This window comes from Hyla sarda, assembly GCF_029499605.1.
Source record: "Hyla sarda isolate aHylSar1 chromosome 1 unlocalized genomic scaffold, aHylSar1.hap1 SUPER_1_unloc_24, whole genome shotgun sequence".
Taxonomy (NCBI): domain Eukaryota; kingdom Metazoa; phylum Chordata; class Amphibia; order Anura; family Hylidae; genus Hyla; species Hyla sarda.
In genome coordinates, this window is record NW_026607586.1 from 261246 (window position 1) to 333334 (window position 72089).

At 44.9% G+C, this 72089-nt stretch overlaps 1 protein-coding gene and 1 pseudogene across 1 annotated transcript; one reads left to right on the plus strand and one right to left on the minus strand.

Annotated features, from left to right (window-relative positions):
• Positions 1-4783: 4783 nt before the first annotated feature.
• On the minus strand, positions 4784-14795 carry LOC130298135 (oocyte zinc finger protein XlCOF7.1-like). The gene is made up of 7 exons (XM_056551044.1): positions 14643-14795; positions 13815-13962; positions 13137-13316; positions 11490-11616; positions 11342-11406; positions 10893-11175; positions 4784-6040 (listed from the first exon to the last, which is right to left on the minus strand). The coding sequence occupies exons 2-7, from the start codon at positions 13890-13892 to the stop codon at positions 5031-5033; spliced, it is 1743 nt and encodes a 580-aa protein (XP_056407019.1). The 5' UTR covers positions 13893-13962; positions 14643-14795; the 3' UTR covers positions 4784-5030.
• Positions 14796-16142: 1347 nt separating this feature from the next.
• LOC130298139 (zinc finger protein 84-like) lies at positions 16143-56757 on the plus strand (annotated as a pseudogene).
• The last annotated feature ends 15332 nt before the right edge of the window (positions 56758-72089 follow it).

Sequence of the window (72089 nt, forward strand, 5' to 3'; positions counted from 1 at the left end):
GATCAGAGATGCAGCCAAGAGGCCCATGATCACTCTGGATGAACCGCAGAGATCTACAGCTGAGGTGGGAGACTCTGTCCATAGGACAACAATCAGATGTATAGTGCACAAATCTGGCCTTTATGGAAGAGTGGCAAGAAGAAAGCCATTTCTTAAAGATATCCATGAAAAGTGTTGTTTAAAGTTTGCCACAAGCCACCTGGGAGACAACAAACATGTGGAAGAAGGTGCTCTGGTCAGATTAAACCAAAATCCAACTTTTTGGCAACAATGCGAAACGTTATGTTTAAAAAAAGCAACACAGCTCATCACCCTGAACACACCATCCCCACTGTCACACATGGTGGTGGCAGCATCATGGTTTGGGCTTTTCTTCAGCAGGGACAGGGAAGATGGTTAAAATTGATGGGAAGATGAATGGAGCCAAATACAGGACCATTCTGGAAGAAAACCTGATGGAGTCTGCAAAAGACCTGAGACTGGGACGGAGATTTGTCTTCCAACAAGACAATGATCCAAAACATAAAGCAAAATCTACAATGGAATGGTTCACAAATAATCCAATGGAGAATCTGTGGAAAGAACTGAAAACTGCTGTTCACAAACGCTCTCCATCCAACCTCACTGAGCTCCAGCTGTTCACAAACGCTCTCCATCCAACCTCACTGAGCTCCAGCTGTTCACAAACGCTCTCCATCCAACCTCACTGAGCTCCAGCTGTTCACAAACGCTCTCCATCCAACCTCACTGAGCTCCAGCTGTTCACAAACGCTCTCCATCCAATCTCACTGAGCTCCAGCTGTTCACAAACGCTCTCCATCCAACCTCACTGAGCTCCAGCTGTTCAAAAACGCTCCCCATCCAACCTCACTGAGCTCCAGCTGTTTTGTAAGGAGGAATGGGCAAAAATTTCAGTCTCTCGATGTGAAAAACTGATAGAGACATACCCCAAGCTACTTACATGTGTAATCGCAGCAAAAGGTGGCACTACAAAGTATTAACTTAAGGGGCTGAATAATTTTGCACGCCCATTTTTCAGTTTTTTATTTGTTAACAAAATTTGAAATATCCAATAAATTTCGTTCCACTTCATGATTGTGTCCCACTTGTTGTTGATTCTTCACAAAAAATTTAAGTTTTATATCTTTATGTTTGAAGCCTGAAATATGGCAAAAGGTCGAAAAGTTCAAGGGGGCCGAATATTTTCACTATGCACTGTATTTGATAATATCTGAATCTATAGGATTCACCGATATTACAGCTTACTTTTAATTCTACAAAAGTGCACGTTTTCCCTTTCACAAAAATGTGTTCAATTAATCTTACCCCGACCTTAATCCAAGAACCACTATCTTGAAATTCATTATATTCCTTCAACCTAGGGTTAAACCACACCGGTGTAAACCTAAGATTATTTTTTATGACAAATTCTTTTAATATTAACCCATATTTTCCTAAATAATTTGCATTGCGTGATAGTAACAAATCATCGTTACACCACAATAATATTCATATTGCCGCAATAATACAAAAATTACAAACTCTAAATAATAAACTCTTTAGAAAAAAAAAGATAGAAATAGATAGGAAAAGAAACAGATAAACCTGACGTCTAGCATAAAACGTAATAATCAATTATCTAATTAAAAGGTTCTAAAAGTAATCTAAGGAGAACAAGTCTCCAAGGAATTGCTTAAGAAATTTTGCCATGGGGGCGTGGATGGCGCTTGCCGGAGATGGCCGCTTGATCAGAGGGCTTCGTGCACTGCTAGCGACTTACAGCCCTCACAGTTCCTACAAATTCAGCGAAAGTCTTACCCACTGACTTGCCATGTCATATAGGACCCGCAGGAGGCAAAAACCAGGCAACCAGGTCCGTAAGCTGACCGACTTCTACATTCAGGCTGATTTGAGCGGATCTCAAGATGGCGCCGGTGCGCACTCTCCGGCGGGGCCAGGCTCTCCAGCGTCCCAGCACTGTGTGTACAGCACATCGGAGAGGCAGCAGAGGAGTGCTTCCGTGCCACCTTCACCTCCGGTGCCTGGCTTGGTCCCTGCTGCCCTGAATCTGAACTTTCCCGACAGTGCGAAGCGTCACTCGGGTGGTGGAACGTCCTCCCCGGCTACACTACCATCCGGGAGCCCGGCGAGACAGCACCTGCAGGGAGAAGAAGATCTCCCCCCTGACACTGAGGTGAGCGACTCCTTATATGCAGTGGTGGAATGCCTGGCTAACCAGCCCTCCTCTGATGCTCCGGTGACAGAGTTAACACTTAAGAATATGCTGGTGGCCCTGCATCATTCCATTCATTGTGATGTAGTACACTTGTTGAACCCAGTGAAACAGGACCTGGCTGAAGTGCAGTCTAGGATACTGCACATTGAGACAAAGATGGGGGAATTGGTGCCCTCTCATAATGAACTGGTGGATGCTCATTACGAGCTAGAAGATGAAGTATCCTCTATTAAAGCAAAGATTGCCGACCTCGAAGACCGGTCACGCCGGATTAATGTTAAATTCCGAGGTATTGCTGAGACTGTACCACCTTCTGCGCTCAAACAGTATTTGCTGGACTTTATTCAATTGGTCCTCCCGCATTGTACCCCTATTGATCTGACCATAGACAGGGCTCACAGGGTCCCTAGACCGAAGCACTTATCCGAGGATGTACCGCTTGATATCTTGGCAAGGATTCACTATTTTCATGTTAAACAAGAACTAATGGCGGCTGCTTGATAATCTCCGCCCTTTCCTGACAAATTTCGCAATGTTCTGCTGTTCACTGACCTGTCTGCTGCGACTCTTCAGCAGAGGCGCTTTCTTGCTCCTATCACCACAGTGTTGCGTGAGGAAAACATCATGTACAAGTGGGGGTTCCCGGTACACCTCCTTGTTCAAAGGGACAATACTATGCATGTTATCCGTAATTTGGAAGAGGGCTCCAGATTGCTGTTGAAGTGGAATTTACCCCCTCCTAAGGACCCTGCTCATAACAGAAAGGCTCCCACACATGTTCCTCAGGACTGGCAAGTAGTGGGATCTGCTACTTGAGGGCTCGGCGGGTGCAGTGCCGACCTGATTGAGTGTCTTCTTTGGTGCAAGTGAACTGTGCTCCTACCCTTTTTGGTACCATCTGCTCAATGTGGCAGGTTTTCCAAACTTTGGACTTGCTGTTTTATTCCATGTTGTTTTTGTTGTTATGTCTTTTCTCACCTTTTTCCTTTTCAGGTAGACCATCATCTCCTTATACTTTAGTATTTGAGAATCCCTCACTTGCTAATGTCGGGTATGCTACATATGCTGATGCATTTTATACTCTGATATAATGGTTTTGATGTTTATTTCCATTAATGTGAATGGGCTTAATTGCCCGCTAAAGAGGGATTCATTGTGGAGGGAGGCTAAGAAGTTGAGGTGCGATATACTCTGCGCCCAAGAGACGCATTCATTAGTGAGTGATGCCCGCAGACTCACAAACCGGTTCTTCCCCCATATATTTCAAGCTCATGCCCCTAACAAAGTATGTGGTGTTATGATGGCTTTTAAAAATACTGTAGCTTTTCAATTAGTGGACTCCTATGCTGACCCGAAGGGTCGTTTTCTCATTGTGGTGGCTTATCTCAACAACATTCTCTACACCATAGTCACATTATATGCCCCTAACCGCGGCCAAATTAGTTTCATCCGTAAAGTGTTGCGCAGGGTAGAGAAGATGGGGAAGGGGAGAGTGGTGATTTGTGGGGATTTTAATGCGGTGGCTGACAAGGAGTGGGACTGCACCGGGATCACATGTACACTCGTCTGACCTTAGAGAGGTTCTCTCTTCATCCTCTTTCTATGATATATGAAGGGCTATGCATCCCTCAGAGAGGGACTACTCCCACCTCTTCTCTGCCCACAATAGTTACGCCAGATTAGATATGTTCTTAGTCGACAAAGCAGTTTTACTAGATACAGCCTCTTCATCCATAGAACTTAATACATGGTCAGACTCGCCCATCACTATGTCGATTAAGGAACAGGGCCGCCTCCCTCTCACATACCTATGGCACACAAATTTATTCTTGCTTAACCATGCTACACATAACAATACACTATTGAGAGATTTGAAAGAGTTTTTCCACATTCATGCTAATGACCCCTCCAGCATTCATACAATCTGGAATGCCCACAAGGCCTTCATTAGGGGGTCCTTTATTAAACTTGGAGCCAGAGTTAAGAGGGAACGGGAAAAAGCTATGACCTCCTGGCTTTCTGAAATGACCTCCTTGCTTTCTGAGATCAAGCAGGCAGAACTTACTAACCAACAGACACCTTCCCCTGTTACTACAGATAAGCTGAAGGCTCTGAGGACCTCTCTACAGGAACTCTTATTCATAGATTATGAGAAGAGGGCAAGGAAACTCAGGGCTTCGTATGACATGAACTCGGATAAGGCGGGGAGGCTATTGGCCTCTAGGCTCAAGGCCAAACATTGTAAATCCTCCATCCCATATTTGTGGGATCCGGCACACCGAGGGAAATTGACTGACCCCAGAGGAATATCTAACAGATTTAAAGAAATTTTGCCATGTAACAAGTTTCTCAAATTTTGAACCGGGAACTTTATTTGCACCGATGGTTTGAACTAAAATCTCTATAATCATAATGAGAAGGGGGCGGGGACAACACTGACGCGTTACATTCCCTATATACAACGTCAGGGACAATATTACATTTATTATAAGTCCAGTGTGCGGAGATGAATATAAGAATAAATAATAAGAAAGAAAACTTCTTAAAAATTAATAACAAGTTTGGAGATGAAGCATATATTTTATTAATATATATGAGTATGTATTACTGTCAACTATCCTATGTACTTGATTAATATATAGATGTGCGAGTTCTTTTATGTTTAATAAGATGTGATTGCATGGTTAAAACATTTCCCACACTTAGAACATGAAAATGGCTTCTTCCCTGTGGGAGTTCTTTGATGTTTAACAAGATTTGATTTCCCAGTATAACATTTCCCACATTCTGCACATTAAAATGGCTTCTCCCCTGTGTGAGTTCTTTGATGTTGAACAAGATTTGATTTCCCAGTATAACATTTCCCACATTCTGCACATGAAAATGGCTTCTCCCCTGTGTGAGTTCTTTGATGTTGAACAAGATTTGATTTCCCAGTATAACATTTCCCACATTCGGAACATGAAAATGGCTTCTCCCCTGTGTGAGTTCTTTGATGTACAGCAAGAATTGATTTCAGGATAAAACATTTCCCACATTCTGAGCATGAAAATGGCTTCTCCCCTGTGTGAGTTCTTTGATGTCCGATAAGACTTAATTTCCGAGTAAAACATTTCCCACATTGTAAACATGAAAATGGCTTCTCTTCTGTGTGAGTTCTTTGATGTTTAACAAGATTTGATTGCTGAGTAAAACATTTCCCACATTCTGAACATGAAAATGGCTTCTCTCCTGTGTGAGTTCTTTGATGTTTAACAAGATTTGATTGCTGAGTAAAACATTTACCACATTCTGAACATAAAAATGGCTTCTCTCCTGTGTGAGTTCTTTGATGTTGAACAATAATTGATTTCAGAGCAAAACATTTACCACATTCTGAACATGAAAATGGTTTCTCTCCTGTGTGAGTTATTTTATGTTGAATAAGATTTGATTTTGTATTAAAACATTTCTCACATTCTGAACATGAAAATGGCTTCTCCCCTGTGTGAGTTCTTTTATGTTGAACAAGATGTGATTTGTCAGTAAAACATTTCCCACATTCTAAGCATGAATATGGTTTCTTTCCTGTATGAGCTCGTTGATGTCCAACACCCCTTCTGTGACCTTTATTTTGCTGAACATCCTGTGATGACTGAGAAGACAGGACCTGTATATAAGGATGAGATGACAGATCTTGGCTGTGAAGGGCTGAGGGTGTATCTGGGATAATGGAATGTTCTTCATATGTATCTTGTGTGATATCATCATCTGCTTTATAATCTGAAGATATAAGATTCTCCTCTGATCTCCTGCTACAAGAATCTGCAGAGAATAACACATTTTATTATCAGTATTAACCCCTTAACAACCCAGGAAACTTAAGCTTTTTCCTCATAGCAATAACATTTTATTTTTCCATCTACACTGGGTTTAACCCCTTAGCGACCACAGACGCATATTTACGTCCGTGGCCGGCTCCTGATCTGTGAAGCGCGCTCACAAGCTGAGCGCACTTCACAACTGCTGGGTCCTGGTTGCTATCAGCACCAGGACCCGCGGCTAATCCCGGATTACACCGATCGGGCTGATGTGCGGTATTAACCCATAAGTTAGTTGATCGCGGCATCTAAAATGGGAGAAATCCATACCGGCTAGCTCAGCGGAGCTGTTCGGGACCGCCGCGGTGAAATGGTGGTGTACCTAACAGCTGAGAGGACAGTGGGAGGTATCTTACCTTCTTCCCGGCCGTCCGATCAGCGTATGATTGCTCCAAGCCTGAAATCCAGGCTTGAGCAATCAAGCGCAGAAAACAATGATCAATGAATTCCTATGGCAATGCATTGAACAGTGTATGCAATCTTATAGCCCCTAGAGGGGGCTATAAAAAAAGTAAAAAAAAAAAAAATAATAAAGTTAATAGATTTAACCCCTTCCCTAATAGAAATTTTAATTACTACCCACCCCCTCCTTTTACCATAAAAAAAAAATATATACTGTTTTAATAAAAAAAAACATAAGTGGCATCACCGCGTGCGTAAATGTCCGAACTATAAAAATATATTGTTAATTAACCTGCACGGTCAATGGCGTACACGTAAAAAAAAAATCCAAAGCCAAAATAGTGTATTTTTGGTCACGTTTTATACCATAAAAAAATGAATAAAAAGCAATCAAAAAGTCTGATCAAAATAAATATGGTACCGATAAAAACTTCAGATCACGGCACAGAAAATGAGCTTTCATACCGCACCGTACGCGGAAAAATAAAAAAGTTATAGGGGTCAGAAGATGACAATTTTAAACGTATACATTTTCCTGCATGTAGTTATGATTTTTTCCAGAAGTGCAACAAAATGAAACCTATATAAGTAGGGGATCATTTTAACCGTATGGAGCTATAGAATAATAATAAGGTGTCATTTTTACTGGAAAATTTACTGTGTAGAAACTGAAGCCCCCAAAATCTACAATTTTGTTCAATTTTGTTGTACAATTATTTTTTTCCCCGTTTTGCTGTAGATTTTTGGGTAAAATGACGTCACTACAAAGTAGAATTGGTGGCTAAAAAAAAAATAAGCAATCATATGGATTGTTAGGTGCAAAATTGAAAGGGTTATGATTTTTAAAATGTAAGGATGAAAAAATGAAAGTGCCAAAACGGAAAAACGCTTGGTCCTTAAGGGGTTAAGAGCTTGTTTTTTTGGGACCAATCTTACCAATCTAGCGCAATTTCAATAAGATTCTGCTGCACTGTGCACACAGTGGAATTTCCAGATAGACTTGTCTATTCTTTCTGCAGATTCCGCTCAGAAATGCATTATTATCTATAAAACGCCGCATTTCTGAGCCGTCCTATCAGCCATCGGATCATTCAAATGTGCCAAATGTCCGCCTGTTTTTTTGGGTGTTCATTCCGCACATTTTCAGCCATTTGAACCCGGCCTTAGTGTTCTTAGTGCCAAGAAGAAAGGAGACACATAATAAAATGGGGAGAAGAAGAAGAGAGCCCACCTAGCCTGTCCTAGAGATAAACATTTGGCCGCAGGGAGGTAAATGAAGTGTTTGTGATCCATAAGAATTAGAATAGGTCCGGTAGTACCCACAGACAAGTGCGGCCACTCCTTGAGGGACAAATGATGGCCACTGAGGAACGTTTCCTGGTAATAAAGCTATAAGGATAAAATGGTCTCTCTGGGGTAGGAAGGTGAGACACCTATTCTGTCTCAGACGCATCGTATGAATGGGAAAGCTGGGTTGTGGTGACCCAGGATGGGAGCTGTGGTGACGGCAGCTTTCAGGGTGGAAAACGTTTGTGACCTTCGTGGAATTCACATTTCTCCAGTTTGTAATACAGAACAATCTCTCACAACGTAGCAATGCAGCTAAAGATTACAGCGCCGGAACTCTGCATATACTACACGGATGTGAGTAAGTGACCCCTCTTTGTAAAGCTGTTTACCCCACTATAACCCCGTATATTGGCTTTAGTGTGGAGAACAAGGGGTCAGATTCTCTATAAGTTACTTTGGATAAGACTGTAATGTGATTGAGGCCCCTGCGATTGATACAGGGCCCCAACTCACCAATCCCAGGGGCCTCAACTCACCAATCCCAGGGGCCTCAACTCACCAATCCCAGGGGCCTCAACTCACCAATCCCAGGGGCCTCAACTCTCCAATCCCAGGGGCCTCAACTCACCAATCCCAGGGGCCTCAACTCACCAATCCCAGGGGCCTCAACTCACCAATCCCAGGGGCCTCAACTCACCAATCCCAGGGGCCTCAACTCACCAATCCCAGGGGCCTCAACTCACCAATCCCAGGGGCCTCAACTCACCAATCCCAGGGGCCTCAACTCACCAATCCCAGGGGCCTCAACTCTCCAATCCCAGGGGCCTCAACTCTCCAATCCCAGGGGCCTCAACTCTCCAATCCCAGGGGCCTCAACTCACCAATCCCAGGGGCCTCAACCCACCAATCTCAGGGGCCTCAACTCACCAATCCCAGGGGCCCCAACTCACCAATCCCAGGGGCCTCAACTCACCAATCCCAGGGGCCTCAACTAGATTTCTGGATGAACTCCTGGGACAGTCCATCTGTAACATCCTCCTCTATGGCTCGGTTCTCTGCCACAAACAGAGGGTAGACTCGGCCCTTTGGAGGTATAGCACCTGGTTGAGGCTCAATGGTACAATCATGGGGTCTGTGGGGAGGTAGTGCCCCCCGCCTACATCTTATCAAACACATTGCGGTACTCCTGGTATACTTTAGGAAGAGAAGATCTTTGTCGTGTACAATTATCCGACAGACCGAGGAGATACAAACCAACCAAACCGATCTATATATACAGGTAAAAGCAAACTGAGGGGACCAAGACAAACCTCAGCTGTGACCCAGTCCAAACGGGGATTATGTCTCTGGGAACAAAGAGAACTGAACACAACAGGATAATGCTGAGAGATAATCACCTGGAACTAGAGGGTCTCCTGGTAAAGTGCCCCCAACACCACAGACAAGGGAACTGTCTCATGGATAAGGTGAGGGGGCTGTAAGGGTCTTCTATAAATCACTTCCATGGCCAGAGGACCCAAAGCTGTAGTGGAATAGAGTTTTTGGCTACAAACACATCATCAAAATACCCATCAGCACTGGAGACCACGAGGACCTGCGTGACCACAGAGGAAATATACCATGATAGGATAATCCTAATCATAACTTTGTCTTTGTGGAACTCTGGGGATGAAGAAAGCCCACCCAATATCTGTCCCTAGCAGGACCCCAAGTGTTTCCTCACCAGGTTTGGCATGATCCGAGCAACGGGCCCAATAAAGACACATCCCCTACTATAATCCTTCTCCTCCACGGAAAGGGGGGTGGTCCTGAGCTGCATTGGTTTCACCGTTTCAGATGATCCAGGAGGCCACAATCTCATCTTGTATAATATCGGAGAGTCCAGAAGAGAACGTGTCCACCAGCGCTTCCTTATCCCAGCACACTTCTGCTGCTACAATACAGAACTCTATTGAATTCTTGGCCACAGTTCTCGTCCCCTGTTACATGGACATGAGCTGCTCTGCCGCAGAGGGAGAACGGACAGGGAGATGAAATGTCTCTGTAGTCGTAGATAATACGTTTATCAGTCTCCAAAGAGGATTCACCCGGGATAGAGCGTTATCAGTAAGGAGGGAGATCAGGAATCCTACCTTACTTCTATCATTAGGACAGGACTGCGGGACCATTTCCAGATAAATGCCCACTTGGTTCAGGGAGCCTCTACATTCATTAGGATCGCCCCCATAATGCTGGGGAAGCGGGGCAGATCCAGTAAACCCACAGGAGGCAATGGCTTCTATGGCAGCAGAAATAGTTGCCGGAGCAGGAGGGTAGGTGGCTGCCGGTTGAGGCACAGGAGGCTCTAGGGGAGACGTACGATTCTAAAGCGTCTGCATTACAAGTGCCAATTGCTCAATCCTCTGATCCTGCAGATCCATTATAGTGAAAATGTTTGGTGCTGGTGGATTGTCTGCATCATCCGGATTCATGGCCCTTGTGTAATGTCAGGAACCACAAAACCAGATGGAGATGATCAGAACAAATCACCTTTATTATATTCTCAACCGTCTCACATTCTCATCATTTATAGTTTATATTCTGACTGAATAAAGGAATATACAGCAGAAAAGACTGACAGGACACAGGGCTTAAAGGGGTACTCCGGTGGAACACCATTTATTTTAGATCACCTGGTCCCCAAAAGTTTAACAGGTTTCTTAATTACTTTTATTTAAAAATCTTAATTCTTCCAGAACTTATCAGCTGCTGTATGCTTCACAGGAAGATGTGTAGTTGTTTCTGTCTGACCACACTGCTCTCTGCTGCCACCTCTGTCCTTGTCAGGAACTGTCCAGAGTAGGAGAAAATCCTCATAGCGAACCTCTCCTGCTCTGGACAGTTCCTGACACGGACATGGGTGGATAAGAGCTGATAAGTACTGGAGGGCTAAAGATTTTTAAATAGAAGTAATATACAATTCTCAATAACTTTCTAGCACCAGTTGATTAAAAAAAATAGTTTTCCATCAGAGTACCACTTAAAAAAATTCCCTAAAAAATTATTACAGTCGGTGACTGAGCAGAATCTGTGACTGATCTCTGCAATTAGTAGTTACTACTCACCTGGGCGGTTACCTGTAGGAATGTCCTCCATATACTGCTCATCACTGCTCACATCTGTCTCTTCTTCTTCCTTTATGTCTGTAGCATTAACATTGTTCAGATCTTTCCCTGTAGGAATGTCCTCATTATACTGCTCATCACCGCTTACATCTGTCTCTTCTTCTTCCTTCATATCTGTAGCATTAATATTGTTCAGATCTTTCCCTGTAGGAATGTCCTCCTTATACTGCTCATCACCGCTCACAACTGTGTCTGGAGCATTAATATTGTTCGGATCTTCACCCTAATTCATAAGATGTGAAATAAATATTGTAAAAGTCATCAGACAGTAGTAGAAGTCACGTGGGATGTTATAGATGAGCAGGAGATGAGGAGTCATGGAGGGTGAGGGGACTGACCACAAGAGCTTCACAGCCCTTCTACAGATCATAGGGAATATCTCCATCTACCTGATCATCCTGTGGAAGAAGAGGACGGGGACACCTCTCTGGTGCTGTTCTCTTACTGGATCTGACTGTAGGGAACACATACAGAGACTGAATTCATTCTTTACATACAAATAATGAGAGGACGTGTGTATATAGTCATGTCTATTACCTGGTGATGTGAGGGGCTGCTGATCCTCCATCATGACCTGATCCTTGTACTGATCCTTGTGTCCTTCTACATACTCCCACTCCTCCATGGAGAAATAGACCGCCACGTCCTGACACCTTATAGGAACCTGACACACAATGATACAGTCATCACCCCGACCCCTCCAGTGGTGTTACTGCATAATGTCCCAGCATTCCCAGCAGTGTCACCTCTCCAGTCATCACCAGACCCCTCCATTACTGTATAATGTCCCAGCATTCCCAGCAGTGTCACCTCTCCAGTCATCACCAGACCCCTCCATTACTGTATAATGTCCCAGCAGTGTCACCTTTCCAGTCATCATCAGACCCCTCCATTACTGTATAATGTCCCAGCAGTGTCACCTCTCCAGTCATCACCAGACCCCTCCATTACTGTATAATGTCCCAGCAGTGTCACCTCTCCAGTCATCACCAGACCCCTCCATTACTGTATAATGTCCCAGCAGTGTCACCTCTCCAGTCATCACCAGACCCCTCCATTACTGTATAATGTCCCAGCAGTGTCACCTCTCCAGTCATCACCAGACCCCTCCATTACTGTATAATGTCCCAGCAGTGTCACCTCTCCAGTCATCACCAGACCCCTCCATTACTGTATAATGTCCCAGCAGTGTCACCTCTCCAGTCATCACCAGACCCCTCCATTACTGTATAATGTCCCAGCAGTGTCACCTCTCCAGTCATCACCAGACCCCTCCATTACTGTATAATGTCCCAGCAGTGTCACCTCTCCAGTCATCACCAGACCCCTCCATTACTGTATAATGTCCCAGCAGTGTCACCTCTCCAGTCATCACCAGACCCCTCCATTACTGTATAATGTCCCAGCAGTGTCACCTCTCCAGTCATCACCAGACCCCTCCATTACTGTATAATGTCCCAGCAGTGTCACCTCTCCAGTCATCACCAGACCCCTCCATTACTGTATAATGTCCCAGCAGTGTCACCTCTCCAGTCATCACCAGACCCCTCCATTACTGTATAATGTCCCAGCAGTGTCACCTCTCCAGTCATCACCAGACTCCTCCATTACTGTATAATGTCCCAGCAGTGTCACCTCTCCAGTCATCACCAGACCCCTCCATTACTGTATAATGTCCCAGCAGTGTCACCTCTCCAGTCATCACCAGACCCCTCCATAACTGTATAATGTCCCAGCAGTGTCACCTCTCCAGTCATCACCAGACCCCTCCATTACTGTATAATGTCCCAGCATTCCCACCTCTCCAGTCATCACCAGACCCCTCCATTACTGTATAATGTCCCAGCAGTGTCACCTCTCCAGTCATCACCAGACCCTCCATTACTGTATAATGTCCCAGCAGTGTCACCTCTCCAGTCATCACCAGACCCCTCCATTACTGTATAATGTCCCAGCAGTGTCACCGCTCCAGTCATCACCAGACCCCTCCATTACTGTATAATGTCCCAGCAGGGTCACCTCTCCAGTCATCACCAGACCCCTCCATTACTGTATAATGTCCCAGCAGTGTCACCTCTCCAGTCATCACCAGACCCCTCCATTACTGTATAATGTCCCAGCAGGGTCACCTCTCTAGTCATCACCAGACCCCTCCATTACTGTATAATGTCCCAGCAGGGTCACCTCTCCAGTCAGCAGCTCCATCATCTTGTTGATGAGTTCTCGGATCTTCTGTTCATCCATTTCCTCATGTATCAGGGAGTGAGGTGGGGGCCATGGGATTGAGCTCAGGGTTCCTCCCCATCCTTCACACACAGGGGCCCGACAGCGCCCACTAGAGGACTTCTTCACTACTGTGTAATCCTGTGTATGGAGAGACACATTAATATCACTACATACATTCCCAGAATCCCTCACCTCTCCAGTCATATCCATCTGTTATTACATAGATAAGAATGAGGTCATGTGACATCACTCCCAGAATCCCTCACCTCTCCAGTCATATCCATCTGTTATTACATAGATAAGAATGAGGTCATGTGATGTCACTCCCAGAATCCCTCACCTCTCCAGTCATATCCATCTGTTATTACATAGATAAGAATGAGGTCATGTGACATCACTCCCAGAATCCCTCACCTCTCCAGTCATATCTATCTGTTATTACATAGATAAGAATGAGGTCATGTGACATCACTCCCAGAATCCCTCACCTCTCCAGTCATATCCATCTGTTACTACATAGATAAGAATGAGGTCATGTGACATCACTCCCAGAATCCCTCACCTCTCCTGTCATATCTATCTGTTATTACATAGATAAGAATGAGGTCATGTGACATCACTCCCAGAATCCCTCACCTCTCCAGTAAGCCGGAGGAGTATCTGTAGGGTGAGGTTTATGATCCTGTCGGCCATCTTGTTCCTGGCTCTCTCCATGGTTGATGGGTCATCCAGGAGAATTCTCTTATATAGAAGATATCAGCAGAGGATCCTGGATTGGAGAAACCTGAAGGGAAGAAGAGGAGACGATGATAAACCGCACCAGATTCTATGGAGAAATAAAATCCATTTCCTGGAGATAATCTGGGGAAACATCTGAGGAGACATTATAGGAGTTTTCAGATTTCTCTATAAAACAAAATCCATTGTCCGAGGGCTGTAAAATAAGAGACTAGAGCGCACTCCCCTCTCCCGTCCAGTGGTGGCGCTCTGGTCCTCCAGGTCTTCTGAGGTCGCTCTCCCTGCTCTGCTGAAGACGTTGTGAATCCATTTCTCCTAATCTCTGAGGCTGCGGTGTATTCAGAACGTCTTCATCAGAGCAGGGAGAAGAATAGAGGGATTCAATATGACATTGTCCAATGAAGAATAGTGAAATGTGTCCACTAGGGGGCACAATATACATCACAATTACATCAGGATTTTATGTGAATTGTGATATGTCCCCCCGGAAGAACCTGCTATTACCTGCAGCAGAGGCCGAGCATCATATACCGTTACACACGCAGGGTCTGGGCCACCACCGGAGTCAGTGTTTCCCAAGCAGGGGGCCTCCAGCTGTTACAGCATTTGGCTGTCAGGGCATGCTGGGAGTTGTAGTTTCACAACAGCTGGAGGCACGCTGGTTTGGAAACACTGTCTATAGTAATAATAGGGGCGCGGGAGAAACTTAAAAAACCTGATGCTTACATAGTCCTGTATGGAAGAAGTGGCTGATACCCGGAGAAAAGAGACTGACCAGGTGACAGGATGGGCGGGTAAGTGACCTGATACCTTCACCATCCAGACATCCCCTGGGGGCAGTATAGGCAGGAAATCAGGAAACAACCGCTGGTCGGCACGGCGCTCCCTAGAGAAACAACTGCACAGCGCCATGTCTAAGCCACGCCCACCTACATTATTTTATTACATAAATGGGATATAAACTTATTAGGGGAGGGGCTTCTATTACAAACCCTGAATAACGCTCTGCCATAGTGATCAGTGTTATCGGTGCTCGGCTTATACAGGCTGTGGAGGTGTCTGTATACTTAGAGCACCGATCTGAGCACAGAGCACGGTAAGGGGCCCTCCGGCCGTCATCTCAGCTGATCTAGACTCCGCCCCCCAACAACTGCATTTTACTAATATTAGATCCTGCAATCGACTTTGATCATGGAATCTAAAGGGTTAATGGCGATGAGCGTCATTAGTGGTGAGTCCTGGCTGCTTATAGCTCCTGAGCTCACCTCAAAGTCCCATATGGGGCACAGAATGTAAATATACATGGTGTCCTTAAAGGGGTACTCCGGTGCTTAGACATCTTATATAAGATGCATGATCGTGGGAGTCCCGCCGCTGGGGACCCCCGTGATCTTGCACGCGGCACCCCGTTTGTAATCAGTCGCCGGAGCGCGTTCGCTCCAGGTCTGATTACAGGCGACCACAGGGCTAGCTGTCACGCCCCCTCCCATAGGCTTGAATTGAGGGGCGGAGTGTGACGTCACACGCATCAGCCCTGTGGTCGCCGGTAATCAGATCCGGGGACTGATTACAAACAAGGTGCTGCATGCAAGATCACGGGGTCCCCAGCGGCCGGACTCCCACGATCAGGCATCTTATCCCCTATCCTTTGGATAAGGGATAAGATGTCTAAGCACCGGAGTACCCCTTTAAGGGTTAATAACAAACATCCCCAATAATCCTGATCTGATGGCGACCGCACACACATACCTGTATCTGTAGAGGAGCCGTGTGCTTACAGGACCTGCGATGATGTCACCGTCATGTGATCAGTCACATGGAGGAGGAGTCACATGATCAGGGGCTGTTGCTCTGAGAGATCTCCACACACAACACAACAGCAGTGACTGTCCCACCAGGACCTGCTCTGTATCTGCTACATGCTGGAGGTGTAGGACCTGTGATGATGTCACAATCATGTGACCAGTACATTTGGGGGCAAAGTTTAGCAGTATAGATGTGGCTGTGGCTGAAGGACCTGTGGGGAGGATCATGTGACAGGAATGGGCGGAGCTCCGCAGCGCAGGATATTGTGATTGAAGGACCTGTGATAATGGTCATGTGACAGCAGAGTCCCGCATACACTGAGCAGATGAGCTCCTGATCTTGTGACTCCTCCTCCTCCATGTGACTGATCACATGATGGTGACATCATGCAGGTCCTATAAGCACACGGCTCCCGTACAGTCTGCAGGTGGAGGTATGTGTGTGGTCACATGTGGAGTACTGTCAGATGTTTTTGTACTATTAACCCCTTCAGGATTCGACAGTTTTGAGTTTTAACCCCTTAAGGATACAGTGATTTATCTTTTTAATGTTTTCCTCCTCTCCTTCTAATAGACATAATGATTGCAATTTCCTCTTTACAATCCCATATGAGGCTTCTTCTTGTTGTTGTTGTTTTTTCACCACAGATTTGCACTCTGTAATGACATCACTCATTTTACTGCAACAATGGTGAAAAAAATATGAAAATATGAATATTGTGGGGAGAAATTGAAAAAAAAAAGCAATTTTTAAAATCTTCTGTTTGGACGCAGTGCACATTACGGTAATAATTCTCTTTATTCTGTAGGTCCAAACGATTACAATGATCAATGATTTATACAGGTTTTTTTTAAACACTTTTAAAATATAAAACAATTCTAACTTTTTGTACATAAATTATTATGCATCAGATTGTCCTACCTTGTCCCCTATAACTCTCTTATTATTCCGTATACGGGGATGTATGAAAGTCATCTTTTGCGCTGTGATCTGTAATTTTTATCGGAAACACTTTAGTTTTGATGAGACTTTTTGATCGCTTTTTAAGAATTTTTTTTGGCCCATGAAGTTGTATTTTTTTACGTTTACGCCATTGACCGTGCGGTTACATATATGTTTAGATTTATTTTTGTTAACGTAATTTTATTTTAAAACTAATTGGTAAATGGGGAAGATGTAATAGTTTATTAGGGGAGGAGCTTATTCACATTAAAGGACAAGTCTCACAGTAAACAATTGTTCAGCTTTTAGTGCTGAAGGTAAAGTTATACAGGTTTGTAAATCACTTCCATTACCAATGCTGCTTAGAAACAAGCTTTATCTGCTTTCTTCTGTCTGACAGGAAATTCAGCTGTTCCAGGTTTTCATGACTTTCGACCCCCTATTCAGGCTGTTATCAGCAGCATCCCAGGCCGTGACGTGACAATTACCCAGAAAACCCCTGTGCTGCAGAGAGCTGCCTGAGCTCGGCCTTAGCCCCTCCCATCTGATGAATATTCACACTGTCCTCCCTCTGTCCTGCAGTGATTGGCTGAGCAGCACTGCCTATATGCCGGCTGATTCAGATCATAGCAGAGTCAGCAAACAGGCTGATTCTCTCCCCTCTCCTTGCTAATGTTTTTACACTGAAAACGGAGGAGAGGGGGGAAGGGAGAGGGGAGGGGGCTGCCAGCGTAGACCTGTCACACGGAGAATGGAGGGGAGGGAGAGTAGACCTGTCACACTGAGCACTGGGGAGAGAGGAGTGCAGGGCAGAGAAGGGGGGGGAGGTGATTGTGCCAGTGTAAAGCAGGAGGGGGAGGGGGAGGGAGTGATTTTACAGTGTAAAACTGCAGCTTCAACTCCAGGGTCCCTCTCTCTGAGCACTGAGATTACATTTTGTTTCCTCGTGGCCACCCTGCTGTATAGGGATATGATTGGAGCTCAGTGTTATGTGACCACCCTGCTGTATAGGGCTATGATTGGAGCTCAGTGTTATGTGACCACCCTGCTGTATAGGGCTATGATTGGAGCTCAGTGTTATGTGACCATCCTGCTGTATAGGGCTATGATTGGAGCTCAGTGTTATGTGACCACCCTGCTGTATAGGGATATGATTGGAGCTCAGTGTTATGTGACCACCCTGCTGTATAGGGATATGATTGGAGGTCAGTGTTATGTGACCACCCTGCTGTATAGGGCTATGATTGGAGCTCAGTGTTATGTGGCCCCCCTGCTGTATAGGGATATGATTGGAGCTCAGTGTTATGTGTCCACCCTGCTGTATAGGGCTATGATTGGAGCTCAGTGTTATGTGACCACCCTGCTGTATAGGGCTATGATTGGAGCTCAGTGTTATGTGACCACCCTGCTGTATAGGGATATGATTGGAGCTCAGTGTTATGTGACCACTCTGCTGTATAGGGCTATGATTGGAGCTCAGTGTTATGTGATCACCCTGCTGTATAGGGATATGATTGGAGCTCAGTGTTATGTGATCACCCTGCTGTATAGGGATATGATTGGAGCTCAGTGTTATGTGACCACCCTGCTGTATAGGGATATGATTGGAGCTCAGTGTTATGTGACCACCCTGCTGTATAGGGATATGATTGGAGCTCAGTGTTATGTGACCACCCTGCTGTATAGGGATATGATTGGAGCTCAGTGTTATGTGACCACCCTGCTGTATAGGGATATGATTGGAGCTCAGTGTTATGTGTCCACCCTGCTGTATAGGGATATGATTGGAGCTCAGTGTTATGTGACCACCCTGCTGTATAGGGATATGATTGGAGCTCAGTGTTATGTGACCACCCTGCTGTATAGGGATATGATTGGAGCTCAGTGTTATGTGACCACCCTGCTGTATAGGGCTATGATTGGAGCTCAGTGTTATGTGACCACCCTGCTGTATAGGGATATGATTGGAGCTCAGTGTTATGTGACCACCCTGCTGTATAGGGATATGATTGGAGCTCAGTGTTATGTGACCACCCTGCTGTATAGGGATATGATTGGAGCTCAGTGTTATGTGTCCACCCTGCTGTATAGGGATATGATTGGAGCTCAGTGTTATGTGACCACCCTGCTGTATAGGGATATGATTGGAGCTCAGTGTTATGTGACCACCCTGCTGTATAGGGATATGATTGGAGCTCAGTGTTATGTGACCATCCTGCTGTATAGGGATATGATTGGAGCTCAGTGTTATGTGACCACCCTGCTGTATAGGGCTATGATTGGAGCTCAGTGTTATGTGTCCACCCTGCTGTATAGGGATATGATTGGAGCTCAGTGTTATGTGACCACCCTGCTGTATAGGGATATGATTGGAGCTCAGTGTTATGTGACCACCCTGCTGTATAGGGCTATGATTGGAGCTCAGTGTTATGTGACCACCCTGCTGTATAGGGCTATGATTGGAGCTCAGTGTTATGTGACCACCCTGCTGTATAGGGATATGATTGGAGCTCAGTGTTATGTGACCACCCTGCTGTATAGGGCTATGATTGGAGCTCAGTGTTATGTGACCACCCTGCTGTATAAGGATATGATTGGAGCTCAGTGTTATGTGACCACCCTGCTGTATAGGGCTATGATTGGAGCTCAGTGTTATGTGACCACCCTGCTGTATAGGGATATGATTGGAGCTCAGTGTTATGTGATCACCCTGCTGTATAGGGATATGATTGGAGCTCAGTGTTATGTGACCCCCCTGCTGTATAGGGCTATGATTGGAGCTCAGTGTTATGTGACCACCCTGCTGTATAGGGATATGATTGGAGCTCAGTGTTATGTGATCACCCTGCTGTATAGGGCTATGATTGGAGCTCAGTGTTATGTGACCACCCTGCTGTATAGGGATATGATTGGAGCTCAGTGTTATGTGATCACCCTGCTGTATAGGGCTATGATTGGAGCTCAATGTTATGTGGGAGTGACTAACATAAGTTAGGGGAGGTAACAAGTTCTCTGCTCAGGCAGCTGAGAGCAGGAAATGTGAGCAGTGCATGCAGGGAAATGTAGTCTGAGATCACAGGCAGAGCCACCATAACCAGGAAGTAACTGGAATTTATGAGCTGAATAGCCGGTGTATGGGGGCCGGAAAAAAAATCACAAACATGTCAGAGAGGTGGTAGGTGAATATACTTTGGAATGGCTAGGTATTTTTTTCTTCTATGCTGCATGAGATATCTTCTTTAAGTTAATGTTCTTTTTACCTTATTACCAGTTTTTTAGTCCCTGTAGTAGACTATTACATGGAATCTATAGATTACATACACTGATCAATGCTGTGATGCTGAGGCTGCCTGCAGGATTGGAGCGTCGTTCAGACAGCATGGAGCGAGGTTAGGGACCTCCACCCGTTCTCTCAGCTGACCAGGACCCCGCTATTTCTATACTGCATGCTATAGTCTCCTGTGGGGGCTATAATATTGCAAAATAAAATAAAATAAAAATAAATAGTTCATGAATGTGATTTAACCCCTTCACTAATAAAAATTTGAATCACCCCCCTTTTCCCATAAAAAAAACCTATGTAAATAAATATAAATATAAACATATATGGTATCGCCGCGTGCTTAAATATCCAAACTATAAAAATATATAATTAATTAAACTTCACGGTCAATGGCGTACGTGCAAAAAAAATTCCAAAGTCCAAAATAGCGTATTTATGGTCACTTTTTATACCATAAAAAGTGTATAAAAAGCGATCAAAAAGTCAGATCAAAACAAAAATGGTAGCGATAAAAACTTCAGATCACGGCTCAAAAAATGAGCCCTCATACCGCCCTGTATGCGGAAAAATAAAAAGTTATAGGGGGTCAGAAGATGACAATTTTAAACAATTTAATTTTTGTGCATGAAGTTATGATTTTTTCCAGAAGTGCGACAATATCCAACCTATATAAGTAGGGGATCATTTTAATCGTATGGACCTACAGTATAAAGATAAGTTGTCATTTTTACCGTAAACTGCACTGCGTAGAAACGGAAGCCCCCAAAAGCTACAAAATTGCGTGGTTTTTTTTTCCGCACAATGATTTTTTTTTTGTTTCGCTGTAGATCTTTGGGTAAAATGACTGATTTCATTACAAAGTAGAATTGGTGGCGCAAAAAATAAGCCACATATGGGTCTGTAGGTGCAAAATTGAAAGGGTTATGATTTTTAAAAGGTGAGTAGGAAAATACCTACTCACCTACATTTTTAAAAGTTCAAAAATGGAAAAACCCTGGGTCCTTAAGGGGTTAATGACAGGAGTCCCTGCTCTGAAAGGGGTTTCCTGCACAAGAGCAGAAGATATGCCAGATTTGATGCGTCTCCTACTCCGGAGCTGGGCCCATGGCTATACATTATATACCTCCTGCCCAGTCAGCCATGAAGGAGTTAAATGGTGGTGATGCATTGCTACTTAACTTTTTTGGGGCCACACACTATACAGATAGCTGCTTATTGTCCCTTCTACTCGCTGGGATAAGAGCAACCAGTCTTTTTAGGGTTAAGTGGCGCACCGCACTGCCAATTCTATCCTTAGGGGCCAGACAGTAAGCAGCCATCTATATAGTCCCGGGGGAGGGGAGCAGTGATACTATGAAATATCACTTAACTCCTTACACTCCATGGGACGGGCGCTTTGGGAATAATTACCTGAACTGTGTTACGCCGAGCGCTCCGGGTCCCCGCTCCTCCCCGGAGCGCTCGCTACACTTCCCTCACTGCAGCGCCCCGGTCGGTTCCACGGACCCGGGGCGCTGCGTTACCACCTCCGGCCGGGATGCGATTCGCGATGCGGGTAGCGCCCGCTCGCGATGCGCACCCCGGCTCCCGTACCTGACTCGCTCCCCGTCAGTTCTGTCCCGGCGCGCGCGGCCCCGCTCCCTAGGGCGCGCGCGCGCCGGGTCTTTGCGATTTAAAGGGCCACTGCACCGCTGATTGGTGCAGTGGTTCCAATTAGTGTTTACACCTGTGCACTTCCCTATATCACCTCACTTCCCCTTCACTCCCTCGCCGGATCTTGTTGCCCTAGTGCCAGTGAAAGCGTTCCTTGTGTGTTCCTTGCCTGTGATTCCAGACCTTCTGCCGTTGCCCCTGACTACGATCCTTGCTGCCTGCCCCGACCTTCTGCTACGTCCGACCTTGCTTCTGTCTACTCCCTTGTACCGCGCCTATCTTCAGCAGCCAGAGAGGTTGAGCCGTTGCTAGGGGATACGACCTGGTCACTACCGCCGCAGCAAGACCATCCCGCTTTGCGGCGGGCTCTGGTGAAAACCAGTAGTGACTTAGAACCGATCCTCTAGCACGGTCCACGCCAATCCCTCTCTGGCACAGAGGATCCACCACCTGCCAGCCGGCATCGTGACAGTAGATCCGGCCATGGATCCCGCTGAAGTTCCTCTGCCAGTTGTCGCTGACCTCACCACGGTGGTCGCCCAGCAGTCACAACAGATTGCGCAACAAGGCCAACAGCTGTCTCAACTGACTGTTATGCTACAACAGTTACTACCACAGCTCCAGCAATCATCTCCTCCGCCAGCTCCTGTACCTCCTCCGCAGCGAGTGGCCGCTTCTGGAATACGACTATCCTTGCCGGATAAATTTGATGGGGACTCTAAGTTTTGCCGTGGCTTTCTTTCCCAATGTTCATTACACTTGGAGATGATGTCGGACCAGTTCCCCACTGAAAGGTCTAAGGTGGCTTTCGTAGTCAGCCTGCTGTCTGGAAAAGCCCTGGCTTGGGCCACACCGCTCTGGGACCGCAATGACCCCGTCACTGCCTCTGTACACTCCTTCTTCTCGGAAATTCGAAGTGTCTTTGAGGAACCTGCCCGAGCCTCTTCTGCTGAGACTGCCCTGTTGAACCTGGTCCAGGGTAATTCTTCCGTTGGCGAGTATGCCGTACAGTTCCGTACCCTTGCTTCAGAATTATCCTGGAATAATGAGGCACTCTGCGCGACCTTTAAAAAAGGCCTATCCAGCAACATTAAAGATGTTCTGGCCGCACGAGAAATCCCTGCTAACCTACATGAACTCATCCATCTTGCCACTCGCATTGACATGCGTTTTTCCGAACGGCGTCAGGAGCTCCGCCAGGATATGGACTCTGTTCGCACGAGGCGTTTCTTCTCCCCGGCTCCTCTCTCCTCTGGTCCTCTGCAACCTGTTCCTGTGCCTCCCGCCGTGGAGGCTATGCAGGTCGACCGGTCTCGCCTGACACCCCAAGAGAGGACACGACGCCGCATGGAGAATCTCTGCCTGTACTGTGCTAGTACCGAACACTTCCTGAAGGATTGTCCTATCCGTCCTCCCCGCCTGGAAAGACGTCCGCTGACTCCGCACAAAGGTGAGACAGTCCTTGATGTCTACTCTGCCTCTCCACGTCTTACTGTGCCTGTGCGGATGTCTGCCTCTGCCTTCTCCTTCTCTGCTGTGGCCTTCTTGGACTCTGGATCTGCAGGAAATTTTATCTTGGCCTCTCTCGTCAACAAGTTCAACATCCCGGTGACCAGTCTCGCCAGACCCCTCTACATCAATTGTGTAAACAATGAAAGATTGGACTGTACTATACGTTTCCGCACGGAGCCCCTTCTAATGTGCATCGGATCTCATCACGAGAGGATTGAACTATTGGTCCTCCCCAATTGCACTTCTGAAATCCTTCTTGGACTTCCCTGGCTTCAACTCCATTCCCCAATCCTGGATTGGTCCACTGGGGAGATCAAGAGTTGGGGGCCCTCTTGTTCCAAGGACTGCTTAAAACCGGTTCCCAGTAAACCTTGCCGTGTCCCTGTGCTTCCTCATGTAACCGGTCTCCCTAAGGCCTATATGGACTTTGCGGACGTTTTTTGCAAAAAACAAGCTGAGACTCTACCTCCTCACAGGCCTTATGATTGTCCCATTGACCTCCTCCCGGGCACTACTCCACCCCGGGGCAGAATCTATCCTCTGTCCGTCCCAGAGACTCTTGCCATGTCTGAATACGTCCAAGAAAATTTAAAAAAGGGCTTTATCCGTAAATCCTCCTCTCCTGCCGGAGCCGGATTTTTCTTTGTGTCCAAAAAAGATGGCTCTCTACGTCCTTGCATTGACTACCGCGGTCTTAATAAAATCACGGTTAAGAACCGCTACCCCCTACCCCTCATCTCTGAACTCTTTGATCGTCTCCAAGGTGCCCATATTTTTACCAAACTGGACTTAAGAGGTGCTTATAATCTCATCCGCATCAGAGAGGGGGATGAATGGAAAACGGCATTTAACACCAGAGATGGACACTTTGAGTATCTGGTCATGCCCTTTGGTCTATGCAACGCCCCTGCCGTCTTCCAAGACTTTGTTAATGAAATTTTTCGTGATCTCCTATACTCCTGTGTTGTTGTATATCTGGACGATATCCTGATTTTTTCTGCCAATCTTGAAGAACACCGCCAGCATGTCCGTATGGTTCTTCAGAGACTTCGTGATAATCAACTCTATGCCAAAATAGAGAAATGTCTGTTTGAATGCCAATCTCTTCCTTTTCTAGGATACTTGGTCTCTGGCCAGGGACTACAAATGGACCCAGATAAACTCTCTGCCGTCTTAGATTGGCCACGCCCCTCCGGACTCCGTGCCATCCAACGTTTTTTGGGGTTCGCCAATTATTACAGGCAATTTATTCCACATTTTTCTACCATTGTGGCTCCTATTGTGGCTTTAACAAAAAAAAATGCCGATCCCAAGTCTTGGCCTCCTCAAGCGGAAGACGCCTTTAAACGACTCAAGTCTGCCTTTTCTTCGGCTCCCGTGCTCTCCAGACCTGACCCATCTAAACCCTTCCTATTGGAGGTTGATGCCTCCTCAGTGGGAGCTGGAGCTGTCCTTCTACAAAAAAACTCTTCCGGGCATGCTGTTACTTGTGGGTTTTTTTCCAGGACCTTCTCTCCGGCGGAGAGGAACTACTCCATCGGGGATCGAGAGCTTCTAGCCATTAAATTAGCACTTGAGGAATGGAGGCATCTGCTGGAGGGATCAAGATTTCCAGTTATTATTTACACCGATCACAAGAACCTCTCCTACCTCCAGTCTGCCCAACGGCTGAATCCTCGTCAGGCCAGGTGGTCTCTGTTCTTTGCCCGATTTAATTTTGAAATTCACTTTCGGCCTGCTGATAAGAACATTAGGGCCGATGCTCTCTCTCGTTCCTCAGATGCCTCTGAAATTGAACTCTCTCCTCAACACATCATTCCTCCTGACTGCCTGATTTCCACTTCTCCAGCCTCCATCAGGCAAACTCCTCCAGGAAAGACCTTTGTTTCTCCACGCCAACGCCTTGGGATCCTCAAATGGGGTCACTCCTCCCATCTCGCAGGTCATGCGGGCATTAAGAAATCTGTGCAACTCATCTCTCGCTTCTATTGGTGGCCGACTCTAGAGACTGATGTGGTGGACTTTGTGCGAGCCTGCACTATCTGTGCCCGGGATAAGACTCCTCGCCAGAAGCCCGCTGGTTTTCTTCATCCTCTACCTGTCCCCGAACAACCTTGGTCTCTGATTGGTATGGATTTTATTACTGACTTACCCCCATCCCATGGCAACACTGTTATTTGGGTGGTCGTTGATCGATTCTCCAAAATGGCACATTTCATCCCTCTTCCTGGTCTTCCTTCAGCGCCTCAGTTGGCTAAACAATTTTTTGTACACATTTTTCGTCTTCACGGGTTGCCTACACAGATCGTCTCGGATAGAGGCGTCCAATTTGTGTCTAAATTCTGGAGGGCTCTCTGTAAACAACTCAAGATTAAATTAAATTTTTCTTCTGCATACCATCCTCAATCCAATGGACAAGTAGAGAGAATTAACCAGATCTTGGGTGACTATTTACGACATTTTGTTTCCTCCCGCCAGGATGACTGGGCAGATCTTCTACCTTGGGCCGAATTCTCGTATAATTTCAGAATCTCTGAATCTTCCTCCAAATCTCCGTTTTTCGTGGTGTACGGCCGTCACCCTCTTCCCCCCCTCCCTACCCCCTTGCCCTCTGGTCTGCCCGCTGTGGATGAAATTTCTCGTGATCTTTCCACCATATGGAAAGAGACCCAAAATTCTCTCTTACAGGCTTCTTCTCGCATGAAGAGATTCGCAGATAAGAAAAGAAGAGCTCCTCCCATTTTTTCCCCTGGAGACAAGGTATGGCTCTCCGCTAAATATGTCCGTTTCCGTGTCCCGAGCTATAAGTTGGGACCACGCTATCTTGGTCCTTTTAAAGTTTTGTGTCAAATTAATCCTGTCTCTTACAAACTTCTTCTTCCTCCTTCTCTTCGTATCCCTAATGCCTTTCACGTCTCTCTTCTTAAACCTCTCATCCTCAACCGTTTTTCTCCTAAATCTGTTCCTCCCACTCCTGTTTCCGGCTCCTCGGACATCTTCTCTGTCAAAGAGATCTTAGCCTCAAAAAAGGTCAGAGGAAAAACTTTTTTTTTAGTGGATTGGGAGGGTTGTGGTCCAGAAGAGAGGTCCTGGGAACCTGAGGACAATATCCTGGACAAAAGTCTGATCCTCAGGTTCTCAGGCCCCAAGAAGAGGGGGAGACCCAAGGGGGGGGGTACTGTTACGCCGAGCGCTCCGGGTCCCCGCTCCTCCCCGGAGCGCTCGCTACACTTCCCTCACTGCAGCGCCCCGGTCGGTTCCACGGACCCGGGGCGCTGCGTTACCACCTCCGGCCGGGATGCGATTCGCGATGCGGGTAGCGCCCGCTCGCGATGCGCACCCCGGCTCCCGTACCTGACTCGCTCCCCGTCAGTTCTGTCCCGGCGCGCGCGGCCCCGCTCCCTAGGGCGCGCGCGCGCCGGGTCTTTGCGATTTAAAGGGCCACTGCACCGCTGATTGGTGCAGTGGTTCCAATTAGTGTTTACACCTGTGCACTTCCCTATATCACCTCACTTCCCCTTCACTCCCTCGCCGGATCTTGTTGCCCTAGTGCCAGTGAAAGCGTTCCTTGTGTGTTCCTTGCCTGTGATTCCAGACCTTCTGCCGTTGCCCCTGACTACGATCCTTGCTGCCTGCCCCGACCTTCTGCTACGTCCGACCTTGCTTCTGTCTACTCCCTTGTACCGCGCCTATCTTCAGCAGCCAGAGAGGTTGAGCCGTTGCTAGGGGATACGACCTGGTCACTACCGCCGCAGCAAGACCATCCCGCTTTGCGGCGGGCTCTGGTGAAAACCAGTAGTGACTTAGAACCGATCCTCTAGCACGGTCCACGCCAATCCCTCTCTGGCACAGAGGATCCACCACCTGCCAGCCGGCATCGTGACAAACTGACAGCTGGGTCATGAGACTTGCGGTCAGTTCGGGACATGTGACCATAATATAGAGGCTCTGCCCCCACAAGCATTCACCTCATCATCCGAGAGCAAGAAGATAAATGATGTGCAGGAATATCCCCTCAAATGTCTCCATATAACATCCTGGAATTGTATAGAATTAAATGTTTATTCACAATACAGGTTCCTATAAGGTGTCAGGACGTGGCGGTCTATTTCTCCATGGAGGAGTGGGAGTATGTAGAAGGGCACAAGGATCAGTACAAGGATCAGGTGATGATGGAGGATCAGCAGCCCCTCACATCACCAGGTAATAGACATGAGTATATACACACGTCCTCTCATTATTTGTATGTAAAGAATGAATTCAGTCTCTGTATGTGTTCCCTACAGTCAGATCCAGTAAGAGAACAGCACCAGAGAGGTGTCCCCGTCCTCTTGATGAGCAGAATATGGAGGACATTACTACAGGGAAAGATCTGATCTATATTAATGCTACAGACATAATGAAAGAAGAAGAGACAGATGTGAGCGGTGATGAGCAGTATAAGGAGGACATTACTACAGGGAAAGATCTGATCTATATTAATGCTACAAACATAAAGGAAGAACAAGAGACAGATGTAAGCAGTGATGAGCAGTATGAGGAGGACATTCCTACAGGGAAAGATCTGATGTATTTTAATGCTACAGACATAAAGGAAGAAAGAGAGACAGATGTGAGCAGTGATGAGCAGTATAAGGAGAACATTCCTTCAGGGAAATATCTGATGTATAATAATGCTACAGACATAAAGGAAGAAGAAGAGACAGATGTGAGCGGTGATGAGCAGTATAAGGAGGACATTCCTTCAGGGAAATATCTGTATAATAATGCTACAGACATAAAGGAAGAAGAAGAGACAGATGTGAGCGGTGATGAGCAGTATAAGGAGGACATTCCTACAGGGAAATATCTGCTGTATAATAATGCTACAGACATAAAGGAAGAAGAAGAGACAGATGTGAGCGGTGATGAGCAGTATAAGGAGGACATTCCTTCAGGGAAATATCTGATGTATAATAATGCTACAGACATAAAGGAAGAAGAGAAAGATGTGAGCAGTGAAGAGCAGTATAAGGAGGACATTCCTACAGGGAAATATCTGTATAATAATGCTACAGACATAAAGGAAGAAGAAGAGACAGATGTGAGCAGTGATGAGCAGTATAAGGAGGACATTGACATTCCTACAGGTAACTGCCCAGGTGAGAATTAACCACTAAATACAGAGAACAGTCTCAGATTCTGCTTAGTCACTGATTGTAATAATTTTTATGGAATTTTTTAAAGGGGTACTCTGATGGAATAGGTTTTTTTTAAATCAACTGGTGCCAGAAAGTTTACTTCTATTTAAAAATCTTAATCCTTCCAGTACTTATCAGCTGCTGTATTCTCCACAGAAAGTTGTGTAGTTCCTTACAGTCTGACCACAGTGCTCTCTACTGACACCTCTATCCGTGACTAGAACTGTCCAGAGCAGGAGAAATTTCCTTCCTCTAGTAGACAGCAGCTGATAAGTACAGGAAGGATTAACATTTTTAAATAGAAGTAATTTACAATTCTGTATAACTTTCTGTCACCAATTGATTTGAAAAAAAAATCGTGTTCCACCATAATACCCTTGTGCGCCCTGTGCCCGCTCCAGCAATATAACTCAGGGTCAAGTGGTGACCCTGCATCATATCGGGTTGGTCCCGGCGGCTAACGATAGCTGGGACCCGTGGCTAATGCTGGACATCACCGATTGGGGTGATGCTTGGTATTAACCCTTTAGAAGCAGCTATTAAAGTTAAAAAGAAGCATTCCCGGCAGCTCAGTCGGACTGTTCGGGACCACCGCAGTGACCACCGCCATCAGCTGTTAGGACACGAGGAGGATCCCTACCTGCCTCCTCATTGTCCGATCGCCAATTCACTGCTCTGTGCCTGAGATCCAGGCAGGAGCAGTCGGGAGCCGAAAACACTGATCAATGTTATGCTATGGCATAGCAACATGGAGACATATACCAGATAACACAATACACAACATGGAGACATTTACCAGATAATACAATACACAACATGGAGACATATACCAGATAACACAATACACAACATGGAGACATATACCCGATAACACTATACACAACATGGAGACATATACCAGATAACACAATACACAACATGGAGACATATACCGGATAACACAATACACAACATGGAGACATATACCGGATAACACAATACACAACATGGAGACATATACCAGATAATACAATACACAACATGGAGACATATATCAGATAACACTATACACAACATGGAGACATATATACCAGATAACACGATACACAACATGGAGACATATATACCAGATAATACAATACACAACATGGAGACATATACCAGATAACACAATACACAACATGGAGACATATACCAGATAACACAATACACAACATGGAGACATATACCAGATAACACAATACACAACATGGAGACATATACCAGATAACACAATACACAACATGGAGACATATACCAGATAACACAATACACAACATGGAGACATATACCAGATAACACAACATGGAGACATATACCAGATAACACAATACACAACATGGAGACATATACCAGATAACACAATACACAACATGGAGACATATACCAGATAACACAATACACAACATGGAGACATATACCAGATAATACAATACACAACATGGAGACATATACCAGATAACACAATACACAACATGGAGACATATACCAGATAACACAATACACAACATGGAGACATATACCAGATAACACAGTACACAACATGGAGACATATACCAGATAACACCATACACAACATGGAGACATATATCAGATAACACTATACACAACATGGAGACATATACCAGATAATACAATACACAACATGGAGACATATACCAGATAACACAATACACAACATGGAGACATATACCAGATAACACAATACACAACATGGAGACATATACCAGATAACACAATACACAACATGGAGACATATACCCGATAACACAATACACAACATGGAGACATATATACCAGATAACACAATACACAACATGGAGACATATACCAGATAACACAGTACACAACATGGAGACATATATACCAGATAACATTATACACAACATGGAGACATATACCAAATAACACAATACACAACATGGAGACATATACCAGATAACACAATACACAACATGGAGACATATACCAGATAACACAATACACAACATGGAGACATATACCAGATAACACAATACACAACATGGAGACATATACCAGATAACACGATACACAACATGGAGACATATACCAGATAACACAATACACAACATGGAGACATATACCAGATAACACTATACACAACATGGAGACATATACCAGATAACACAATACACAATATGGAGACATATACCAGATAACACAATACACAACATGGAGACATGTACCAGATAACACAATACACAACATGGAGACATATACCAGATAACACAATACACAACATGGAGACATATACCAGATAATACAATACACAACATGGAGACATATACCAGATAACACAATACACAACATGGAGACATATACCAGATAACACAATACACAACATGGAGACATATACCAGATAACACAATACACAACATGGAGACATATACCAGATAACACTATACACAACATGGAGACATATACCAGATAACACAATACACAACATGGAGACATATACCAGATAACACAATACACAACATGGAGACATATACCAGATAACACTACACAACATGGAGACATATACCAGATAACACAATACACAACATGGAGACATATACCAGATAACACAATACACAACATGGAGACATATACCAGATAACACAATACACAACATGGAGACATATACCAGATAACACAATACACAACATGGAGACATATACCAGATAACACTACACAACATGGAGACATATACCAGATAACAGAATACACAACATGGAGACATATACCAGATAACACAATACACAACATGGAGACATATATACCAGATAACACAATACACAACATGGAGACATATACCAGATAACACAACACACAACATGGAGACATATACCAGATAACAGAATACACAACATGGAGACATATACCAGATCACACAATACACAACATGGAGACATATACCAGATAACACGATACACAACATGGAGACATATACCAGATAACACAATACACAACATGGAGACACATACTAGATAACACAATACACAACATGGAGACATATACCAGATAACACAATACACAACATGGAGACATATACCAGATAACACAATACACAACATGGAGACATATACCAGATAACACAATACACAACATGGAGACATATACCAGATAACACAATACACAACATGGAGACATATACCAGATAACACTACACAACATGGAGACATATACCAGATAACACAATACACAACATGGAGACATATACCAGATAACACAATACACAACATGGAGACATATACCAGATAACACAATACACAACATGGAGACATATACCAGATAACACAATACACAACATGGAGACATATACTAGATAACACAATACACAACATGGAGACATATATACCAGATAACACAATACACAACATGGAGACATATACCAGATAACACTATACACAACATGGAGACATATACCAGATAACAGAATACACAACATGGAGATATATACCAGATAACACTATACACAACATGGAGACATATACTAGATAACACAATACACAACATGGAGACATATACTAGATAACACAATACACAACATGGAGACATATATACCAGATAACACAATACACAACATGGAGACATATACTAGATAACACAATACACAACATGGAGACATATACTAGATAACACAATACACAACATGGAGACATATATACCAGATAACACAATACACAACATGGAGACATATACCAGATAACACAATACACAACATGGAGACATATACCAGATAACACGATACACAACATGGAGACATATACCAGATAACACGATACACAACATGGAGACATATACCAGATAACACGATACACAACATGGAGACATATACCAGATAACACGATACACAACATGGAGACATATACCAGATAACACGATACACAACATGGAGACATATACCAGATAACACGATACACAACATGGAGACATATACCAGATAACACGATACACAACATGGAGACATATACCAGATAACACGATACACAACATGGAGACATATACCAGATAACACAATACACAACATGGAGACATATATACCAGATAACACAATACACAACATGGAGACATATACCAGATAACACTATACACAACATGGAGACATATACCAGATAACAGAATACACAACATGGAGATATATACCAGATAACACTATACACAACATGGAGACATATACTAGATAACACAATACACAACATGGAGACATATACTAGATAACACAATACACAACATGGAGACATATATACCAGATAACACAATACACAACATGGAGACATATACTAGATAACACAATACACAACATGGAGACATATACTAGATAACACAATACACAACATGGAGACATATATACCAGATAACACAATACACAACATGGAGACATATACTAGATAACACTATACACAACATGGAGACATATACCAGATAACACAATACACAACATGGAGACATATACCAGATAACACAATACACAACATGGAGACATATACCAGATAACACAATACACAGCATGGAGACATATACCAGATAACACAATACACAACATGGAGACATATATACCAGATAACACAATACACAACATGGAGACATATATCAGATAACACAATACACAACATGGAGACATATACCAGATAACACATTACACAACATGGAGACATATACCAGATAACACTATACACAACATGGAGACATATACCAGATAACACAATACACAACATGGAGACATATACCAGATAACACAATACACAACATGGAGACATATACCAGATAACACAATACACAACATGGAGACATATACCAGATAACACAATACACAGCATGGAGACATATACCAGATAACACAATACACAACATGGAGACATATATACCAGATAACACAATACACAACATGGAGACATATACCAGATAACACTATACACAACATGGAGACATATACCAGATAACACTATACACAACATGGAGACATATACCAGATAACACTATACACAACATGGAGACATATACCAGATAACACGATACACAACATGGAGACATATCACCAGATAACACGATACACAACATGGAGACATATACCAGATAATACAATACACAACATGGAGACATATACCAGATAACACGATACACAACATGGAGACATATACCAGATAACACTATACACAACATGGAGACATATACCAGATAACACTATACACAACATGGAGACATATACCAGATAACACTATACACAACACGGAGACATATACCAGATAACACAATACACAACATGGAGACATATACCAGATAACACGATACACAACATGGAGACATATACCAGATAACACGATACACAACATGGAGCCATATACCAGATAACACGATACACAACATGGAGACATATACCAGATAACACAATACACAACATGGAGACATATACCAGATAACACGATACACAACATGGAGACATATACCAGATAACACGATACACAACATGGAGACATATACCAGATAACACTATACACAACATGGAGACATATACCAGATAACACTATACACAACATGGAGACATATACCAGATAACACTATACACAACATGGAGATATATCACCAGATAACACGATACACAACATGGAGACATATACCAGATAACACGATACACAACATGGAGACATATACCAGATAACACGATACACAACATGGAGACATATACCAGATAACACAATACACAACATGGAGACATATACCAGATAACACAATACACAACATGGAGACATATACCAGATAACACTATACACAACATGGAGACATATACCAGATAACAGAATACACAACATGGAGATATATACCAGATAACACTATACACAACATGGAGACATATACTAGATAACACAATACACAACATGGAGACATATACTAGATAACACAATACACAACATGGAGACATATATACCAGATAACACAATACACAACATGGAGACATATACTAGATAACACAATACACAACATGGAGACATATACTAGATAACACAATACACAACATGGAGACATATATACCAGATAACACAATACACAACATGGAGACATATACTAGATAACACTATACACAACATGGAGACATATACCAGATAACACAATACACAACATGGAGACATATACCAGATAACACAATACACAACATGGAGACATATACCAGATAACACAATACACAGCATGGAGACATATACCAGATAACACAATACACAGCATGGAGACATATATACCAGATAACACAATACACAACATGGAGACATATATCAGATAACACAATACACAACATGGAGACATATACCAGATAACACATTACACAACATGGAGACATATACCAGATAACACTATACACAACATGGAGACATATACCAGATAACACAATACACAACATGGAGACATATACCAGATAACACAATACACAACATGGAGACATATACCAGATAACACAATACACAACATGGAGACATATACCAGATAACACAATACACAGCATGGAGACATATATACCAGATAACACAATACACAACATGGAGACATATATACCAGATAACACATTACACAACATGGAGACATATACCAGATAACACTATACACAACATGGAGACATATACCAGATAACACAATACACAACATGGAGACATATACCAGATAACACAATACACAACATGGAGATATATACCAGATAACACAATACACAACATGGAGACATATATCAGATAACACAATACACAACATGGAGACATATACCAGATAACACATTACACAACATGGAGACATATACCAGATAACACTATACACAACATGGAGACATATACCAGATAACACAATACACAACATGGAGACATATACCAGATAACACAATACACAACATGGAGACATATACCAGATAACACAATACACAACATGGAGACATATACCAGATAACACAATACACAGCATGGAGACATATATACCAGATAACACAATACACAACATGGAGACATATATACCAGATAACACATTACACAACATGGAGACATATACCAGATAACACTATACACAACATGGAGACATATACCAGATAACACAATACACAACATGGAGACATATACCAGATAACACAATACACAACATGGAGATATATACCAGATAACACAATACACAACATGGAGACATATACCAGATAACACAGTACACAACATGGAGACATATACCAGATAACACTATACACAACATGGAGACATATACCAGATAACACTATACACAACATGGAGACATATACCAGATAACACAATACACAACATGGAGACATATACCAGATAACACGATACACAACATGGAGACATATACCAGATAACACGATACACAACATGGAGACATATACCAGATAACACGATACACAACATGGAGACATATACCAGATAACACGATACACAACATGGAGACATATACCAGATAACACGATACACAACATGGAGACATATACCAGATAACACGATACACAACATGGAGACATATCACCAGATAACACGATACACAACATGGAGACATATCACCAGATAACACGATACACAACATGGAGACATATACCAGATAACACGATACACAACATGGAGACATATACCAGATAACACGATACACAACATGGAGACATATACCAGATAACACAATACACAACATGGAGACATATACCAGATAACACAGTACACAACATGGAGACATATCACCAGATAACACAGTACACAACATGGAGACATATACCAGATAACACGATACACAACATGGAGACATATACCAGATAACACGATACACAACATGGAGACATATACCAGATAACACGATACACAACATGGAGACATATACCAGATAACACAATACACAACATGGAGACATATACCAGATAACACGATACACAACATGGAGACATATACCAGATAACACGATACACAACATGGAGACATATACCAGATAACACGATACACAACATGGAGACATATATACCAGATAACACAATACACAACATGGAGACATATACCAGATAACACAATACACAACATGGAGATATATACCAGATAACACAATACACAACATGGAGACATATATCAGATAACACAATACACAACATGGAGACATATACCAGATAACACATTACACAACATGGAGACATATACCAGATAACACTATACACAACATGGAGACATATACCAGATAACACAATACACAACATGGAGACATATACCAGATAACACAATACACAACATGGAGACATATACCAGATAACACAATACACAACATGGAGACATATACCAGATAACACAATACACAGCATGGAGACATATATACCAGATAACACAATACACAACATGGAGACATATATACCAGATAACACATTACACAACATGGAGACATATACCAGATAACACTATACACAACATGGAGACATATACCAGATAACACAATACACAACATGGAGACATATACCAGATAACACAATACACAACATGGAGATATATACCAGATAACACAATACACAACATGGAGACATATACCAGATAACACAGTACACAACATGGAGACATATACCAGATAACACTATACACAACATGGAGACATATACCAGATAACACTATACACAACATGGAGACATATACCAGATAACACAATACACAACATGGAGACATATACCAGATAACACGATACACAACATGGAGACATATACCAGATAACACGATACACAACATGGAGACATATACCAGATAACACGATACACAACATGGAGACATATACCAGATAACACGATACACAACATGGAGACATATACCAGATAACACGATACACAACATGGAGACATATACCAGATAACACGATACACAACATGGAGACATATCACCAGATAACACGATACACAACATGGAGACATATCACCAGATAACACGATACACAACATGGAGACATATACCAGATAACACGATACACAACATGGAGACATATACCAGATAACACGATACACAACATGGAGACATATACCAGATAACACAATACACAACATGGAGACATATACCAGATAACACAGTACACAACATGGAGACATATACCAGATAACACGATACACAACATGGAGACATATACCAGATAACACGATACACAACATGGAGACATATACCAGATAACACGATACACAACATGGAGACATATACCAGATAACACGATACACAACATGGAGACATATACCAGATAACACGATACACAACATGGAGACATATCACCAGATAACACGATACACAACATGGAGACATATCACCAGATAACACGATACACAACATGGAGACATATACCAGATAACACGATACACAACATGGAGACATATACCAGATAACACGATACACAACATGGAGACATATACCAGATAACACGATACACAACATGGAGACATATACCAGATAACACAGTACACAACATGGAGACATATCACCAGATAACACAGTACACAACATGGAGACATATACCAGATAACACGATACACAACATGGAGACATATACCAGATAACACGATACACAACATGGAGACATATACCAGATAACACGATACACAACATGGAGACATATACCAGATAACACAATACACAACATGGAGACATATACCAGATAACACGATACACAACATGGAGACATATACCAGATAACACGATACACAACATGGAGACATATACCAGATAACACGATACACAACATGGAGACATATATACCAGATAACACAATACACAACATGGAGACATATACCAGATAACACAATACACAACATGGAGATATATACCAGATAACACAATACACAACATGGAGACATATATCAGATAACACAATACACAACATGGAGACATATACCAGATAACACATTACACAACATGGAGACATATACCAGATAACACTATACACAACATGGAGACATATACCAGATAACACAATACACAACATGGAGACATATACCAGATAACACAATACACAACATGGAGACATATACCAGATAACACAATACACAACATGGAGACATATACCAGATAACACAATACACAGCATGGAGACATATATACCAGATAACACAATACACAACATGGAGACATATATACCAGATAACACATTACACAACATGGAGACATATACCAGATAACACTATACACAACATGGAGACATATACCAGATAACACAATACACAACATGGAGACATATACCAGATAACACAATACACAACATGGAGATATATACCAGATAACACAATACACAACATGGAGACATATACCAGATAACACAGTACACAACATGGAGACATATACCAGATAACACTATACACAACATGGAGACATATACCAGATAACACTATACACAACATGGAGACATATACCAGATAACACAATACACAACATGGAGACATATACCAGATAACACGATACACAACATGGAGACATATACCAGATAACACGATACACAACATGGAGACATATACCAGATAACACGATACACAACATGGAGACATATACCAGATAACACGATACACAACATGGAGACATATACCAGATAACACGATACACAACATGGAGACATATACCAGATAACACGATACACAACATGGAGACATATCACCAGATAACACGATGCACAACATGGAGACATATCACCAGATAACACGATACACAACATGGAGACATATACCAGATAACACGATACACAACATGGAGACATATACCAGATAACACGATACACAACATGGAGACATATACCAGATAACACAATACACAACATGGAGACATATACCAGATAACACAGTACACAACATGGAGACATATCACCAGATAACACAGTACACAACATGGAGACATATACCAGATAACACGATACACAACATGGAGACATATACCAGATAACACGATACACAACATGGAGACATATACCAGATAACACGATACACAACATGGAGACATATACCAGATAACACAATACACAACATGGAGACATATACCAGATAACACGATACACAACATGGAGACATATACCAGATAACACGATACACAACATGGAGACATATACCAGATAACACGATACACAACATGGAGACATATATACCAGATAACACTATACACAACATGGAGACATATACCAGATAACACAATACACAACATGGAGACATATACCAGATAACACTATACACAACATGGAGACATATACCAGATAATTAACCAAACCCCAAGGCCGTGGCCTGGGGTGCAAAACACCTCAAATTTTTCCCCCTAAAACATAACTTTTAATGGTGTATATCTAAAAGGTAACAATTCCAGAAAGTGATAGTTAAAAAATGCAGATGTCACATGGGAGGGTAATAGTTATTGGAGCAGCATGGCTTCCAGTATACAGGGCTCTGCAGAAGCCCAAACTTCCCGGTTGTGACACTAGTTAAAACACAAGATTGCCGCCTCTACATGTTTCGCCGTCACACGGCGTTCTCAAGAGGCAATATGTTGCCACATATTGCCTCTTGAGAACGCCGTGTGACGGCGAAACATGTAGAGGCGGCAATCTTGTGTTTTAACTAGTGTCACAACCGGGAAGTTTGGGCTTCTGCAGAGCCCTGTATACTGGAAGCCATGCTGCTCCAATAACTATTACCCTCCCATGTGACATCTGCATTTTTTAACTATCACTTTCTGGAATTGTTACCTTTTAGATATACACCATTAAAAGTTATGTTTTAGGGGGAAAAATTTGAGGTGTTTTGCACCCCAGGCCACGGCCTTGGGGTTTGGTTAATTGTATTGTTTTGGCCTCATAGCCCCCCTCCTTTCTGGGTCGTTCTGTAGTTTTTGGATTTATATACCAGATAACACGATACACAACATGGAGACATATACCAGATAACACGATACACAACATGGAGACATATACCAGATAACACGATACACAACATGGAGACATATACCAGATAACACGATACACAACATGGAGACATATACCAGATAACACGATACACAACATGGAGACATATACCAGATAACACGATACACAACATGGAGACATATACCAGATAACACGATACACAACATGGAGACATATACCAGATAACACGATACACAACATGGAGACATATACCAGATAACACGATACACAACATGGAGACATATACCAGATAACACGATACACAACATGGAGACATATACCAGATAACAGGATACACAACATGGAGACATATACCAGATAACACTATACACAACATGGAGACATATACCAGATAACACAATACACAACATGGAGACATATACCAGATAACACAATACACAACATGGAGACATATACCAGATAACACAATACACAACATGGAGACATATACCAGATAACACAATACACAACATGGAGACATATATACCAGATAACACAATACACAACATGGAGACATATACCGGATAACACAATACACAACATGGAGACATATACCAGATAACACTATACACAACATGGAGACATATACCAGATAACACTATACACAACATGGAGACATATATACCAGATAACACAATACACAACATGGAGATATATACCAGATAACACTATACACAACATGGAGACATATACCAGATAACAGGATACACAACATGGAGACATATACCAGATAACACAATACACAACATGGAGACATATACCAGATAACACAATACACAACATGGAGACATATACCAGATAACACAATACACAACATGGAGACATATACCAGATAACATAATACACAACATGGAGACATATACCAGATAACACAATACACAACATGGAGATATATACCAGATAACACAATACACAACATGGAGACATATACCAGATAACACAATACACAACATGGAGATATATACCAGATAACACTACACAACATGGAGACATATACCGGGTCTGATGACTGCCGATCACGGGGCCGGATCATAGTGACGTCACGGCTCCGCCCCCATATGACGTCACTCTCTGCCCCCTCAATGTAAGTCTACGGCAAGGGCCGAGACAGCTGTCTCGTCCCTGCCATAGACTAGCATTGAAGGAGCGGAGCATGACGTCACACAGGGGCGGAGCGTGACGTCACACGGGGGCGGAGCTGTGACGTCATGATCACTGGCCCCGTCATCAGACCCAGAGTGGATGTTCGCTCCGGGGCCTAATGAGAGCCGGGTGCTGCGTGCGAGATTGCTGGGGTCCCCGCACGATCAGGCAACTTATCCCCTATCCTTTAAATAGGGGATAAGTTGTCAGCACGGTAGTACCCCTTTAAGGTCAAAATGGTCTCGGTTCCCAAGGGGTTAATACTGATAATAAAATCTGTGTTATTCTCTGTAGATTCTTGTACCAGGAGATCAGAGGAGAATCTTATATCTTCAGATTATAAAGCAGATGATGATATCACACAAGATACATATGAAGAACATTCCATTATCCCAGATACACCCTCAGCCCTTCACAGCCAAGATCTGTCATCTCATCCTTATATACAGGTCCTGTCTTCTCATTCATCACAGGAGGTTCAGCTAAATAAAGGTCACAGAAGGGGTGTTGGACATCAAAGAACTCACACAGGGGAGAAACCATTTTCATGCTCAGAATGTGGAAAATGCTTTACTCAGCAGTCACATCTTGCTGTACATCAAAGAACTCACACAGTGAAGAAGCCATTTTTATGTGCAGAATGTGGGAAATATTTTACTAAGAAATCAAATCTTGTTAATCATCAAAGAACTCACACAGGGGAGAAGCCATTTTCATGTGCAGTGTGTGGAAAATGTTTTACTGAGAAATCAAATCTTGTTAATCATTTTAGAACTCACACAGGAGAGAAACCATTTTCATGTGCAGAGTGTGGGAAATGTTTTACTAAGAAATCAAATCTTGTTAAACATAAACGAACTCACACAGGGGAAAAACCATTTTCATGTGCAGAGTGTGGGAAATGTTTTACTCAGCAATCCCATCTTGTTAATCATCAAAGAACTCACACAGGGGAGAAACCATTTTCATGTGCAGAGTGTGAGAAATGTTTTACTGAGAAATCAAGTCTTGTTAATCATCAAAGAAATCACACTGGGGAGAAACTGTATTCATGTTCAAAAGGTGGGAAATGTTTATCTCACAAATCAAGTCCTTATATACAGGTCCTGTCTACCCATTCGTCACAGGATGTCAAGCAAGATAATAGTACCAGAAGTGTTGAGCATCAAAAAGCTCTTACAGGGGAGAAGCCATTTTCATGTTCAGAATGTGGGATATGTTTTACTCATGAATCAAATCTTGTTAAACATCAGAGGATTCACACAGGGAAGAAGCCATTTTCATGTTGAGTATGGAAAATGTTTTACTTAAAAATCATGTTGTTCAACATCAGAGAGTTCACACAGGAGAGAAGCCATTTTCATGCTCAGAATGTAGAATATGTTTTACTTAGCAATCACATTTTGTTACACCTGAAATAACTCATACAGGAGAGAAGCCATTTTCATATTCAGAATGTGGGAAATCAGTAGGGGGCCTCAGCTGGTATAATAAAAGTATGGGGTACAAACAGAATGTAAACCGAACTATATCAATGTTCCAATTTGAGGGGTGGCAGACATTTCAGTTTATAACAAGTTCTGGTCAGCAATCCTTGTGCCTTACTGTGCCCCATTGTAAATAGTTCCAGGAGGAGGAACATGTGAATATAGTAAATATTGTACAGAGTGTCCAGGAGGAGGAACATGTGAATATAGTAAATATTGTACCGAGTGTCCAGGAGGAGGAACATGTGAATATAGTAAATATTGTACCGAGTGTCCAGGAGGAGGAACATGTGAATATAGTAAATATTGTACCGAGTGTCCAGGAGGAGGAACATGTGAATATAGTAAATATTGTACCGAGTGTCCAGGAGGTAGGAAACTGTGAAATGTTTAAACATTGTACATAGGGTCGTAATATAGTCCCTAATGCATATGGGTCCAGACATATAGGTGGAGAGACATTTATTAACAATTTATAAGTCTTTTCTTGTTTATTTATCTGTCATTCTTGAAGTTACATTGTATATAGATCATGGGGAGATTAATCAGGGGATTTAGAGCTTTTTCTTTGCTTGATTTTTATATTTCCCGCAGCCGTGATCACAGCTCCAGAAGGAAATATAAGAACTGTACAAAGGAGCCCGGGCTCCGTCTGATTGTAACCCCGCTACCCTAACATAATGACGGGGACACTGATTTACACCCCCCTTGTCTCCCACCCGCCCGTGCCGCAAATCTCCCATCTGTCTGCTACATGTTGCAAGACTAGAACTCCCAGCATGCCCTTACAGTGAGGGCATGCTGGGAGTTGTAGTCTTGTAGCAGGTAGAGGGCGGGTGGGAGACAAGGGGGGGTATGTAAATCAGTGACCCCGTCATTATGTTAGGGTAGCGGGGTTACAATCAGACGGAGCCCGGGCGGCTGCAGAGTGATACCAGTCCGGGCTCCTTTTAACCTACCTCAGCGCTGCAGAGTTCCTATATCCCCTACTGTGATTTCATGCCTGTTACCGCCTAGGCCCAGGAGCACCATTTTTGATGCTCTGGGCCTGTTGGTATCGGCTCCTCGCGGCGCCCCTGTGGTTGTGGGTACCAGGGTAATAATTAGGGGTTAGCACTAGCTGTTTTTGTGGCTAACGCTAAGCCCCGGCTTAGTAATGGCCTCCGTCTATAAGACATCTTCCACTGCTAAACTTGTAAAGTACATAAATGGAAAAAAAATTCAACATTTAAACGTTTAAAAAAAAAGTCCATCCCAGCACTACAACCAACTTCACATATATAACTAAATAGGGAAATTAGTCTCAGACCTGTAACCTGACACCAAATATTAGAAGAGCTAATAACATAGACTTTGTTACAACCTGTACCTATTGTTTTTGTTTAGTGCTTTTTTTGTTGTCCTTTTGTCTTATTTGATATGTATATGTATTTGTTGGAGAAGCTCCCCAAGTCTGTGAAGGGGATTTGCCTGTCTCTAAAAACACAATAAAAATATTGAATGAGAAAAGGTCCTAAAAGTAATCTAAGGGGACCAAGTCTCCAGGGAATTGCTCAAGGAATTTTGCCATGAAATTGGTTCCTCAAATTTTTAACAACTGGGAACTTTTTTTGCACCGCTGTGAAATGGTTGGAGGGGGTAGAAGATCTCTAGTATATCGGAATAAGACGTCTAGTCACCAATAGTAGGTGTGTGATTAACCCCTTAAATGGGCACTGTCAGATACACAAAAACTTTTGATATGTTGTAAATCATGTATAACCAATAGGTTCTGTAATTGCTTTCATTAGAAAATGTTCAGTATTTCCTACTGATAAATCCAGTCAAACAACTGCCCCCCCCCTGCCTGCTTGGACACATACTAGTCCTGCTGTGTCCAGGCATCATCACCTATGTCATGGACACACTTCCTTGATTGACAGCTGTGAGCGCAGGGCTCCTCCCACTGTCAGCTTGTGTCCCGCTACTGTCAGTGAGGACAAGCTGGGAGTTGTAGTTTTGCTAATGCTAGGGGAGATGTGAGCAGACAGCATACTGAGGGAGGGGGTGGAGACCTGCACAGTGAGGCCACGCCCCCTCCCTTTGAGAGGAATTCAGACTAGTGAGCTAAATTAAAAGTGTAATAAAAAGATAAATAAAGGTGCTAGACACATAAAAATTAGATGTACATGGTCAGGATTAGGTACTGAGTGATATATTTAAAAAAGTGTTTTTTGGGGGGGGGATCTGACGGGTACGCTTTAAATGGGCGCTGTCATGAAAACAAAAAATTGATATGTTGTAGTGCTTAAGTACTATAACATATCTCTAATATAGTTTAATTAAAAAAAGTGATTTTAAAACAGTTTAAAATCACTTTTAAATTCGGCCACTAGGGGTCGCCCTCCTAGTGTCCGAATGCATTTGGCAGTGACGTCACTACAGAATTTCAACTCATTTCAGCCTGGCAATGAGTCGAAATTCATTCACTGCGCGCTGGCTTTCTGTCTGTAAATCAAACGGGCAGGAAGCCAGCACAGTAAAGTCCAGGAGCAGCCGCCCTGGCCGCAGCAGGCACGCAGCCTGTACCTCAGCCCAGTTGGTGTCATGGCGGCCGCACTCTCTCTGCAGACTCCGGTAACCGAATTGGATTCCCTGCATTCTCCGCAGCATCCGGATTCCCTGTTTCTCCGCAGCTCGCCGCGCAGCGCAGAGTTCGCGGTCCCGGCTTCTCCTCATCTGCTGCCGGCGGCATCGACCTGAGGGGGGGGGGTGTTGGTATGAATGGGTGCCTCCAGTTGTTTCACCACTACAACTGCCAGCATGCCCTGTAAGCCAATAGATGTCAGGGCATGCTGGAAGTTGTAGTTGTGAAACAGCTGGAGGCACCCTGTTAGAACTAAGGGCGGAAGTCGCCCCCAGCAGGTATCAGTGACGTGGTGCCTGCTGGGGAAGTCTGCCTGGTAGTGAGCACACAACCAGATAGACAAAATGGCATTTATTAGTCAATAAATATAAAAATAAAGGCAGGGAGGGGGTTAGGGATAGAAGGGCAATAGGCAGGGACAGAAAAAAAGAGGGTTGGTGGGAGCTACCCTTTAAGGACAAGGACAACTTTATTTTTGCTTTTTCATTTTTTCCTCCTCGCCTTCTAAAATCCATAACTCTTTTATATTTCCATCCACAGACCCATATAAGGGCTTGTTTTTTGTGCAACCAATTGTACTTTGTAATGACATCACTCATGTACGGCGCAACCCAAAAATTATTATTTGTGTGAGGAAATTTAAATGAAAACCACAATTTTGCATATTTTGGAAGGTTTCATTTTCACGCTGTACACTTTACGGTAAAAATGTTATGTTTTCTTTATTTTGTGGGAAAATACAATTAAAATGATCCCCATCTTTATGTACTTTTCTATTATTGTACAATCTCAAACAAGATCAGTATGTTTAAAATCGCCCCATTTTGACCACTTATAACTTTTTCAACTGTCATGGCATGTAGTTTTTTAATACCATATGTATATGTGACTATTTGATTTTTTTTCTTTTTATTAACTTTTTTAATGTGATGTGACCAAAAAGCAGCAATTTTGGACTTTTTTTTTTTTTTTTACGTTTACACCATTCACCATATGGTGTCATTTACATTATACACTGCTCAAAAAAATAAAGGGAGCACTAAGATAACATGTCCTAGATCTGAATGAATGAACTAATCGTATGAAATACTTTCCTCTTTACATAGTTGAATGCGCTGACAACAAAATCACACAAAAATTATCAATGGAAAACAAATGTATCCACCCATGGAGGTCTGGATATGGAGTCACACTCAAAATCACAGTGGAAAACCCCACTACAGGCTGATCCAACTTTATGTAATGTCCTTAATACAAGTCACAATGAGGCTCAGTAGTGTGTGTGGCCTCCACGTGCCCGTATGACCTCCCTACAATGCCTGGTCATGCTCCTGATGAGGTGGAGGATGGTCTCCTGAGGGATGTCCTCCCAGACCTGGACTAAAGCATCTGCCAACTCCTGGACAGTCTGTGGTGGATGGAGCGAGACGTCCCAGATGTGCTCAATCGGATTCAGGGGAACGGGCGGCCCAGTCCATAGCATCAATGCCTTCCTCTTGTAGGAACTGCTGACACACTCCAGCCACATGAGGTCTAGCATTGTCTTGTATTAGGAGGAACCCAACCGCACCAGCATATGGTCTCATAAGGGGTCTGAGGATCTCATCTCAGTACTTAATGGCAGTCAGGCTACCTCTGGCAAGACCATGGCAAAGAAATGCCACCCCACACCATTACTGACCCACCACCAAACCGGTCATGCTGGATGATGTTTCAGGCAGCAGAACGTTCTCCACAGCGTCTCCATACTCACCTGTTTCATCTGTGAAGAGCATAGGGCACCAGTGGTGAATTTGCCAATCTTGGTGTTCTTTGGCAAATGCCAAACATCCTGCACGGTGTTTGGCTGTAAGCACAACCCCCACCTGTGGATGTCGGGCCTGCTGATCCTCCATCATGACCTGATCCTTGTACTGATCCTTGTGTCCTGAGCAGGAGACGCATCAAATCTGGCATATCTTCTGCTCTTGTGCAGGAAACCCCTTTCAGTGCAGGGACTCCTGTCAATAAAGTGATAAGATTTGGAGGGGGGGGGGGGGGCTGCTGCCAGTCTATGAAGCACAGTCAGGAGTTCAGCACGATTCATAGCCCCTAGGACCTACCTGCTATCAGCATCTGGGACTCATTGCTAATGCCGGACATCACCAATGCCAAAAATCTATTTCCGGTAGCTCAGTGGAGCTGATAAGGACACCCACAGTGAAATAGCGGGGTCCCGGTCAGCTGAGAGAACGGGTGGAGGTCCCTAACCTTGCTCCACGCTGTCTGAACGACGCTCCAATCCTGCAGGCAGCCTCAGCATCACAGCATTGATCAGTGTATGTAATCTATAGATTCCATGTAATAGTCTACTACAGGGACTAAAAAACTGGGAATAAGGTAAAAAGAACATTAACTTAAAGGGGTACTCCGCCCCTAGACATCTTATTCCCTATCCAAAGGATAGGGGATAAGATGTCAGATCGCCGCGGTCCCGCTGCTGGGGACCCCGGGGATCGCCGCTGCAGCACCTCGCTATCATTACTGTGCAGAGCGAGATCACTCTGCACGTAATGACGGGCAATACAGGGGCCGGAGCATCGTTACGTCACGGCCCCGCCCCTCCTGACGTCACGGCCTGCCCCCGTCAATACAAGTCTATGGGAAGGGGACGTGGCGGTTGTCACGCCCCCTGCCATAGACTTGCATTAAGGGGACGGGCCGTTATGTCATGTGGGGCGGAGCCATGACATCACGCTGCTCCGGCCCCTGTATTGCCCATCATTACACACAGAGCGAACTCGCTCTGTGCTGTAATGATAGCGAGGTGCTGCAGCGGCGATCCCCGGGGTCCCCAGCAGCGGGACCGCGGCGATCTGACATCTTATCCCCTATCCTTTGGATAGGGGATAAGATGCCGGGGCGGAGTACCCCTTTAATGTGAATAAGCCCCTCCCCTAATAAACAATTGAATCTCCCCCATTCACTAGTTAATTCTTTTTAAATAAAATAATGTAAACAAAAATAAACCTAAACATGTGTGTAACCGCACGGTCAGTGGCGTAAATGTAAAAAAATACAACTTCATGGTCCAGAAAAAAATTCTTAAAAAATGATCAAAAAGTCTCATCAAAACTAAAGTGGTTCCGATAAAACTTACAGATAACGGTGCAAAAAATGACTTTCATACATCCCGGTATACGGAATAATAAGAGAGTTATAGGGGACAAGGTAGGACAATCTGATGCATATATTATTGTACAAAAATATGGGTTTGTAAAGAGGAAATGGCAAGTGTTATGGCTATTAGAAGGCGAGGAGAAAAAAACTTAAAACACAAAAATGAGAAATCACTGTGTCCTTAAGGGGTTAAATCTCAAAACTGCTGGGTCCTGAAGGGGTTAATAGAAGAAAAACTTCTGACAGCGCTCCACCTACAGACTGTAGAGGAGCCGTGTGCTTATAGGACCTGAATGATGTCACTGTCATGTGATCAGTCACATGGAGGAAGAGGAGTCACATGATCAGGGGCTGCTGCTCTAGGCTCATCTGCTCAGCGTATGCAGGACTCTGCTGTCACATGACCATTATCACAGGTCCTTCAACTACAATCTCTTCTATACTGCACTGTTGAGCTCCGCCCACTCCTGTCACATGATCCTCCCCAAAGGCCCCCCCCCCCCCCCCCCCCCCCCCCAAATGTACTGTTCCTACACCTCCAGCATGTAGCAAATATAGAGCAGGTCCTGGTGGGGCAGTTACTGCTGTTGTGATCTCTCAGAGCAACAGCCCCTGATCATGTGACTCCTCCTCCATGTGACTGATCACATGACGGTGACATCATCGCAGGTCCTGTAAGCACACGGCTCCTCTACAGATACAGGTATGTGTGTGCGGTCACCATCAGATCAGGATTATTGGGGATGTTTATTATTAACCCCTTAAGGACACGATGTATATTTACATTCTGTGCCCCATATGGGACTTTGAGGTGAGCTCAGGAGCTATAAGCAGCCAGGACTCACCACTAATGACGCTCATCGCCATTAACCTTTTGTATTCCATGATCAAAGTCGATTGCAGGATCTAAAATTAGTAAAATGCAGTTGTTGGGGGGCGGAGTCTAGATCAGCTGAGATGACGGCCGGAGGGTCCCTTACCATGCTCTATGGTCAGATCGGTGCTCTAAGTATACAGACACCTCCACAGCCTGTATAAGCCGAGCACCGATAACACTGATCACTATGGCAGAGCGTTATTCAGGGTTTGTAATAGAAGCCCCTCCCCTAATAAGTTTATATCCCATTTTTGTAATAAAATAATGTAGGTGGGCGTGGCTTAGACATGGCGCTGTGCGGTTGTTTTTCTAGGGAGCGCCGTGCCGACCAGCGATTGTTTCCTGATTTCCTGCCTATACTGCCCCCCAGGGGATGTCTGGATGGTGAAGGTATCAGGTCACTTACCCGCCCATCCTGTCACCTGGTCAGTCTCTTTTCTCCGGGTAACAGCCACTTCTTCCATACAGGACTATGTAAGCATCAGGTTTTTTAAGTTTCTCCCGCGCCCCTATTATTACTATAGACAGTGTTTCCAAACCAGCGTGCCTCCAGCTGTTGTGAAACTACAACTCCCAGCATGCCCTGACAGCTAAATGTTGTAACAGCTGGAGGCACCCTGCTTGGGAAACACTGACTCCGGTGGTGGCCCAGACCCTGCGTGTGTAACGGTATATGATGCTCGGCCTCTGCTGCAGGTAATAGCAGGTTCTTCCGGGGGGACATATCACAATTCACATAAAATCCTGATGTAATTGTGATGTATATTGTGCCCCCTAGTGGACACATTTCAGTATTCTTCATTGGACAATGTCATATTGAATCCCTTTATTCTTCTCCCTGCTCTGATGAAGACGTTCTGAATACACCGCAGCCTCAGAGATTAGGAGAAATGGATTCACAACGTCTTCAGCAGAGCAGGGAGAGCGACCTCAGAAGACCTGGAGGACCAGAGCGCCACCACTGGACAGGAGAGGGGAGTGCGCTCTAGTCTCTTATTTTACAGCCCTCGGACAATGGATTTTGTTTTATAGAGAAATCTGAAAACTCCTATAATGTCTCCTCAGATGTTTCCCCAGATTATCTCCAGGAAATGGATTTTATTTCTCCATAGAATCTGGTGCGGTTTATCATCGTCTCCTCTTCTTCCCTTCAGGTTTCTCCAATCCAGGATCCTTTGCTGATATCTTCTATGTAATAGAATTCTCCTGGATGACCCATCAACCATGGAGAGAGACAGGAACAAGATGGCCGACATGATCATAAACCTCACACTACAGATACTCTTCCGGCTTACTGGAGAGGTGAGGGATTCTGGGAGTGATGTCACATGACCTCATTCTTATCTATGTAATAACAGATGGATATGACTGGAGAGGTGAGGGATTCTGGGAGTGATGTCACATGACCTCATTCTTATCTATATAATAACAGATGGATATGACTGGAGAGGTGAGGGATTCTGGGAGTGATGTCACATGACCTCATTCTTATCTATGTAATAACAGATGGATATGACTGGAGAGGTGAGGGATTCTGGGAGTGATGTCACATGACCTCATTCTTATCTATGTAATAACAGATGGCTATGACTGGAGAGGTGAGGGATTCTGGGAATGTATGTAGTAATATTAATATGTCTCTCCATACACAGGATTACACAGTAGTGAAGAAGTCCTCTAGTGGGCGCTGTCGGGCCCCTGTGTGTGAAGGATGGGGAAGAACCCTGAGGCCAATCCAGGGGCCCCCACCTCACTCCCTGATACATGAGGAAATGGATGAACAGAAGATCCGAGAACTCATCAACAAGATGATGGAGCTGCTGACTGGAGAGGTGACCCTGCTGGGATATTATATAGTAATGGAGGGGTCTGGTGATGACTGGAGAGGTGACCCTGCTGGGACATTATACAGTAATGGAGGGGTCTGGTGATGACTGGAGAGGTGACACTGCTGGGAATGCTGGGACATTATACAGTAATGGAGGGGTCTGGTGATGACTGGAGAGGTGGGAATGCTGGGACATTATACAGTAATGGAGGGGTCTGGTGAGGACTGGAGAGGTGACCCTGCTGGGATATTATATAGTAATGGAGGGGTCTGGTGAAGACTGGAGAGGTGACACTGCTGGGACATTATACAGTAATGGAGGGGTCTGGTGATGACTGGAGAGGTGACACTGCTGGGAATGCTGGGACATTATACAGTAATGGAGGGGTCTGGTGATGACTGGAGAGGTGGGAATGCTGGGACATTATACAGTAATGGAGGGGTCTGGTGATGACTGGAGAGGTGACACTGCTGGGACATTATACAGTAATGGAGGGGTCTGGTGATGACTGGAGAGGTGACACTGCTGAGACATTATACCGTAACGGAGGGGTCTGGGGATGACTGGAGAGGTGACACTGCTGGGACATTATACAGTAATGGAGGGGTCTGGTGATGACTGGAGAGGTGACACTGCTGGGAATGCTGGGACATTATACAGTAATGGAGGGGTCTGGTGATGACTGGAGAGGTGGGAATGCTGGGACATTATACAGTAATGGAGGGGTCTGGTGATGACTGGAGAGGTGTCCCTGCTAGGACATTATACAGTAATGGAGGGGTCTGGTGATGACTGGAGAGGTGACACTGCTGGGACATTATACAGTAATGGAGGGGTCTGGTGATGACTGGAGAGGTGACACTGCTGGGACATTATACAGTAATGGAGGGGTCTGGTGATGACTGGAGAGGTGACACTGCTGGGACATTATACTGTAATGGAGGGGTCTGGTGATGACTGGAGAGGTGACCCTGCTGGGATATTATATAGTAATGGAGGGGTCTGGTGATGACTGGAGAGGTGACACTGCTGGGACATTATACTGTAATGGAGGGGTCTGGTGATGACTGGAGAGGTGACACTGCTGGGACATTATACAGTAATGGAGGGGTCTGGTGATGACTGGAGAGGTGACACTGCTGGGACATTATACAGTAATGGAGGGGTCTGGTGATGACTGGAGAGGTGACACTGCTGGGACATTATACAGTAATGGAGGGGTCTGGTGATGACTGGAGAGGTGACACTGCTGGGACATTATACAGTAATGGAGGGGTCTGGTGATGACTGGAGAGGTGACACTGCTGGGAATGCTGGGACATTATACAGTAACACCACTGGAGGGATCGGGGTGATGACTGTATCATTATGTGTCAGGTTCCTATAAGGTGTCAGGACGTGGCGGTCTATTTCTCTATGGAGGAGTGGGAGTATGTAGAAGGGCACAAGGATCAGTACAAGGATCAGGTCATGATGGAGGATCAGCAGCCCCTCACATCACCAGGTAATAGACATGACTATATACACACGTCCTCTCATTATTTGTATGTAAAGAATGAATTCAGTCTCTGTATGTGTTCCCTACAGTCAGATCCAGTAAGAGAACAGCACCAGAGAGGTGTCCCCGTCCTCTTGATGAGCAAAATATGGAGGTCATTACTACAGGGAAAAATCTGATCTATACTAATGCTACAGACATAAAGGAAGAAGAAGAGACGGATGTGAGCGGTGATGAGCAGTATAAGGAGGACATTCCTATAGGAAAAGATCTGACCTATATTAATGCTACAGACATAAAGGAAGAAGAAGAGACAGATGTGAGCGGTGATGAGCAGTATAAGGAGGACATTCCTACAGGTAACCGCCCAGGTGAGTATTAACCACTAAATACAGAGAAGGGTCAGAGATTCTATTCAGTCACCGGCTGAAATAATATTTTCGGAAAGTATTGGTGTAACTAGAATCTTTGGGACTTCAGGGTAAATATTATCCCCCTCCCCCTCTATATTGACTCTATAGCAGTGACCTGATCCCATCACCACTACATAGTGACTGAATAATACCGCCATACTCTTTATGAATCAAGCACATTATATAATATTACTCTATATAGCAGTAGATACCAGCTCTCTGTCTCTCTGAAGTCGCTATCTTTCCTTTTTCATCCTGAGGATAGGGGATAAGTGTCTGATCGCGGGGGTCCGACCGCCGGGACCCCCCCCCCCCCCCCCCCGTGATCTCCTGCCCAGCACCCCAGATCTCTCCAGGCACAGGTGACCTCCGCTCCGTGTAGGAATTACTGTCAACCACCGCACCAAGAGGTGCCCGACATGTCTCTCCATGGGAGAGACGGAGATACACAAATGGGATGTCAGGCAGGAGATCGCAGGGGTCTCAGTGGTCGGCCCTCCCCCCCTCCCAGTGATCAAACATATATCCACTATACACAGGATTCTGTGACTAGGGGATAAGTACTCATGTACAAGAGTTTCCCTTTAAAGGGGTACTCCGGTGCTCCAGCGTTCTGAACTTTTTGTACGGAATGTTCACTGCCAGAGGCCATGATCGTAAACTCATGGCCACGCCCCCTCGTGCCATCAGGCCATGCCCCCTCTCACATACATGAATGTAGAAGGTGTGACATCACAAGGGGGCGTGACTGTGACGTCATGACCACTGGAATCTGGCTTTTGTTTAGAAGGCGGGGTGCTGCGGGAGATCCTGGGGGGCCCCAGCAGCCGGACCCCCGCGATCAGACATCTTATCCCCCATCCTTTGGATAAGGGATAAGATGTCTAGCAGTGGAGTACCCCTTTAAATCCCTTTATTCTTTCCCTCTGATACGGAAATGTTCCGGTTCGGGTCACCTGTGTGGGTCCAAATGGAGGTATCGGTGCGGCTGGCGAGCCGAGAGCGAAAATCATTAAAAATAAAGGTTCCTCTTATAACTTGGTTCCAGGAAAATTTCACTAACTTTATTAGGACATAAATCTTTCTATACACATTAATAGACAAAAGACAAAAATGTGATACTGTCTGCCTAGACAGGATAGGGGATAGGTTATAGATCACGGAGGTCCAACCCTTGGGACTCCCTGCGATCTCCTGAATGGGGCCCCAGCAGTCTGCCGGAAGTGGTCATTCCGACCCCTACAGGATGCCGCGGCCGACACACCACCTCCATGTATTTCTATGGGATACATGGAGGGGGAGTGTCGGCCACCGCTCCATGCAGGGTCAGTCCGACCCCTTTAAGCAGACTGTCAGGGCCCCGTTCTGGAGATCGCAGGGAGTCCCAAGGCTCGGACCCCCGTGATCTATAACGTATCCCCGATCCTTTGCCTGAATTCTCTGGCTGGCATGAGGATTATAGAGGGGGCGGTTTGGATGACTGCTCCATTATAACCTTCAGGGTCAGGTGGATTGGGGGGCACGGTCATTTGGTCCCCGACCGGGCCCCATAGCAGTGATTTTCCCTGAGGCTGTGTCCACATGATTGTCAAAGACAGGTGTCCCTGCTCCTTGTAAGGCAGTGGTGTCAAACTGCGGACCTCCAGATATTCCAAAACTTCAACTCCCGGGCATGCTGGGAGTTGAAGTTTTGCAACATCAGGAGGGCCACAGTTTGACACCACTGTTGTATGGCTGCTCCGCTATCATAGCTACTATCTTTCTTCAGTTTTGCAGTAAATCTTATTTAAAATGAAGGGTGGATTTACAAAGTACTATTGCTTAGAAATACAAAAATGTCCTCGGTTGTTAAGGGGTTAATAATGATAATAAAATGTGTGTTATTCTCTGCAGATTCTTGTAGCAGGAGATCAGAGGAGAATCTTCTATCTTCAGATTATAAAGCAGATGATGATATCACACAAGATACATATGAAGAACATTCCATTATCCCAGATACACCCTCAGCCCTTCACAGCCAAGATCTGTCATCTCATCCTTATATACAGGTCCTGTCTTCTCAGTCATCACAGGATGTTCAGCAAAATAAGAGTCACAGAAGGGGTGTTGGACATCAACAAGCTCATACAGGAAAGAAACCACATTCATGCTCAGAATGTGGGAAATGTTTTACTAAGAAATCAAGCCTTGTTGTACATCAAAGAACTCACACAGGGGAGAAGCCGTTTTCATGTTCAGAATGTGGGAAATGTTTTACTTTTAAATCAGGTCTTGTTGTACATCAAAGAACTCACACAGGAGAGAAGCCATTTTCATGTCCAGAATGTGGGAAATGTTTTACTGATCAATCAAGTCTTATTCAACATCAAAGAACTCACACAGGAGAGAAGCCATTTTCATGTGCAGAATGTGGGAAATGTTTTACTGATCAATCAAGTCTTATTCAACATCAAAGAACTCACACAGGAGAGAAGCCATTTTCATGTGCAGAATGTGGGAAATGTTTTACTACTAAAGCAAGTCTTGTTAATCATCAAAGAACTCACACAGGAGAGAAGCAGTTTTCATGTTCAGAATGTGGGAAATGTTTTGCTCGGAAATCAGATCTTTTTAAACATCAAAGAACTCACACAGGGGAGAAGCAGTTTTCATGTTCAGAATGTGGGAAATGTTTTGCTCGGAAATCAGATCTTTTTAAACATCAAAGAACTCACACAGGGGAGAAGCCATTTTCATGTGCAGAATGTGGGAAATGTTTTACTGATAAATCAGGTCTTATTCAACATCAAAGAACTCACACAGGGGAGAAGCCATTTTCATGTGCAGAATGTGGGAAATGTTATACTGTGAAATCAAATCTTGTTCAACATCAAAGAACTCACACAGGGGAGAAGCCATTTTCATGTGCAGAATGCGGGAAATGTTTTGCTCAGAAATCAAATCTTGTTAAACATCAAAGAACTCACACAGGGGAGAAGCCATTTTAATATGCAGAATGTGGGAAATGTTATGCTGGGAAATCAAATCTTGTTAAACATGAAAGAACTCACACAGTGGAAAAGCCATTTTCATGTTCTAAATGTGGGAAATGTTTAACTCAGCAATCACATCTTGTAAAACATAAAATAACTCACACATCTATATATTAACCATGTACATAGGATAGTTGACACTAATACATACTTATATATATTTATACAATATATGCTTCATCTCCAAACTTGTTATCAACTTTTTAAGAAGTTCTCTTTCTTATATGATTTTATTCTTATATTCATCTCCGCACACTGGACTTATAATAAATGTAATATTGTCCCTGACGTTGTATATAGGGAATGTAACGCGTCAGTGTTGTCCCCGCCCCCTTCTCATTATGATTATAGAGACTTTAATTCAAGGCATCAGACAGGATCCGCGCGTCTCCCTTGAAGATCGTCTCTTCTGAACATAAGACGCTGCAGATACTTTTATTTATCACAAACCCTAGACCAGCGTTTCCCGTCTTGACGTCTATTTTCGGTCTCCGATCATAAAATCCATTTTTCTATATGAGAAGTCGTCAATATGTCAGCGTCCCCCGGGTTCAGTAAACATCGGTGTAATTCTTTTCCTTTTCTTTGTCCTCCCCGGGGTATAAAATCCCTAGAGATCTGATCACATCTGGTACAAGATCTCTTTACTTCACACTTTGCGCCATTATTACACGGATTGAAGACCCAGTTACACGCTCGTAAATTCCCATATATGTCGTGGATTGGAAGGAAAAAGGTTCTTAAATCTTATATTTACCAATAATATTTTATATTTTTACAGTCCGTCCCTATCATAGTACGGAATTGTTATTTTTCTTCTATCCGATGGTTATTTAGTAATTTTGTTATGATTCAGAAGAGACCACGTGTCCCGTATAGACGCTCACCCTGAAGACATTAGACGGCGGTTTTGTGTTTCCGGATTTACACACTTATTATAAAGCTTTTCCTTCGTCTGGATTATTAGAGCTCGTTCGCTCTTCTTTTTCTCATCCTCCCCTTTATATTCCTCCTCATGTGGATATGGAATTCTCCTCAGTCCCTCCTTCTATAGGGCCCATTTTGTGGCCCCCGCACTCCTCCTTGGCCTCTCTAGTTCTTTCCTCTTTTATATATAACTTTGTCGGTATTACGAGACTGCTCTACGACTGATTCTGATTTCCCTTCTCCCCTAACCCCACTTTCTTTACTCCCTATGGTTATTACTAAACACATTTTCCCTCTTCCCCTTTGTGGGAACGTTTACATTCTTTTACGTTACGAGATTTATATTCTTCTACTAAGACTTTGGCCATAGAGGAATCTCAGGCTTTCTGGGGTTTTATAAGTAAATTTATCTTTACTCTCCAATGTTTTAAGCGTTATACTAACATACGTCCCTGAAATTGGTTAGAGAGATTGTATTTATTTCCTAAATAATAATACTATCTAAGCTTTATTCTTATCTGATTTCTTCTGCTCCTAATAGTAACCAAAATGCGTCTTATATGAGAAGAGGAGCTGAATATCCAACTCTCTGAAGAACAGTGCGGATTTATCTCTAGCGCTCACGTGGCTCCTCCCCTTGTATTCGTATACAGGAGAGTTCATATAAGTTATATTGTCGGGGGTATGGGACTCCTCCTCTCCTTTTGTCACATGGTATTCCAGAATCTTCTCAATGTTGGAGGTGTGGGATTGAGTCGTGGACTCTCTTACATATACAGGGGTCTTGCTTGAAAATGTAATCTTTCTGGCAGGAAGTTATTTCCATTATTTTCTTGGTTACAAAAAAGAAGATTCATTTTACTCTGGAAATGGTTCTTCTTGGGGTCACGTCTTCAGATTTCTGTCCTAGCTCGACCTGCTTAAAGGGGTACTCCACTGCTAGACATCTTATCCCCTATCCAAATGATTGGGGATAAGATGTCTGATCACAGGGATGTCTTCACCACCAACCCCTCCCCCCCCCCCCCCCCCCCCCTCACTGCAGAACCCGGCATAGGAAACAAATGCGGGGTTCTTGCTACAGTGGTTGTGATGTCATGGCCACGCCCCCTCCATTCATGTCTATGGGAGGGGGCATGTTGGCCGACACCCCCCTCCCATAGACATGAATGGAAGGGGTGTGGCGTCACAGTGGGGGCGTGGCTGTGACATCATGATCACGGCCTCCAGCTCCGAGCGTTCTGGACAAAATGTACAGAACACTGGAGCATTGGAGTATCCCTTTAATCACACACCTACTTTTGGTGGCTAGACGGCTTATTCCGATATACTAGAGATCTTCTAGCCCCTCCAACCATTTCAAGGCGGTGCAAAATGTGTTCCCAGTTATTCAAAATTGATGAACCTGTTTCATGGCAAAATTTCTTGAGCAATTCCCTGGAGACTTTTTCTCCTTAGATTACTTTTAGAACCTTTTCATTAACACCTTAAGGACCAAGGGCGTACCTGTACACCCTGGTCCCGCTCCTGTGCTATAATGCGGGATCACGGGCTGACCCCGCGTCATACCCAGATGGTCCTGTGGCTAATGCTGGACATAACCGATCGCGTTTATGCCTGGCATTAACCCCTTAGACGCGGCAATCAAAATTGATTGCCATGTGTAAAGTGAAACTAAACCGTTCCTGCCAGCTCAGTTGGGCTGTTCGGGACTGCTGCGGGGAAATCGCGGCATCCTGAACAGCTGAATGGACGGGGGAGGGTGCCTACCTGCCTCCATCTCCGTCCAATCGGCATAGCATTGAACAGTGTATGCAATCAGTAGATTGCATGTACAGTAATAGACCCCTATGAAGAGTAAATAATGGTGTAAAAATTGTAAAAAAATAAATAAAATGTATAAAAGTGATTTAACCCCTTCCCTAATAAGTGTGAATCCCCCCCTTTCCCATAAAAAAAAAAAAATATATATATATAAACATAAAAAAAGTGGTATCGCCCCTTGCGTAAATGTCTGAACTATAAAAATATAATGTTAATTAAACCACACGGTCAATGCAAAAAAAAATCCAAAGTCCAAAATTGTGTATTTTTGGTTATTTTGTATACCCTAAAATGTATAAAAAGCGATCAAAAAGTCCCATCAAAAATATTATTGTGGTGTAACGATGATTTGTTACTTTTTTTAATCTTTTGTTAACAATAAAAGAGACATTGGGGGAAAAAAAAGGTTTTTCTTTTATAACTTAGTCACCGATCCAGCGATGTCATCTCTATAATTTTACATGGGAGGAAAAGAGTCTCATATATGGCTACAAGGTAACAGGACATTGTTACGCCGAGCGCTCCGGGTCCCCGCTCCTCCCCGGAGCGCTCGCAACATCCTCGCATTTGCAGCGCCCCGGTCAGACCTGCTGACCGGGTGCGCTGCAATACCTCTCTCAGCCGGGATGCGACTCGCGATGCGGGAGGCGCCCGCTCTTGTCCCGGCGCGCGCGGCCCCGCTCCTTAGGGCGTGCGCGCGTCGGGTCTCTGCAATTTAAAGGGCCACTGCGCCACTGATTGGCGCAGCTGGCTTAATTAGTGTGTTCACCTGTGCACTCCCTATTTATACTTCACTTCCCCTGCACTCCCTCGCCGGATCTTGTTGCCATTGTGCCAGTGAAAGCGTTTCCTTGTGTGTTCCTAGCCTGTGTTCCAGACCTCCTGCCGTTGCCCCTGACTACGATCCTTGCTGCCTGCCCTGACCTTCTGCTACGTCCGACCTTGCTCTTGTCTACTCCCTTGTACCGCGCCTATCTTCAGCAGTCAGAGAGGTTGAGCCGTTGCTGGTGGATACGACCTGGTTGCTACCGCCGCTGCAAGACCATCCCGCTTTGCGGCGGGCTCTGGTGAATACCAGTAGCAACTTAGAACCGGTCCACCAGCACGGTCCACGCCAATCCCTCTCTGGCACAGAGGATCCACCTCCAGCCAGCCGAATCGTGACAGTAGATCCGGCCATGGATCCCGCTGAAGTTCCACTGCCAGTTGTCGCCGACCTCACCACGGTGGTCGCCCAGCAGTCGCAACAGAGAGCGCAACAAGGCCACCAGCTGTCTCAACTGACCGTGATGCTACAGCAGCTACTACCACAGCTTCAGCAATCATCTCCTCCGCCAGCTCCTGCACCTCCTCCGCAGCGAGTGGCCGCTTCCGGCCTACGATTATCCTTGCCGGATAAATTTAATGGGGACTCTAAGTTTTGCCGTGGCTTTCTTTCGCAATGTTCCCTACACTTGGAGATGATGTCGGACCAGTTTCCTACTGAAAGGTCTAAGGTGGCTTTCGTAGTCAGCCTTCTGTCTGGGAAAGCTCTGTCATGGGCCACACCGCTCTGGGACCGCAATGACCCCGTCACTGCCTCTGTACACTCCTTCTTCACGGAGATTCGAAGTGTCTTTGAGGAACCTGCCCAAGCCTCTTCTGCTGAGACTGCCCTGCTGAACCTGGTCCAGGGTAATTCTTCTGTTGGCGAGTACGCCATCCAATTCCGTACTCTTGCCTCCGAATTATCCTGTAATAATGAGGCCCTCTGCGCGACCTTTAAAAAAGACCTATCCAGCAACATTAAAGATGTGCTGGCCGCACGAGAAATTCCTGCTAACCTGCATGAACTTATTCATCTGGCCACCCGCATTGACATGCGTTTTTACGAAAGGCGTCAGGAGCTCCGCCAGGATATGGACTTTGTTCGCACGAGGCGTTTTTTCTCCCCGGCTCCTCTCTCCTCTGGTCCTCTGCAATCCGTTCCTGTGCCTCCCGCCGTGGAGGCTATGCAAGTTGACCGGTCTCGCTTGACACCTCAAGAGAGGACACGACGCCGCATGGAGAATCTGTGCCTGTACTGTGCCGGTACCGAACACTTCTTGAAGGATTGTCCTATCCGTCCTCCCCGCCTGGAAAGACGTACGCTGACTCCGCACAAAGGTGAGACAGCTCTTGATGTCAACTCTGCTTCTCCACGCCTTACTGTGCCTGTGCGGATATCTTCCTCTACCTTCTCCTTCTCTACTATGGCCTTCTTGGATTCCGGATCTGCAGGAAATTTTATTTTGGCCTCTCTCATCAACAGGTTCAACATCCCGGGGACCAGTCTCGCCAGACCCCTCTACATCAATTCTGTTAACAATGAAAGATTGGACTGTACCGTGCGTTACCGCACGGAACCTCTCCTAATGTGCATCGGACCTCATCACGAAAAAATTTAATTTTTGGTCCTCTCCAACTGCACTTCCGAAATTCTTCTTGGATTACCGTGGCTTCAACGCCATTCCCCAACCCTTGATTGGTCCACAGGAGAAATCAAGAACTGGGGTACTTCTTGTTTCAAGGACTGTCTTAAACTGGTTCCCAGTACTCCCTGCCGTGACCCTGTGGTTCCCCCTGTAACCGGTCTTCCTAAGGCTTATATGGACTATGCTGACGTGTTTTGCAAAAAGCAAGCTGAGACTTTACCTCCTCACAGGCCTTATGACTGTCCTATTGACCTCCTCCCGGGTACTACTCCACCCCGGGGCAGAATTTATCCTCTGTCTGCTCCAGAGACTCTTGCCATGTCAGAGTACATCCAGGAAAATTTAAAAAAGGGGTTTATCCGCAAATCCTCCTCTCCTGCCGGAGCTGGATTTTTTTTTGTGTCCAAAAAAGATGGCTCCCTACGTCCTTGCATTGATTACCGCGGACTTAATAAAATCACGGTAAAGAACCGCTACCCCCTACCTCTTATCTCGGAACTCTTTGATCGCCTACAAGGTGCCCACATCTTTACCAAACTGGACTTAAGAGGTGCTTATAATCTCATCCGCATCAGGGAGGGGGACGAATGGAAGACTGCATTTAACACCAGAGATGGACACTTTGAGTATCTGGTCATGCCCTTTGGCCTGTGCAACGCCCCTGCCGTCTTCCAAGACTTTGTTAATGAAATTTTTCGTGATCTCTTATATTCCTGTGTTGTGGTTTATCTGGACGATATTCTGATTTTTTCTGCCTACTTAGAAGAACACCGCCAGCATGTCCGCATGGTTCTTCAGAGACTTCGTGACAATCAACTTTATGCCAAAATGGAGAAATGTCTCTTTGAATGTCAATCTCTTCCTTTCCTAGGATACTTGGTCTCTGTCCAGGGACTACAAATGGACCCAGATAAACTCTCTGCCGTCTTAGATTGGCCACGCCCCTCCGGACTCCGTGCTATCCAACGTTTTTTGGGGTTCGCCAATTATTACAGACAATTTATTCCACACTTTTCCACTATTGTGGCTCCTATCGTGGCTTTAACCAAGAAAAATGCCAATCCCAAGTCCTGGTCTCCCCAAGCGGAAGACGCATTTAAACATCTCAAGTCTGCCTTTTCTTCTGCTCCCGTGCTCTCCAGACCTGACCCATCTAAACCCTTCCTATTGGAGGTAGATGCCTCCTCAGTGGGAGCTGGAGCTGTCCTTCTACAAAAAAATTCTTCCGGGCATGCTGTTACTTGTGGGTTTTTTTCTAGGACCTTCTCTCCGGCGGAGAGAAACTACTCCATCGGGGATCGAGAACTACTGGCCATTAAATTGGCGCTTGAGGAATGGAGGCATCTGCTGGAGGGATCAAAATTTCCAGTTATCATATACACTGATCACAAGAATCTCTCCTATCTCCAGTCTGCCCAACGGCTGAACCCTCGCCAGGCCAGGTGGTCGTTGTTCTTTGCCCGTTTTAACTTTGAAATTCATTTTCGCCCTGCCGACAAGAACATTAGGGCCGATGCCCTCTCTCGTTCCTCGGATGCCTCGGAAGTAGAGCTCTCTCCGCAACACATCATTCCTCCTGACTGTCTGATCTCCACTTCTCCAGCCTCCATCAGGCAAACTCCTCCAGGGAAGACCTTCGTTTCTCCACGCCAGCGTCTCGGGATTCTCAAATGGGGACACTCCTCCCACCTCGCAGGCCATGCGGGCATCAAAAAATCCTTGCAACTCATCTCTCGTTTCTATTGGTGGCCGACTCTGGAGACGGATGTTGTTGATTTTGTGCGGGCCTGTACTGTCTGTGCCCGGGATAAGACTCCTCGCCAGAAGCCTGCTGGTCTCCTTCATCCTCTGCCTGTCCCCGAACAGCCTTGGTCACTGATTGGTATGGACTTTATTACAGACTTACCCCCATCCCGTGGCAACACTGTTGTTTGGGTGGTCGTTGATCGATTTTCCAAGATGGCACATTTTATTCCTCTTCCTGGTCTTCCTTCAGCGCCTCAGTTGGCAAAACAATTTTTTGTACACATTTTTCGTCTTCACGGTTTGCCCACGCAGATAGTCTCGGATAGAGGTGTCCAATTCGTGTCTAAATTCTGGAGGGCCCTCTGTAAACAGCTCAAGATTAAATTAAACTTCTCTTCTTCTTACCATCCCCAATCCAATGGGCAAGTAGAAAGAATTAACCAGGTCCTGGGTGACTATTTACGGCATTTTGTTTCCTCCCGCCAGGATGACTGGGCAGATCTTCTACCATGGGCCGAATTCTCATACAACTTCAGAGTCTCCGAATCTTCTGCTAAGTCCCCATTTTTCGTGGTGTACGGCCGTCACCCTCTTCCCCCCCCCCCTACTCCCTTGCCCTCTGGTTTGCCCGCTGTGGATGAAGTGACTCGTGATCTTTCCACCATATGGAAAGAGACCCAAAATTCTCTTTTACAGGCTTCATCCCGCATGAAAAGGTTTGCCGATAAGAAAAGAAGAACTCCCCCCATTTTTGCTCCCGGAGGCAAGGTATGGCTCTCCGCTAAATATGTCCGCTTTCGTGTCCCCAGTTACAAACTGGGACCACGCTATCTTGGTCCTTTCAAAGTCTTGTGCCAGATTAACCCTGTCTCTTACAAAGATGGGCCATGGTTAAGGGTCTTGTTACCTGAAACGCGTAGGCTTACGCTCTGTCCTGTTCACGTATCTGTTTTTATGCCAATAAACACTATTGCTACGAACATCGAGTGCTGGACGTTCTCTTCTGTTTGCTGTCTCTTACAAACTCCTTCTTCCTCCTTCTCTTCGTATTCCCAATGCCTTCCATGTCTCTCTCCTTAAACCACTCATCATTAACCGCTTCTCTCCCAAACTTGTTTCTCCCACTCCTGTTTCCGGTTCTTCTGACGTCTTCTCCGTGAAAGAGATTCTGGCCTCCAAGACGGTCAGAGGGAAAAAAAATTTCTTGGTGGATTGGGAAGGCTGTGGTCCAGAAGAGAGATCCTGGGAACCTGAGGACAACATCCTAGACAAAAGTCTTGTCCTCAGGTTCTCAGGCTCCAAGAAGAGGGGGAGACCCAAGGGGGGGGGTACTGTTACGCCGAGCTCTCCGGGTCCCCGCTCCTCCCCGGAGCGCTCGCAACATCCTCGCATTTGCAGCGCCCCGGTCAGACCTGCTGACCGGGTGCGCTGCAATACCTCTCTCAGCCGGGATGCGACTCGCGATGCGGGAGGCGCCCGCTCGCGATGCGCATCCCGGCTCCCGTACCTGACTCGCTCTCTGTCGGTCTTGTCCCGGCGCGCGCGGCCCCGCTCCTTAGGGCGCGCGCGCGCCGGGTCTCTGCAATTTAAAGGGCCACTGCGCCACTGATTGGCGCAGCTGGCTTAATTAGTGTGTTCACCTGTGCACTCCCTATTTATACTTCACTTCCCCTGCACTCCCTCGCCGGATCTTGTTGCCATTGTGCCAGTGAAAGCGTTTCCTTGTGTGTTCCTAGCCTGTGTTCCAGACCTCCTGCCGTTGCCCCTGACTACGATCCTTGCTGCCTGCCATGACCTTCTGCTACGTCCGACCTTGCTCTTGTCTACTCCCTTGTACCGCGCCTATCTTCAGCAGTCAGAGAGGTTGAGCCGTTGCTGGTGGATACGACCTGGTTGCTACCGCCGCTGCAAGACCATCCCGCTTTGCGGCGGGCTCTGGTGAATACCAGTAGCAACTTAGAACCGGTCCACCAGCACGGTCCACACCAATCCCTCTCTGGCACAGAGGATCCACCTCCAGCCAGCCGAATCGTGACAGACATGAGCAGATTAGACATATAAAATCACTTCTATCTTCTGGCTTCTAGGACATTCTGATCCTATTGGTGTTAGATTAGTGGGGTCTCCTACTCTACACAGGGTCCTTCCTTAGGTTATAGAGGGAAGAACAAGTTGTATTCGGATGAAGTGCGGAGAAGAATTAACCAGGTGGCTCTATGGTTGGTTCCCAGCTCTCTGAGGGGCTGAAGCCAGCTGGGGCTGAAGCCAGGAAAGGACTTGTTAGATGTAATTTAAAGGGGTACTCCCCCACTAGACATCTTATCTCCTATCCAAAGGATAGGGGATAAGATGTTTGAGCGCGGGGGTCCCGCAGCTGTGATCTCGTGATTTCTGAGCAATACCTGACATTAGTTTTGAACATTGGGAGTGGGCGGTGGGGGTCGTGGCCCCACAATGCAAGTCTATGGGAGGGAGGCGTGGCGGCTGGACTCCCATAGACTTGCATTGAGGGGTCGTGAGGTGATGTCCCAAGGGGCGTGGCCGTGACGTCACAACCCCCACCACCCGCTCCAAGCGGGTGGGAACAAAATCTTCCGAACGCTGGGGCAGCGGAGTACCCCTTTAAAGCTCATGGTGCCTGAACAACATGGCTGAATAAGACATATTCTCTCACATTTCCCTCCATAGGTCATGTTCTCCATTAATGTTGCCACAGTTTAACTACTAACAAACCGAACTGGTGAGCAGGAAAACCACTGTTCCCTAAGTTAGTGAAGACAATGTCCTTCTCTTAGTGCAAATAAGTTTTTGATAGAAGGATTTGAATTTGGGATCTCCTCATCTCCTGGTGCCGTCCATTCATAGTAATGTTCATTGTTTCTGGTGTTCGGCTTATTTAATCGATAGCTTGTTGATTTAGTATCTCTGCGGAGCCCCCAGCAGCAGATGTATTATAGTACAGTAACCTACGAGTATAAATACAATCAGTCCCATCACTATAGCTATGAGTCCCTTCAACCAGGAGAAGATATTCCTCAACCAATCAGGGAGAAGCTCCAAAAGCCAGGACCGCCAATCACCGCTTACATCTTGCTTGATACCGGAGGCTGTCTGTCTGTATGGATGTAGATTAAAGGGGTACTCCACTGCCCCAGCATGACCAGGAGCTCTGACCAGCGAGACTCCTAAAGCCATATATTGTGATTAGGATAATAAGGTAAGATGGACATCGCAGTCAGGGTCTAAGTTCCCTACTTCAGGGACTTATGGCCGTTCTATCCCCAACCTATTCACTGCACAGGATGTTATATTAGCAGGAATGTATGAGTAAGAGGCATTACCGCATGACAAGAACCATCCTAGAGGCAGCTTAAGGCCCCTCACACTACTGTCATGTTCCTGCAGAATCTCCTGTCATGAACTTCCATCATTAAGTCCAAAAAACGGCTGTTATAGAATCTCATTTATTTACATGGGATTTTTGGACCATCCTTCATCATCAGTTACAGCCCGTTATGTTTTTTGATGGGGTAAATAACATTGCATGCGCTAATTTTTGTCCCGTTAGAATAACGGATGTTAAAATTTTTACATTGAAGTCTATGGGTGACGGATTTTCACAAATGACATCCGTTATTGCCCGTTATTTTTACATACTGTTATGATCCGTTATTACTACTGAGCATGCTCCGTACAGCAACACAACCAGAAGGGGTTAAAACGAACATAAAATAACATATAATAACATCTGCACTCGCTGTTCAGTGATCAAACCGGACAATCCGGTGATGTCATACACTACGGGTTATTTCCCTTATTTCATGTACTGACTGTCAATTCCAATATGGCGGTTGTACCACTACCCCTCTCATAGTTAGAATTAGGAAACATTTCTCCCACACTCCATACTTTACACTGGAAATGTCTCCGCAGTGTCCGCTCACTGTGCACAATATCATTCAGACAATACAACCGCACTACAAGTACAGGGAATAGAACGAGTCAGACTTTACCCAAAAAGTATTATCCCCGGAGATATTGTGGATCATGACTCTTGTACACGGGTCCTGAATGGGCTGAATATAAGAGCGGATCCTTATTACACCACTCATTTCTTCCTTTATTGATTCTTTCTTCTCTCTGTATTAGGGTTATTGGACATATCTTGGTTGTGGTGTTACTATAGATCATTACATTTACTCTCTACACATTGGTTTTCTTTATGTATTTATCAGCTCTTTCATATATCACTGTTGGTCTTTGTCTTTCTTAGGTTTGATGTTAGACTTTATCTTACTACATATTAGTACTAACAGTCATATGTTATATATGTTTTCTCTTATATTATGTATACTACGGAATTTCTAAGAATGTGAAGGGTTAAATGACCTGGCGCAGGTGTTTTACATCTCCCGTAAAATCATTTCCCCTATTTAACTGGAGAAATTCAGTGTAAACGTTATATGACTAAGGGCGGCGACGTCTGAAACGCGTCATGGTGTTCACCTTCTTGTGTCTTGTGACTTTTCTCCAATAATCAGGACTATGCATTGTCCACGCTGGTTATTTTTCCTTCTCATATGGACTTTGGTGCCGCCATACACCTGCCGTGCTGTGGAGGGGACTTACCTGCGGGGAGCTGCCTATACACTTTACCTGTTTATAAATATACTATTCATTTTTGTTTATACTTTTATAATATTTTTTGTATATATTTGTAACTGTATAAACAAGGCGCTCAATATCACGTTATATTGTGAAAGCATTAATGCCTTCAATGGTATTGTTCATCCACCATGCGAGGCCATAAAACTTACCTTCTCCATTTGGATGTAAGACCGGCGTGTTCCTCCATTAGTGTCACGATGCCGGCTGGCAGGTAGTGGATCCTCTGTGCCAGAGAGGGATTGGCGTGGACCGTGCTAGTGGACCGGTTCTAAGCCACTACTGGTTTTCACCAGAGCCCGCCGCAAAGCGGGATGGTCTTGCTGCGGCGGTAGTGACCAGGTCGTATCCACTAGCAACGGCTCACCTCTCTGGCTGCTGAAGATAGGCGCGGTACAAGGGAGTAGGCAAAAGCAAGGTCGGACGTAGCAGAAGGTCGGGGCAGGCAGCAAGGATCGTAGTCAGGGGCAACGGCAGAAGGTCTGGAAACACAGGCAAGGAACACACAAGGAACGCTTTCACTGGCACTAAGGCAACAAGATCCGGCGAGGGAGTGAAGGGGAAGTGAGGTGATATAGGGAAGTGCACAGGTGTAAACACTAATTGGAACCACTGCGCCAATCAGCGGCGCAGTGGCCCTTTAAATCGCAGAGACCCGGCGCGCGCGCGCCCTAGGGAGCGGGGCCGCGCGCGCCGGGACAGAACAGACGGAGAGCGAGTCAGGTAGGGGAGCCGGGGTGCGCATCGCGAGCGGGCGCTACCCGCATCGCGAATCGCATCCCGGCTGGCAGCGGAATCGCAGCGCCCCGGGTCAGAGGACGTGACCGGGGCGCTGCCGCGGGGAGAGTGAAGCGAGCGCTCCGGGGAGGAGCGGGGACCCGGAGCGCTCGGCGTAACAGTACCCCCCCCCTTGGGTCTCCCCCTCTTCTTAGAGCCTGAGAACCTGAGGAGCAGACTTTTGTCTAGGATGTTGTCCTCAGGTTCCCAGGATCTCTCTTCAGGACCACAACCCTCCCAGTCCACTAAAAAAAAAATTCTCCCTCTGACCTTTTTGGCAGCTAAAATTTCTTTGACCGAGAAGATGTCCGAGGAGCCGGAAACAGGAGTGGGAGGAACAGATTTGGGAGAAAAACGGTTGAGGATGAGTGGTTTGAGAAGAGAGACGTGAAAGGCATTAGGGATACGAAGAGAGGGAGGAAGAAGAAGTTTATAAGAGACAGGATTAATTTGACACAAAATTTTGAAAGGACCAAGATAGCGTGGTCCCAACTTGTAGCTAGGGACACGGAAGCGGACATATTTAGCGGAGAGCCATACCTTGTCTCCAGGGGAAAAAACGGGGGGAGCTCTTCTTTTCTTATCCGCGAACTTCTTCATGCGTGATGAAGCCTGTAAGAGAGAATTTTGGGTCTCTCTCCATATGATGGAAAGGTCACGAGAAATTTCATCCACAGCGGGCAGACCAGAGGGCAAGGGAGTAGGGAGGGGGGGAAGAGGGTGACGGCCGTACACCACGAAAAATGGGGATTTGGAGGAAGACTCAGAGACCCTGAAGTTATACGAGAATTCGGCCCATGGGAGGAGATCTGCCCAGTCATCCTGGCGGGAGGAAACAAAATGTCGCAAATAATCACCCAAGATCTGGTTAATCCTTTCTACTTGTCCATTGGACTGGGGATGATATGCAGAAGAAAAATTTAATTTAATCTTGAGTTGTTTACAGAGAGCCCTCCAGAATTTAGACACGAATTGGACGCCTCTATCCGAGACAATCTGCGTAGGCAACCCGTGAAGACGAAAAATGTGTACAAAAAATTGTTTAGCCAACTGAGGCGCAGAAGGAAGACCAGGAAGAGGGATGAAATGTGCCATTTTGGAAAATCGATCAACGACCACCCAAATAACAGTGTTGCCACGGGAAGGGGGTAAATCAGTAATAAAATCCATACCAATCAGAGACCAAGGCTGTTCGGGGACAGGCAGAGGATGAAGAAAACCAGCGGGCTTCTGGCGAGGAGTCTTATCCCGGGCACAGATAGTGCAGGCTCGCACAAAGTCCACAACATCCGTCTCCAGAGTCGGCCACCAATAGAAGCGGGAGATGAGTTGCACAGATTTCTTGATACCCGCATGACCTGCGAGATGGGAGGAGTGACCCCATTTGAGGATTCCGAGGCGTTGGCGAGGAGAAACAAAGGTCTTTCCTGGAGGAGTCTGCTTGATGGAGGCAGGAGAAGTGGAGATCAGGCAGTCAGGTGGAATGATGTGTTGCGGAGAGAGTTCAACTTCTGAGGCATCCGAGGAACGAGAGAGAGCATCGGCCCTAATGTTCTTATCGGCAGGACGAAAGTGAATCTCAAAATTAAATCGGGCAAAGAACAGAGACCACCGGGCCTGGCGAGGATTCAGCCGTTGGGCAGACTGGAGGTAGGAGAGGTTCTTGTGGTCGGTGTAGATAATAACAGGAGAACTTGATCCCTCCAGCAGATGCCTCCATTCCTCAAGTGCTAATTTAATGGCTAGAAGCTCTCGATCCCCGATGGAGTAGTTCCTCTCCGCTGGAGAGAAGGTCCTAGAGAAAAAACCACAAGTGACAGCATGCCCGGAAGAATTTTTTTGTAGAAGAACAGCTCCAGCTCCCACTGAGGAGGCATCAACCTCCAATAGGAAGGGTTTGGAAGGGTCAGGTCTGGAGAGGACGGGAGCCGAAGAAAAGGCAGACTTGAGTCGTTTAAAGGCGTCTTCTGCTTGAGGAGGCCAGGACTTGGGATCAGCATTTTTTTTGGTTAAAGCCACGATAGGAGCCACAATGGTAGAAAAATGTGGAATAAATTGCCTGTAATAATTGGCGAACCCCAAAAAGCGTTGGATAGCACGGAGTCCGGAGGGGCGTGGCCAATCTAAGACGGCAGAGAGTTTGTCTGGATCCATCTGTAGTCCCTGGCCAGAGACCAAATATCCTAGAAAAGGAAGAGATTGGCATTCAAACAGACATTTCTCAATTTTGGCATAGAGTTGGTTGTCACGAAGTCTCTGAAGAACCATACGGACATGCTGGCGGTGTTCTTCTAGATTGGCAGAAAAAATTAGGATATCGTCCAGATATACAACAACACAGGAGTATAACAGATCACGAAAAATTTCATTGACAAAGTCTTGGAAGACGGCAGGGGCGTTGCACAGTCCAAAGGGCATGACCAGATACTCAAAGTGTCCATCTCTGGTGTTAAATGCCGTTTTCCACTCGTCCCCCTCTCTGATGCGAATGAGGTTATAGGCGCCTCTTAAGTCCAATTTAGTGAAGATGTGGGCACCTTGGAGGCGATCAAAGAGTTCAGAGATGAGGGGTAAGGGGTAGCGGTTCTTAACCGTGATTTTATTAAGACCGCGGTAGTCAATGCAAGGACGTAAGGAGCCATCTTTTTTGGACACAAAGAAAAATCCGGCTCCGGCAGGAGAGGAGGATTTACGGATAAAGCCCTTTTTTAGATTCTCCTGGACGTATTCGGACATGGCAAGAGTCTCTGGGGCAGAGAGAGGATAAATTCTGCCCCGGGGTGGAGTAGTGCCCGGGAGGAGGTCGATAGGGCAATCATAAGGCCTGTGAGGAGGTAGAGTCTCAGCTTGTTTTTTGCAGAAAACATCCGCGAAGTCCATATAGGCCTTAGGGAGACCGGTTACTGGAGGAACCACAGAGTTACGGCAAGGGTTACTGGGGACCGGTTTTAGACAGTTCTTGGAACAAGAGGACCCCCAACTCTTGATCTCCCCAGTGGACCAATCCAGGGTAGGGGAATGAAGTTGAAGCCAGGGAAGTCCAAGGAGAATTTCCGAGGTGCAATTGGGGAGGACCAAAAGTTCAATCCTCTCATGATGAGATCCGATGCTCATAAGAAGGGGCTCCGTGCGGAAACGTATGGTACAGTCCAATCTTTCATTATTTACACAATTGATGTAGAGGGGTCTGGCGAGACTGGTCACCGGGATGTTGAACCTGTTGACGAGAGAGGCCAAAATAAAATTTCCTGCAGATCCAGAGTCCAAGAAGGCCACTGTAGAGAAGGAGAAGGCAGAGGCAGACATCCGCACAGGCACAGTAAGACGTGGAGAAGCAGAGTAGACATCAAGGACTGTCTCACTTTTGTGCGGAGTCAGCGTACGTCTTTCCAGGCGGGGAGGACGGATAGGACAAT

Coding starts and splice junctions, on each gene's coding strand:
- LOC130298135 (XM_056551044.1), bottom strand. CDS start 13,892: ATGGAGAGAGCCAGGAACAAGATGGCCGACAGGATCATAAACCTCACC. Junction 11,617..13,136: donor TGGAGCTGCTGACTGGAGAG/GTGACCCTGCTG, acceptor ATTGTGTGTCAG/GTTCCTATAAGGTGTCAGGA. Junction 11,176..11,341: donor TTCTTCCACAGGATGATCAG/GTAGATGGAGAT, acceptor CTTATGAATTAG/GGTGAAGATCCGAACAATAT.